This window comes from Vicugna pacos, chromosome 12 (assembly GCF_048564905.1).
Source record: "Vicugna pacos chromosome 12, VicPac4, whole genome shotgun sequence".
NCBI classification, from domain to species: domain Eukaryota; kingdom Metazoa; phylum Chordata; class Mammalia; order Artiodactyla; family Camelidae; genus Vicugna; species Vicugna pacos.
In genome coordinates, this window is record NC_132998.1 from 55217329 (window position 1) to 55289417 (window position 72089).

Consider the following 72089-nt stretch of genomic DNA (forward strand, 5'->3'; position numbering starts at 1 on the left):
TCCTGTGGAAACTACATGTGGGAGTGATTGGCACCGTGCACCTTGTACTGCAGGGGCTGATGGGAGTCTCAGAGCTAGAGGTCAGGGAGCGGATGTTCTAGGAGCAAAGGAGCGAGGAAACGGGAAGACTAAAAACTGTAGTCAGAGATGGGTCCCTTGAGGATACAGGCTGTGTCTCTCTTTATGTCTTCTGTCTACCCAAAGCACAGTATAGGGTCTGGCATAGAGCTGACACCCAGGGAAGGGAAGGCATGGGGGATGGGGGTGGGGGAGGGAGACGAGGAGAGGAAAGTCACATACATGAGTGGGTAACAGGAGTGGGTAGTGGAGGTTGATGGAGGTGAAGATCCCTGAATCTTAGAAAGCCAAGGATATATGAGGGGAAGGTACAGGAAGTTCACCTCATAGGCATCCAGGTCCTTCCAGATAAGGACAGGACAGGTTGTGGCTAGGAAGCCCCCTCCACTGGGGTCAGGGTCTTCAAGAAGGTTCAAGAGGGACCAGGACGCTGAGAAATGTCAGCAACAAGGAGAGATGGTGGGGGTAGAACTGGAGGGCGGCATGAGTCTCAGAAGAAGGGCTTCCACACCAAAACGGGGGAGTAATGACGGAACGTCTGAGGTCAGGAGAATGTTCTCTGGCACGTGGTAGTGAGGTGTGCAGCTCCTCATGGGGGTGGCAGGTGAGGAGGCATCTTGAGGGAAAAGGCAGCCCCTACAGCAAAAGATGGAAAGCAGAGAGGCAGTCAGGGAAGCAGGGGCGTGTGTCTGCTGGCAGCATCACCGTTAGAGCGGGATGGTCCCCAGTTCTCTGTGGGAGCACAGAAACTCACTTCCGTTTTATGCTGCCCATACTTTATTTTAACAAGCCTCTATTCGTACTTGACAGTGAGAAAATTAAATTTAGTCCAATTCAGCCCACATAACCCTGTCTAGTCATTTCTCCAGGCACTTCTGTTTCTGTTTTAAGACTTAGCCTCATCTCAGGTAAATATTCAACCTGATGTAGGTATCACTATTATTATTATTACCAGTAACTAGAATGTGAGCTGTAAGAGGGCAGGGGCGTGGACCGATCGGTTTACCACTGTGCGCACAGCACCTAAAATACTCCCTGGCTCAACTGAGCAGGTGCTCAGTTACTATTTGTTGAATGGATAACTGTCCAGCTCAAAGCCTCTTGCCTGGTACACACTCTGTTCCAAACTGTAAGGGGTCTCCATGCTGCCCTCTCCTCCACAGCAAGGGATGAGGTGCTAAACCTGGGCACATCCAGCTGCTGGATGCATGATTTTGGAGCATGATTCATGATCTCTGGGCCCCCAGCGTGGTCTCCTGTGCAGCCTCCTGCCATGGGTAACCCTATCAAGAGAGCATTCTTCTTGGCCCAAATACTGGTTTCTCACTTTACCAAGAAGGGTCCTGGAAATGCTGGAGAGGCTGTGGAGAAAGGGGAACCCTCCTACACTGCTGGTGGGAATGCAGTTTGGTGCAGCCACTATGGAAAACAGTGTGGAGATTCCTCAAAAGACTAGGAATAGACTTACCATATGACCCAGGAATCCCACTCCTGGGCTTGTATCCAGAAAGAACCCTACTTCAGGATGACACCTGCACCCTAATGTTCATAGCAGCACTATTTACAATAGCCAAAACATGGAAACAGCCTAAATGTCCATCAACAGGTGACTGGATAAAGAAGATGTGGTATATTTATATAATGGAATACTACTCAGCCATAAAAACCGACAACATAATGCCATTTGCAGCAACATGGATGCTCCTAGAGAATGTCATTCTAAGTGAAGTAAGCCAGAAAGAGAAAGAAAAATACCACATGAGATCGCTCATATGTCTAAAAAAACAAACACAAACAAACAAACAAAAACAAAGCATAAATACAGGACAGAAACAGACTCATGGACAGAGAATACAGACTTGTGGTTACCAGGGGGGTGGAGGGTGGGAAGGGATAGACTGGGATTTCAAAATTGTAGAATAGATAAACAAGATTACACTGTATAGCACAGGGAAATATACACAAAATGTTATGATAAATAACAGAGAAAAAAAGTGACAATGAATGTGTATATGTCCATGAATGACTGAAAAATTGTGCTGAACACTGGAATTTGACACAACATTGTAAAATGATTATAAATCAATAAAAAATGTTAAAAAAATTTTAAAAATTATAAAAAAAGAAGGGTCCTGGGATGGTGAGCCAGTCCTAGCCCTGCCTATACCCATGCTTTGTACTTCAGGCCCTGAGCAACTGTATCAGTTAGCTCTTGTCACTACAGCGCTGTGGAACAAACTCCCCCAACCTCAGTGGCTGGCTGTGATAAGCAGCTGATATCACACTTACAGGTCTGTGGGCCAGCTGGAAAGCTCTGTTTCAGGCTTCAGGTCTGTGGGGTGGCTGGGGGAGGGATGCAGTTTACTCCCCGTGTCTCTTGTTTTTCTGAAACAGCAGGCTACCCAAGGCACATTTTGCTCATGGTGATGGCAGAAGTGAAGAAAGAGTGGGCAGAAACACTTGGTGCCTCTCAAGCTCCAGGCTCAGAGCTGGGTCACTGTTATTCCCACCCACAGCCCACTTGCTAGCACCAGCTGCAGAGGTGACTGGATGGAGTAGAGGGTGATACTCCACTTCTCATGGGGGACAGTGGTGTCACTGGATAAAGAGTGTGGAGACAGGAAACTGACACATGGGAATCATACTGCATCATGCCATCAACGTGCTGGGAACTTGGGCCACCTCCCGGTGCTGACCTCTCTTTCAGCTGTCCCCCTCCACTGTCGCTTTGTGCCCAGCTCATGCAGGGTCTCTGTGTGAGCAACTGCCTTTCATTCTGTTTCCAAGACAGGAAGCAGGTGGCAGAACAGGCTTTGGAATCTCCACTCTTCATGGGGAAACACATCGCCCCCCCAACCCTTCCTCTCTTAAAGTGGGAGGAAGGGATAGAAGGACTTCTGTCAAAAGTGCCCCCTCTCACCTTCAAGATTGCTTGACCCCATCCTCTGAGGTGGGGTAGGAACTGAATCAGCTATTCTTGCACTCCAGAGGGTCTCCTTTGAGGTTCCTCTTGGGTAAGTAGGCACCTTTATTGTCAGTGATCCGGGTAGAAATAGAAGGAGGAAAATCACAACTCAGAGTTCAAATTATGACCACGAGGAAATACTGGCTATTCCACTACTTTGAACTGGGAACGGGGGCTTCAGAGGATGCCCAGAGAAAGCACAGAAGGAACAGTGGAGACAAAAACATAAGGGGGAAATATAATGCCCCCTCACGGGGCTTAAAAGGGACTTAACTAAGGAAATGTGGGTGTTTGATAAATATTTGTTTGATTGTGTTAAACTTTTAATTTGCTCCACCTCCACTAAAAAGAGCTCTGGCCAGAAACACCACTGGGTAACTTTATTAAAAAATAGCAGTAGCAGGGCATGTGGTCTCAGAATAATAATATGCCAGCGTATGGGAGTAATTTAGCCAAAAAAATGCATTATCTATCTTAAACTTCTATAAGTGCCAACCTGGCCCAGGCACAATTTTTTAAGTGGCACACACACACACACACACACACACAAACACACACACACACACGTGCACAAACCCTATTATTATACAAAGCAAATAAATGTACTAAGCAGGCTTCTCACTGAAAGGAAATGGCATGAAACAAAGTGAAAGTAATAATGCCCAGAAATTGTGGTTAATAAAAGCACAAAGCTGGCCCATTTTTGCTCCTTAATTTGTATATTAAAATTACTACAAGTCATAGGCATTAGGTGGGTCATAGGCGTAAACAACATTTCATCCACCACATAAAAGATAAAAGCTTAGCTTAACCCAGAGGCAGTGGCTTCCTACCACTAGAACCAAGTTCATTCCATCAGGCACAGGATCTAAGGAAGAGATGACTTGAAGAAATTGGAGTGTTGCCTGCCTCCTGCTTGAAGTAAGTGGGGGCATCAAAGAGGTCTGGTACATTTTAGGAAGTGGAAAGAGCCTGTGCTCTGAGTCTCTTTTTTGATATTATCTGACAGCTGAAGGATTAAGGTCTACACCAAAGCTAACCAGCTGTCCACCAAATCCATTTACCTTTCACCCTGGGATAGCTAGACTATGTTTCCCAGTCTCCTCTGCTGTTCACTGGGGACATACGGCTGAGAACTGCCAGTGTGATGTGGACAGACATGATGAATGCTACATCCAGGGCTTGACCCATAAACACCTCCCAGGTGAACCTTCATTCTCTCTATTCCTGTCTGCCAGCTGGATCTTGATGCCTAGAGCAGCCAGAGAGCCACTATCAGCCTGGATTCATGCATGACTGTGTGGAACAGAGCCCAGCCCCATCCTCATTTCTCCTTTGAATGGACTTCATGTGAGGGTGAAATATACTGCTGTATAAATCACTGAGTTTTGGAGTATATGCATTAATAGAAACTCCCACTACCTTAATTAATACGGCACCCAATCTGGCATCTGACTTGTAGCCACAAAGACGGTTTGGGTTAACTTTCACATCATTTACATTTGCAGAAAGCATGAGTCATGATCTTGGAAATTCTCCCTCAGAGAGAAGGAGATGCAATAAATTTGTTGAAACAGGATGTAGTCACAGCAAGGGCACACTCAAGCGAGCTGGGATCATGGCAACCCAGCTGTCCATTCTGGAACCCCCAATTACATTTTTATCACCCATTGCTGCAGTCATTCCCCACCTCCTAGGCCTACTAAGGGAACAGAGCAGAGATATAATCTCTGTTGCTCCGGGAACACTCAGACCCCAGACTCCAACAACCTGATGACTTCTTCATATAGGCTTTCTTCAAGGTCCATTAACAGAGGCTGCAGAACTGGAAGCTGTCACTCAATAATCATAAATCTTCTGGGCCAGTCCCATAAATGCCCTTCCAACCACTGACCTACAGGGACAGAAGGCGCTTCTCAGGTGGGCATTAGGCCATCTTAGAAGTCAGCCGAGGCTTAGGATCGGTTGTTTCCTTAGTCAGTTTCCATTTGGAAGCATCCAGTCACTAGGGAGGAACCTAGGGAGGATAAAAGCTGATGTTTAGGAGATCGGTGCCTCTGTCAGACATGGGCCACTGCTCTCTAGCTTTGGTTCCAGGTGTTGGATCTTTCTCCTTGTCATAGGAGTCCTCTGGTTGGAAAAAAGGCTGGATATAACTTCTAAGATGGGTGGTTGAAGGGCAGAATTGTAGCCGTGTCTGTGTGTAGGCAAGTGCATGTGTGTGTGAGATGAGCGTATGTGTGTGTGCACACTGAAACAACCTTCTGTGACAAGGACAAGCTACTATTCGGATTTGACAAAGCAAAGCCTTCAGTGTTCAGTAAAACCTTCCATGTTATTGTCACCCAGAAGAGAGGAGGGCAGTGACCAAGTGGGTTGTTGAATGGCCTACATAAAAATGGAATGAGTCACTGAAAATCCTATGAAAGGAAGCCTGAACGATGCAAAAAGCACATGTGAACTTCAGGGTCAGAGAGTCCTGAGTTCAAATCTAGGCTGCACCATGGGGCCTGGATAAGCTATCCAGCCTCTCCAAAGTGTGATTGTCTTTCTATTCAATGGGGATCATAGCAGCTATCACAGGCCTGTTGGAAGGGTCATTTGGGAGCATGTACCTAATCCTCTGGCACAGAGTAGATACTCGATAAATGGCCTCCAATACGGCCTTGTAATCAATGGATCCTACCTGATTGCCTGATCAGTGATTTCCTACCTCTGTACCTGACTCCCCAGAGCACACCTCTAGAGAGACACTGACCAGCATGGTAGCCACTAGCCTCATGTGGCTATTTAATTTTAAACTTAAATTAATCAAAGGTAAATAAAATTAGACATTTGGTTTGTCGGTTACACTAGCCTCATTTCAAGCACTCCATAGCCTTGTGTGGCTGGTGGCTACTAGGCTGGACGGTGCAGAGATAAGGCATTTCCACCATCATAGAAAGTTCTTAGACAGCTCTGGGCTAGAAAGACTTATGAGCTGTTTTCCAGTCATTCCAAAGGCCAAATGAAAACTGCACCATTTCCCCACAATGAGCCTGCCCAGGCTAGCTAAGACACCCAGGAGACCTGGGCTGGGACTACAACAGTCCAGTCTATCTGAGAAGGCTGTTAATTTCCTCCACTGCCAAAGATCAAATAGGTGGACTGGGGAGTCAATCAGGGCTCTGCGCCCTCAGTTCACATGTGGATGGAAAGCTGGCTATGCTGTGGGTACCATGACTAGTGGGCAGTGGGCTGAGTCATCAGATCGGATCCAGGTCCCTAGAATCCTTGCAGTGGGGAGTGTGCAGAAGTCAGGAGCTGTAAAGCCCTGGTGTGGGTGGCAAAGTCTAACAGGCAGGAAGGAGATGGCACCAATAGTCAGGTATCAGGGGTCCAGGAGGGAAGGCAGCATTGGCCCCAAGTAGAAGGTGAAGTATCTGATCATGAAGATCACAGGGTGAGATCAGTTTGGCATCATCTGGAACACAGGCTCTTGAAGGCAAGGGAAACGGATTTATATGTTACTCATCAACATTAAAAATGTTCTTTGAAGTTGTGCACTTGACTTGTAAAAGGGGATAAACAGGTTAAACATCACTCCATATACACAGTTTACTTGGTGGTTGTGACTCACATTGCTAAGAGCCCATGGGGTCTATTTTCCCCTTTTTCTTACTAGGAGGATCCCAGTTTAGTCCAGTGTGATGAGCGCCTGGTTACAAACACTCATCTCTCAAATTCCCCTGCAGCTAGATGTGGCCATGGGGCCAGATTTTAGCCAATGAGATTTAAGGGTGAAGCTTCTGAGAAAGCTATGGTTTTCCTGATAAAAAGAGATCAACTTTACTGACTTACTCCCTTCATCTTTTGCCTTTCCATGGTGCCTCCGATCTGAAATTCAGGTTTGAAGGCTGGAGGTGCAGCAGCCACCTTGTGACCCTGAGGCTAGGCATTACAGACTAACACAGGCAGAGCAGGGAACTGGAGGAACACTGGGTCCTGTATGGCTTTGTACCTGCCCTAAACTACCTAACTCTGAACTTTTTATTACACGGAAAAAGCAGACCCCTATTTGATCAGGCCACTTAAATCACATTTCATTATATGCTTTCTTACAGTGGGCAAAATATATCAAAATGTAGACTTTGTGGAGGGAACACTAGGAGAAGGGATCTTAGGCAGGAAAAAGACATTGACTGACTTTGTATGCTCAGAGAGCAGGCTCTGAAATCAGACTGAATGTTGCTTCTGGAAGTGCTGCTCTTCCATACGAAGCTTCAGTGGGACAGCCAGTCAATGATGCCACCATGTTTCCCCCATGAAATCTCCAGTCAGGTCTCCATTGCCCAGTGATGCTCGGTGTAAGCGGACTCACCAGGGGGGCACAAAGAGAAGATTAGATCTAAGGCTCAGGCCCCACTGTGATGAACAGAGAAGCACAGGAAAGCACAGAAAACTCGAGCAGCCTGGGGACAGTGAGGCTGTGGGACCCCACAGAAAACCAAGGGACAGGCTCTGGACTCGAGGGCTGGCAAGGGTTTCAGTCATTTACACCTTCGAGGGGCCAGAAGGCCCAGTGGAGCCCTGGGTTAAGCTTCCAAGACAAGATGGATAGGAGATGGCAAATTTCATCTTCTCCATCGCTTCTTGGAGAGCTTCCAGAACTGAGACTCGGAAGATATCCGTGTAAATGCCATTTCTGCACTCATAGGCTGCTTGACCTTGAGCGAGTTCTCTGACCTCTTGGAGCGTCATTTTCATTGACACGGTGGCTGGTTCCTAATCGCCCTCAACCACTCTTCAATGACTGTGCAAATGAGTCTGATCCTAAAGGCGGCCCTTATGTAGAGACAGGCACACAGACTCAGCCAGCAGGAAAGCCATGACAAGCAAGATGGGCACACTGTGTCTCTGGAGAGGAAGGAGACACAGGGGCCCTACGTGCCATAGGTCCCGGGCTTTCTGGGTAGGTGTGCATTGCCCCCCAAATATACATCTACGTGCCATGCCATGTAAAGACGTGGTATATATGCTGGGGTCATATTGAAAATAGTTCACAACTGGTGCAGTCAGAATGGACACCACCTGTAAGCTGGCGTGTGCCAGCCACGTATATAGGTATTGCCTACATACTATAAATAGTACCCCTGTAGGGGTGGCAGCACACTGTGGTCATCAGAGTATCAATGCATAGCCTTTGGAGGAAGACATATTGTCTTCACTGTAGACCCTCACTTAATATCAATTGATGTTAGAAACATCTCTCCCCTCCATGAGCTTCAAGGTCCTCATCTATGAAATGGATAGAGGAACAACGCGTGCAGGGGTGAAGTCAGAATTGGACATCATTAATAAAGAGCGCCTGTTTGGGTCAGGGCCCCCAAAACAGGCTCTGGGGCAGGGACTGGAGGTCATGCATTTTATTAAAGAGAAACCAGATGCAGGTGGAGGCAAGGAGGGCAGAGAGGGAAAGGAGTTATGAAGAGGAGATTTCAGAGGTCCCAGACTCAGCCTGATCTCTGCGGAGCTTTGGGGTGTCAACAGCAACCTCAGAGCTGGAGGATGTCTGTCTGAGGGCAGAAAAGATGGGTGTTTTATACCCACATTAGGCAACCCCTGGTCCCCGGCTGCTGAGAGTTGAGGTGACACAGACTCCCAGACATGTCCACTTTCCTCATGGTTCAGAAGTCTCCAGCATCCAAGGGCAGTCCTCTGAAGGTGGCAGGGGCAGGTGCGAGCTACAGCAGCAAAGCACACAGTGACTGAGGGGTGGGCACACAGAGCCATGAAAGGGATCCGAAGGGATGGGGCCAGACGCCAGCACTGCCCACTACGCTCCCTTACACTGGTTTGTGGGAATCAAATTAAAAAGACACCTGCACCCCAATGTTCATAGCAGCACTATTTACAATAGCCAAAACATGGAAACAACCTAAATGTCCATCAACAGGTGACTGGATAAAGAAGATGTGGTATATTTATACAATGGAATACTACTCAGCCATAAAAACCGACAACATAACACCATTTGCAGCAACATGGATGCTCCTAGAGAATGTCATCCTAAGTGAAGTAAGCCAGAAAGAGAAAGAAAAATACCATATGAGATCGCTCATATGTGGAATCTAAAAAACAAAAACAAACAAAAACAAAGCATAAATACAGGACAGAAATAGACTCATGGACAGAGACAGACTTGTGGTTACCGGGGTGGGGGGCGGTGGGGGTAGAGGGTGGGAAGGGATAGACTGGGATTTCAAAATTGTAGAATAGATAAACAAGATTACACTGTATAGCACAGGGAAATATACACAAAATGTTATGATAAATCACAGAGAAAAAAATGTGACAATGAGTGTGTATATGTCCATGAATGACTGAAAAATTGTGCTGAACACTGGAATTTGACACAACACTGTAAAATGATTATGAATCAATAAAAAATGTAAAAAAAAATAAAAAATAAAAAGCACCAATATACATCAGAGTTTTTTTTTTTCTTCTTCTCACCTAGGGATGTAATAATACTGATAGCCACTTACATGGCTCTTACTATGTATCAAGCACTGTTCTAAGTGTATGAACTTAGTTCTCACCGTGAACTCATTATTATCCCCATTTTAAAGATGTGGCAGAAAGGGATAAATTTAGGAGTTTGAGATTTGGAAATATTAACTACTATATATAAAAATGGACAAAAACAAATTTCTTCTGTATAGCACATGGAACTACAGTCAATATCTTGTAATAACTTTTAATGAAGAGAATATGAAAATGAACATAGGTATCTGTATGACTGGAACATTATGCTGTACACCAGAAATTGACACATTATAATTGACTATACTTCAATAAAAAAATAAAATAAAATAAAATAAAAATAAAGATGTGAAGACTGGGGCATAAAGAGGGTAAGTAACTTGCCCAAGGTCATGCCACCAATAAGTGGCAGAATGGGTACTTATGCCCAGAAAATGGGTCCAGAGTTCATCTCTTTAACACTATGCTGTACTGCATTTGGCCAAGTCCCCGCCTTCCCATGCTGTTTAACACGGGAGTAGCCAGCCACATGTGACTCTAAAAAGCTAGTTAAAACATTAAAATTAAACAAAATTTAAAATGCCATCCCTCAGTTACACTAGCCACCTTTCAAGTGCTCAACAGTCCCATGCAACCAATGGCTACAGTGTCAGTCAGTGCACACATGGAACATTTCCAGTAGAAAGTTCCACTGCCCAGCACTAGAGAGAACAGAATCCTGCAGGGAGGGAATACAGAGGTTAAGGTCCCAGAATCTGAAAAAAAAGACAGATGTGGTTCCTACCCCAGCTTTGACACTATTCGCTATGTGATGTTGGGCAGGTCTCCGTTCATTACATTTTGAAATGGGCATGGTAATAGCATCTCCATCCCCTGTGCTTGTAAGAATGAAACGTGATGGTGACCATAACACACTCACACAATGCCTAGCACAAAATAATCACTGAATAGACATTAGCTCTTGTTAATCCCGTTACTTCTACTTATTGTTGTTATTGCTACCGTTACCATAGAGCTGGAAGGGGCCACCTGGGAGCTCATACCACATCACTGATGGAGAAACTGAGGCATAGAGAAGGAATTCAGCATGAAGGCAGCAAAGCCAGGACCAGACTCTAACCCTTTCAGTTCCCTATGTGGTCTGTGCTATAAAACAATTCCACAGCCATTTTAGCTCTTCAACTTCAGGCTTTGTCTATTGGGTTTAAATATTCCATCTCTGACCAACCGTGAAACCATGGAAACTGAATGGCAAATTGAAAAGGCAGCAAACAAATTAGCCTGCAAAGCCCCACAAATGATATAATCACTCCAGTAGTTAAGCTGCAGATAGTCTCTGTGTTTCAGCCAAGGCCTTTCTCAATTGCTTTTGTAAACCTGCACTTGTGTGTCCCATGATCAGCATCAGCCCACGCAATATTGTGGCCAGAATCTACATCCGTTGTCAGCTCCACAGATTCAGAGCCAAACTCCAAGGGGTGAAACTTCCACTGACCTGGTGGGGTACCTCTTCCCTGCCATCCTCTGCATGAAGGCCAAACTGCCTGAACAGATCTCCAGTTCTGATGTCTCCTTCCTCCTTGGAAGCTCCAAGAATACGCAGATAGGAGTGGTGTCCTGTGGGTAGAAGGAGAGGAAAATGATTTGGAATGGACCAAGGGGAAAATTATAATGAAAACTAGCCAGAAGCATGAGAAGCATCTGTATTAGATTGCAATAATGGCCCAATTCCTCACCCCTCATGGTATCTGCACCTTTTGCCATCTAACTGGGCGGCAGTACTTTCCCGCATGCTAACGCACAATTCCATGGTGCGGTAGGACCTTCTCTGGCCAAGGGAATATTCGCAAATGTGATGCAGAGACTTGGAATGTTCTTGTGTTATTAAGCTTGCTACCTTTTGTGCCTCTGCCATCTCCATGAGAAGAATGTGCCTGCTCACCCAAGAGGAAACAGAACAGTGTCAGTTGGATTACGGCTATCTCATCTTAGCTAATCCAGAGGAGGCTCAATTCAAGCATTACTCCTACTGCTACTGATCCACAAAAGCATGAACAAGTCCAGCTGAAATCAATAAGGAACCCATCTTGGGCTAACCAATCCATAACCAGCCCACAGAAGCATGAGCTATAATAATAAATGACTGTTGTCTTAAGCCATGAATATGGGGATGATCTGTTACATAGCAATAGCTAGCTGATACAGCATCCTAGAGTCTACTCTCCTTCACCTCCCATATCCAATCCATCAGGAAGCTCCAAATAAGTCTACCCACTTCTCTGTTCTAATTCTGTAGCCACGAACTTGGTCCATTCCAACAGTATTTCTCACATAGACCTCTGCACCCTTGCCTGCCTCCAATCCATTTTCTACACACTTTTCCCAAAGCAAAATTGAACTATGTCTCCCTAGATGTAGAGTAGAAATAAATAACCTTAGAATAAAATCTCAGCTCCTAGTGATGCCTCTCAGCCCCTACAGAATCCAGCTCCTGCTGACCTTTCTCAGTTCTGCTCACGTCACTCTCCCTGAAATCAGACCAACCTTCTTTTAGTTCCTGGAACATGCCAAAAACTCTCTCACCTTGAGCTTCACACAAGCTGTTCCCTCTGCCTGAAATGCTTTTCTTCTTGCACTCAGTATGGCTGACTCTTTCTCTTCCTGGAATCTCATCTTAAACTTGACTTCCATGCCCATATCCCTTAAGGAAGACTTCTTCCGTTTTCTCTGTCTCAAAGCAGTTATTTCTTTCTGTTTGAGAATTACTGGAACTCGCTGTTGTTTTATTTATTTGTTTGTTTACTGTATTCAGTTAGTCTAAAGTTATTTCTTGAATGCCTATTACATGCCAGGCTTTGTTCTAGGTGCTGGAGAGACAGCAGTGAAGTTCCTCACCCTCTTGAAGGTTTCCTTCTAGTGAGGGAGGCAGACAATGAACAGGTAATAACCTATGGTTCACATGCCTTGTCCTCCCTGGGCATCTGGTCAACAGGCAAAACTGGAGAGATTACACAGACTTTAGTCACTTGACTTGTGATTGGCTACAAGTGAAATAGAGGGGTCATATATGCAGACCCCAGAAGATCTCGGTCCATCTCTCCTATATATCATTCAGTGTCATCCTTTTGTGATCTCATGCTCATTCTGCTGAACAGAATCCCTCTCCAAACCTTGAATTATTCATCTCCATGGCTGTTTACTTCAATGGCATAGGGTTGCTCTCATTACTATGTGAATGGGCCTCAAGACCTAAGCAACTGAGTTGTGGGAGATGAGCCTCTAGTTACCACTGTACCGTCTGCCCCATCTTAAAAACCCCATGTGTGTTCTGGGCTCACCCTTGTGTTCATCAGAAAGCAGCAACTTCCCTCTTATATTTTGTCTACTTCTCTACAGTCATAATGATTTATACCAGTTCCTGTGGATTCACTAACTTCTCACATTATATTTCTTCTTGCAAAACTTGATAACTTTCCCTTCTCCAATGCCATAAATTTACCTTCTGGTAAATCCTACTGTAGTCAAGATAGATAATATAATTTTAGATAGTGATAAGTGAGATGGGGGAAATAGAGCAGGGGAGAAAATAGAGCTGACTGAGTTGGGTGGATGCTCCAGCACATACTCAATAAGTATTTGTGAATTAATAAGTTAACAAAACTACTAATTTGTTATGAATAAATGAAGGCCCCTTCAGCTTTTCTCTTCCACTCCAGATCAAGTTTCCCCTACCCCTCCATATTCCTTCTTCTCCTGGGAGTTGGACTGAATTAACTGGGTCACTCTTCCTCCAGATATGGTCCAGGTTGAGATCCAGTGTATTAAGGTACAGACTAGGTTGTTGTAATAAAGAAGCCCCAAATTTTAGCTGATTAAATAAAATAACAGTTTACTTTTTTGTTACCTAACAATCAAAGATGGGTGGTCCAAGTTGACAGGACAGCTCTGCTGCACAAAGTCATGCAGGGGCCCAGGTTCCTTCCATATTCTTGCCTCAGCAGCCCCTAGCATGTTGCCTTCACCTTGTTGATCAAAGCTGGATTGTTCCCTAGCCCATGCTTGGGTCCACAGGAAGTGGGAAGTAAGCTCTTTCTTTCTAAAGAAGTAACCGGTAAGTTACACATTCCATTGATGAGAATTTAATTTTAATTAAATTAAGAATTTAATTACCCAAATGCAATGGGTAGCAAGGGAGTCTGGGAAATGTAACCAGGCGGCCAAGTGCCCAGATAAAAGTTAGCAATGTGCTTCTTCCTCTTCCTCTTCTTCTTCACTTTATTTATTTACTTTTTTACATTTTTACTTCTGACATTACCATTTGCAGTTCTCCTTAGTCTAAGTTTTATTGTTGTTATTGCTTGGTTGGCTGGTTTTTCTTTTGGGGGGTAGGTAATTAGGTTTATTTATTTATTTGTTTGTTTAATGGAGGAACTGGGGATTGAACCCAGGACCTCATGCATGCTATGCACGTGCTCTATCATTGAGCTATATCTTCCTCCAAATGTCCTGTTTCTTCTTTTTCACCTATCAAGCTCCTACTCTTCCCATAAAACCCAGCTCAAATATCCCATCACCATTCAGCCATTCACAGCCATTTGTGCTGAGGGATGTGGAGAGAGTGCTGAGCTTCTGCCCTATTGAAGAGCTCACCTTGAGATTCAACAGGTAAAACCCTAGCACGGTGTCTGGCTACTCAGTAAATGACTAAATGAATGAATAATATTTCCTCAATAAATGCCGACTACTGTCATCACTGCTACTCTTCTTATTTTTATTCTTTCCCCAAGGATTTTCTTGGGAACAGGTACATGGTATAGTGGAAAAAATCACAGGCCTGGAAGCCAGTAAATCTGTGTTTGAATCTGAGACCCATCACTTTCTTACTGTGTGACCATGGGCATGTGGCTTAATCTCTCTTAGACTCAGTTTCTTTGTCTGTTGAATGGGGACAACAGTAGTGCTACCTTAAAGGGTTAATATATGTATTAAATTATATGATCCATGTAAAGCATTTGGTACAATGCCTGCAAAGAGTATTTCAAGAAATAGTAGTAGTTTTTGTTGCATTGTTATCATCATCCTCATCATCAGGGAAAGATAGTCATGTGTGTCAATGAGGCATGAATTTAGCCACAGAATAACAGAACCTGACAAAAATGGCATCCAAAGATAGGCATGTATTTGGTTTCTAAATCAAGGAGCCCAGTGGTGGGCAGTGGAATGGGGACTCGGGAATGCCTTGAGGACCCAGGCTCCTTCTCTATCTTCTTCACCATCACTAGGGAGTTGGCTTTCCTTTTAACACATGTCCCTCCTGGCCGCCAAATAAAAGCTGTGCCTCTAACGACATGTATGTATTCCAAACAGAAAGTGAGAAGGAGAGGCTTGCAGTCAAGCATATTTTCATTAAGGAAAACTGAAGCTTTCGTGGATCCTCATCCCACAGACTTCCCTGGGGTTTTACTGGCCAGAACTGTGCCATATGACTGCCTGTAAGTGTCAGGTAGCTGGGAGAAAGGGGCTGCAGATGGGAGTTGGTCCAGCCACCAACAGTGACTGTCATAATGGGTTGAATGGTGTTCCCAAAAAAGATATATTCAAGTCCTAACTTTTTGGTACCTGTGACTGTGACCTTATTTGTAAAGAGGGGCTTTGCAGATGCAATTAGTTAAGATGAAGTCATCCTGGTATACTGTGACATGTTACATTAATAGATGAGATGGATTCAGATGAGGGACCTGAGTCCAATATGATCATGTCCACACAAGAAGAGAGATATACAGGGAAAAATGGCCATGTGACCATGGAGGCAGAGATAGGAGTTATGCTGCCACAAGGTGAGGAATGTTAAGAGTCAGTAGTAACTGGAAGAAGCAAGGAAGGATGCTCCGCTAAAGACTTTGAAGGGAGCCTGGCCCTACTGACACCTTGATTTCCAACTTTCAGCCTCCAGAACTGTGAGAGAATAAATGACTGTTGTTTTAAGCCACCCAGTTTGTGGTGTTTGTTTCGGCAGCCCTAGGAAAGCAATATGGCGATGCTGCCATGCCATGTAAATGAATGAGTGCATCACAATATACCAAGTGCTAATATTGAGAGTTGGGTTAAGCCGACTCAACTCAGTCGTTCACTCATTCCAGCCTGACCTGGGTGATTCACCCAAGCTAAAGTTGCAGCCCTCTGAGTACCAAGGGTGGGTCAGGGAGACTACAGCAGACTCAGTGAACCCCTCATCTTCTTGATGAGTCTGATTCTCAGGGTCTCCATGGCCCCTTACTCAAGAGCAGGTTGACTTGGCCACATGTCAAGTGGTTGCCTGTCCATTGCTTAAGCCAACATTGAGAGAGGACTCGGCCCCAAATGGCCTCTGTGACTACACCCGGCTGTACCACTGGGTAAGTGGCTGGTGATAGGTAAATGTGACTGGCAGCCAAGAGGACCCAGGACCCTGCAGCTGCAGGAACCACCTATGAGAAACTGGAAAACACACGCTAAGAATGGATGCATGGAGAGTCAACTCCGGGGATGAGTCGGGACAAAAGGTATTTTTATGCAAGTAGGTGAATCCAAACCCTGGGTTATTATGGTCTATCAGAACATCTCCCTTGCTCTGCAAAAACTCTTTAATGTTAAGCAATGCTTCTCCCACAAGATGGATCCCTTCTCTAATGTTTTTTTAAAGTTAATTGAGTAAGTATTATGTATCATGCCTCATGCATGATTATACTTCTGCCTTACTACAAAAAAAGGATAAAATGGGAAGGATTTCATAGATTGTGTGCCCAAGGCCACACAATCAGACCCAGATGAACCTGGTTCTGATTCATGTCCTTGACCACTAAAACAACTCTGTCAACCCAGAAATTATACTTAAAGAGCTCAAGAGTCCAGTTTCTTTATTCAAACTTGCAGAATTCAAATGAGGTAGCTCTATCATATTTATATATATATTGATCTCCTCACACTTAAGCTTGTTTCCCATAATCTTTCTTCAAAATATCATACATCTCTGGTCTGTGTGGGGAAAAGACAAAAAAGTGAACAAATAGAAATGTGTTTTTCTAGAAACTGAAAAAAAACTGACTCTGATGTCTTTAAGACTCTTTACATGTTATTTTTTAGGTTTAAAGACCAACATACACATAACATAGTCAGACTTTAATCTGACTGTATTGTCAGCAATATTATTTCTAGTTTGATTTATAGAAGAAAACACGTGTGTGTCACAACACTCTCTACAGAAGTAAATGTTTCCATAAATACATTAGAGAGTTCAGAGAATTCTAGGTTCAAATCCCAGCTCCTCTGTGTCAAGTGAAAAACCAAACTGGACTTAGGATGGGAGAGACTTTATTTAAAAAAACTATTGCAGCGGGGAAGGCATTGCTCAGTGGTAGATTACGTGCCTAGCTTGCACGAGGTCCTGGGTTCAATCCCCAGTACCTCTGTTAAAAAATAAATAAATAAAAATAGATAAACCTAATTACCTTCCCCCCAAAAAACAAAACAAAACAAAAAGACAATTGCGGTAGGAAGAATGCTTTGACTTGAGGGCCTTCAAGTATCTCAAAATCCAACAGAAAAAGTCTGGCAAGCATAACAGGATTTCCCTTTGTGGTCAGCCTCTTGGGACAGTCATTCTGCACCTTGGGTTTTGCATAAACTCAGGGACCAGCCAAAGTTTAGGAGATTGTAGGAAGGAAGTAGGCTTGACCAAAGTGTAGTCAAGCCAAACCCATGGGTCACTGTAAGCACTTGGTCACAAGCACTTTTCAGCTATGTGATCTTAGGTAAGTCACTTCTCTGCTCTTAGATTTGGTTTCCTTTTTTTTTTTTTTTCAAAATGTGGGCAATCTCTGATCCCTATCTCACAGCATAGTGAGGATTAGATGAAGCACTTTGCAGGGTGCCCAGTCATGTGGCAAAGTCCCTGTCTGCGTTAGCTGCTGCTAACACCTCCACCAAGAGGGCTGAAAGAGGCAGTGTGCACTGATGCTGGTAAAGTGCTTCTGAAGCCGCAACCTGGAAGAGAGGTTGTTCGTTCCTACTCCTTCTGTCCTGGGGAACCCTTCACTTCTCCACAATGACAACATCTCCAGTGCAGGCTTGGTAAATGTGCTCTCAGCCGCAAAGAAAACGGATTAGACCATTCAAGAAAAAGGGAAATTCTCCTTTCTGTTATTTTTGTGTGTGTCTGGCTAGGGAAAATAAATACTTTTTATCAGCCAGGACATTCTTCTGATTTTAGACTGCAATGCCAGAATGGAGCAAAATGCTCAAAATTTGAAAATCTCCCAGACAGCTTTTGGTTCTTAGGAATAAGATCTGGAAGATAAGAATGGAGGAAGGGAAAGGAACCAAGTGGTCTGAAAAATGAGGAGTATGGCTAACTCACCTCTGTCCCCTTGCCCAGCAGAGGTCCAGCAGGTGGGAGGTGGTGATGAACTGCCTGTCCAGCTGGTCTGTGAGCACCTCTTACGTCAGGCACTTCACGTGAACCATCTGGTAGGATCTCATTCCAGGACCCCACTCAGTTCAGGAACCCTCTATGACCCAGCCCTGCCCAGTCTGACCTCTACTCCTTCCGTTCTTCCTTCTGTCCCCTCAAGCCATGTCGGCCACCTGGCCTTGCTGTTCCTGCATTGGGGCAGGGAGGCTCTGAAAACCAGCTCCCTTCCTGACTTGACTCATGTCTGTTCAAATATCACTTCCCCAGAAGGGCTTCTTGGCACCCCTATGTAAAACAGCACCCCTGCTGGCCCTGTAATCTCTTGCCACAATTCCTTTTTGCACATAGGACTTACTGCCACTTGAAATAATTTTTTAGATTTGATTACAAGATTCTTGTCAAGGCCTGCTGAAAGTCAGCTCCGCATGGCAATGGCTTGGTCTTCACCACTGGCTTCCCATTGCCTAGAAAAGCCCCTGGCATAGAATAGGTGCTTTGTAAATTATTACTTTATTATCTCACTTAATCCAGCCTGGGAAGTCAGTACTGTGGTCCCCATTTGGCCGATTAGACAATGGAGGGTTAGAGAAATGAAGTCGCTGGCCCAGAGCTGCACAGCTAGAAGATGCAGCCTTGGCTTTGAATCCACATCCATCGTCTTCCTCTGCCACCCACTCCCTCCTTAGAAGTAATGCTGTTAAAGGTGACTCTGAGTTACCCACAGCCCCTAGAGGATAAGCCTCAGGCTAAACCCTGCAGTGTTGATGGGGCCATGGACTCCAGCCCATCAGGGCACTGGCCACTTACATAACCCCAGCCACACCTCCAGGATCTGATATCAGAAGACATCTTTGCCAAGTTCAAGCACACTGAGATCATCTGTCATTCTTTCTAAATTATTTATATTAAGAAGTTGATAATGAGAACGCTGAAGGCACCCACCTTAGAAGCATCTGAAAGTGATCGTGAGTGGGACAGTGATCCACCTGTTACTGAGTCTTTGCCAACCATCAACTCAAATAGCCAAAATACTCTTCAGTGGACAGTCTCCACCAGAAGCCCAGGTGTAGGTCAGAGGAGGAAGAGTCTTTGGCTCTGCCAGGTCACGGCTAGACCCCTCAAGCCCCAGGGAGGCAGTATGGAACCCGGCAAAGAACTCAGCTTTTTGAGCTAAATGAACATTATAGCCTCCCCCACCACTTACCACCTGCAAACTTAAGAAGAGGGGTAGGATTAACCTCTCTGAGACTCATTTTCAACATCTACAAAATAGCGGACATAACGATGGAGCTGATATCCAAGGGTTACTATGGAGAATGAACAATATTACACGTACAAAGGGCTTGTCACATTTCCTGGAACATAGCAAGTGTTTAATAAATAGTAGTTGACACATTTCTCTTCAGCACAACTGTTTCCATGAAACAAGCTGCCCCAGAAGTGGGACTTTTATTAACTTTTTAACAAAGAAGATAACAATTACCTCAAGACCAAAGTATACTTGGTCATTGAAAAACCATTCACTGATCACCTGCCTTGTGCTCAGCTCTAAGAGACAGAGATGAATAAGACATGAACCTCCAAGAATAAAACCCAGGAGAAAATGTCTATGCAGGTAATATTGCGTTTTGCCTCCTGAATTAAGTTTGTTTCCACATGTTTATTTAGCATCATTTCTTCTATGTGCTTAGTAATTGGTTCATGGATTGTTAAGACTGTGGATAATTATGAGGATTAAAGTACTTTTGGGTTTTGAACTTTAGCACATTCTTAACTGTTTTATTCACTCAATACATACTGCCTGGGCATTCCCCATGTTCCAGGCACCATTTGAGGTGCCAGGGATACCACAGTGAACAGAGTAAATTTCCTGCCTATGGAGCTCATACCTAGAGGTTTTAAGACATGTCTACAAATTCTTTGGTCCTTTCCCATCAAGAGGTGGGGTCTATAGCCCTTACCTTGAACCTGGTCCAAATTTAATTATCGGTTGGTTAACAAAGAATAGAGGAAATGATACAATGTGACTTCCAGGCTAGGTCATAAGTCAATGTAGCTTCTCCCTGGTTCACTGCAACACTGTGCTAGAGCCACCATGCAAGAAGCCTGACCACTCTAAGGTCACTATGCTATAACGAAGCTCAAATTAGCCCACATGGAGAAGCTCTGAGTCTGCAAAGAAAGACAGAGATGCCAAACCAGGTCCCAGGTGCTCCAGTCCCCTGCGTCTCCAGCCACCCTCTCACTGCAACCACATGAGAAGCTCCAAGCCAGAACCACCCAGCTGAGTCTTTCCTAAATTCCTGACCCACAGAAACCATGAGAAATAATAAGATGAATGATATTGTTTTAAGACACTAAGTTTTGGAGTGTTTTGTGACATATCAATAGAGAAAACAATAAATACATTTATCAGGTAGTGATAAATACTATTGAAGAAAGGAAAGCAGGACAAGAGAATAGGTTGACGGGGTGTCATCAGGGGAGGCCTCCTTAGCTGGTGACAATTGCACAAAGACCTGAGGGAAGAATCCTTCTGACTATTTACAGGAAAAGCATTCCAAGAGAAGGGAGCATCAAGTACAATGGCCCTGTGACAGAAGTGCGCTTAACATGTTCAAGGTCAAACAAGAAGGAAAGTGTAGGGAGAGGGTATAGCTCAGTAATAGACTTCACGTTTAGCATCCATGAGGTCCTGGGTTCAATCCCCAGTACCTCCATTTAAAAATAAATAAACCTATTTACCTATCCCCACCCAAAAGAGAAGGAAAGTGTGGTTGGGACACATGAGAGAAGGAAGGAGGTTGTAAGATGGGGCCCTGATCCAACAGGATTAGTGTCCTTATAAGAAGAGATACCAGAGAGCTCTCTCTCCATCTATCAATCTCTACCTCCTTCTCCCTCCCCTTCTCTGCCTGGGTACTCAGAGGAAAATCCATGTGAACCCAAAGTGGCTGTCTCCAAGCTAGGAAGAGACATCTCTCCAGGGACAGAATCAGCTAGCTCCTTGATCTTAGACTTTCAACCTCCAAGAACTGTGACAAAATAAACTTCTGTTGCTTAAGTTCCCCCATCTATGGCATTTTGTTATGGCAGCCCCAAGCCAACTAAGACACAATTCCATGCTATGCTTCCTCTCCCACTTCCCAGATTTTCCCAGCAGAGCTTCCTGACTTCCACTCTCCCAGGGCTCTTCTCTGGACACGCACATGTTCACTCCAGTCCCAGCAAATGCAAAGTAGACAGCTTTGGAATTCAAAACAGCCTGCAGGCTGCAGCCTCTTACTTTAATGATCCTAATTTATCTCCAGCATTATCAATAATAAATCAAACTAAGTGGAACTAAAACAACTTTCCCTGCGGCTGTGTCATGTTCTGCTTGAAAAGACAACCCCCTTCAAAGGGCTGTGCTGCTCACCAGCCACCTCAGTCTGCCATCGGGGTGTGGGTTTCTCGGGAAGGTGCTTGGAGGGTCTCCTCCATGGAGATGTTTTCCACTTGTGCCTAGAGTACACTGCAGACCTGGTGTGCGCCAGCCACAGCCCCAGGGGTGTCACATATGTTACCTCATTCAATGTAAGCTCCATTTTGCTGATAAGGAAACTGAGGCACGGGGGGGGGTTCAGTGACCTGCTCACAGTCACAGAGCTGGGACACAAACCCAGACCTCCCCAGTCCCAGTCCCACATCCTCTCCATGAAGAAGTTGCGCTGGTCTGCAGATGGCAGCCTGGTGTTCTGGCGAAGGCTTGGGTTTTGGAGTTAGAAGTCTCAGCCCCTCCTCTACATTTAATGATGAGCAGGTACTCAGGGAAGTTACTGAATCATACAGAACTGTCTTTCCCATCCACAGAAAGCGCAGCTTAAAACACATATGGGGTTACCAGCTATCCAAGAGGTCCTCTTGGTAGATGTACTCCAGAGAGGTACCCCAGAGAGGACCATGCACAAAGGACACATGAACACCACCCCCTGGAGGCAAATAATGGGATGAATACATCCCTCACCAGGTAGTAGGGAAATTTTGAAATAATGTGCAAAGCACATAGCAAAGTGTCTATCACATAGTCAATAATCACAAGGATTATTATTTACTGATTAGGATAGACACATTTGCCATCACCAACACCTGAGTGGATTCTACATGGGCCCCTGTTACCCCATTTCATGACCTTGAAAATCCAGGTTTTGCACAGACACTTCTGGGCACCACTATCAAGGTTCCATGCCAGGGCCATGACTGCCAGGAAGTCTAGGATGATAAGACTCCGGGTCCAACTTTAGGAAGGCATGGACTCCCATGATGGGAAATTCAAGTGTAAGAAAAGTGTGCAAAGACACCGGCCACTAAAACTGCCCTTAAAATCCACTGCCGGAGTTTTGAAACCCAAGCAGACCTGGGTTACAATACCAGCAATTGTAAGCCAAATAACTACTGCAAATAACTTTCTCTGATTCTCAGTTCCTTCATCTCAGACAGAGGAGTATTAACATGTCCTTTTGGAGATTTTTAAAAAATATTTAGTATAATGAATCTTAGATCCCAAAATATAAAGGGTCCTTCTTCCATATACGCAACAAATCTAATCAAGCAATTGGACGAGAAAACCTTCTGACACTGGACCACCACAAATGGCCAAAATATTGGCACTCTCCATCATGGGATACTGTCCCCTTACGAACACTCCAGATACCCTCCTCACAGAGAGAAGGGCAACCTTAAGGCCACCTGCAGATTTCCAGCTGAAGGATGCTGTGGCAGATCCTTGGCAAAGAGAACCCAACCACAGCAGGGATGGATGAGAACAGCCAAGTGGAAGGTGGGGGCTGAGCAGGTCGGAGGCTCTTCCATCAGCTGACATCTGTGCCCCTAGACCACCTGAAGCAGAGAGAATTCCAGATCATATCCCAGCAAAGAGACAAATTACTATCATAACCTTAATTAAGGGCCAGAGGTCACACAGTCCAGGCTCGGAGTGTCTTGTATTGACTCCTACAGTTAAAAGTATTTCCAATCTGTATCTGAATCTGCTAAAGAACATTATAGAGGATCTAATGCCTAACACACTGTCACACTCTTTAAAATCATTCTCCCTACTCCTCCTACTCTCCAATTCTCTTCTGTTCAGCAGTTGCCCCAAAGCCAGTCTCTCATCCTTCATTGTCAGCTCTGTCCTGGAATCACAAACGAGGCCTCTCCCTTTCCCACCACTTCTCCCACAGATGTTCGTTTCCTTCTCCCAGAAGTCACTCTCAAACCTCTTCAAACTAAGTCTCCCCATCCCAGCTCCCCCGCTGTCTCCAGGTCACTGACTAGATCAGCCTGAACGACGTGTGTGTGTGTGTGTGTGTGTGTGTGCGCGCGGCTGACGCAGGGTTGAGAAATAACCCATCAGGCAATCCTAGATGTTTCCTTAGTGTACAAGGAAGGAGGGCATAACAATGCATCCACTACCAATTGTTTCCCAGTATCACATTTTCATGATGATATTGAAACCTGTGAGAGAAGTTTGTCAGTGACAAGCGTCTTGCTACCACCTTGAGTTGAAGTCTGTATCTCAGAAGTCTTCATGGTAGATTGAGAAAATGGTCACAATGCTTTACAGGCTTCTCCCATGGAAAAGAGGAGTCTGTTTCCCATCTCTTGATCTGGAATGGCCCCGTGGCTTGGTTCAGCTGACAGAAGATGGCAGAGGTGACATTGTGTTGAGTCCCAAGCCTGGGTCTATGTCGACCTCGCAGCTTCTGCTTTTGTGGCTTTGGCGACCTGGAGATGCATGTGAGCAAGTCCAGGTGAGCCTGCCGGGGAAGGAGAGGATGGCCCAGTCACCCCCACTGCCCAGCTGACAACCAACCAACCCCCGGAAATGGAGTCACTCAGTCAACTGACAGCTGGCCACAGGCACACGAGTGAGACCAGCCAGGACCCACAGAAATTAAACATCCCCTGGAGTCCGGCTCAGAATGTCGACCTGCAGAATTGTAAGCTCATAAATAACTGTTGTTTTAAGTCACTAAGTTTTGGGGATAACCTGATACACAGCAAAAACTAAATGGTAAGACATGAAACCCCAAGTCATCAGGGTTCTAGGTTGTAAAGGAGGTAACTGAACCAGGGCCTGCTTCTCTTGGAAAAGGCTCCGTACCGTCTGTGGGCGTGGGGTGTTCACCGACCTCTCAGGGGACCTTTTGTCTATCTGGCCTGTCTGAACCTTCAGAAGGGGCAGGAACGTCCTGTGTTTGTTGCTTCTACAATTCTGTGCAACCCAGTACAACCCTGGGTCTGTTTTGTTTCCATCCCTCCCTCTTGCTGTTTCCCATCACCACCCATACATCTCAAAAAGGAAAAATGGTTCATTTCTGCAAGTCAGCTAAGTGCTAGGGTTGCCAATTGGTACAGTGGTTTTGCAGCAAAGGCAGCGCTGAGACTGCTGACTGCCGGGGGTACGGTACAGCGGGATGCGTTTCAGACAAGGAAGTAGCCTGGTACCCACTGTGGGGAGCAGCCCTGTCCTCACAAAGATTAGGGTTTGGGAGTCAAGGAGGTTTTATAGTGGCGTGGTGGGGGCTGCAGTGAAGGTCCCAGCCTCAGGCACTGCATCCTCCTCCCCTCAAAACCCGCCAAGCTGATGTCTGAAATCTACCGCTCAGTCCCTTCATTCTGCGTAATAGAAAATGCTCTGACGTTAAAATGTATGCAGTCTGTATAACAAAGCCAGTATAAACAAAGTTAAAAGGCGACAGAGTGGGAGATGTTTGCAAAGCACATGACTGACACAGGGTTAGTGTCCAGAATATATAAAGAATTTCTACCAGTCAATAACAAAAAGACAAACAACCCAGAACAATGGATGAAGGCCCTCGAAAGACAATTCACAGATGAGTTCACCAGAATGGCCAGTAAATGTAGGATGAGGAGCTCAGCCTCGCTATGAGCCAGGGAGAGGTACACAACAAGTAATTGCAAGGTGTCAACTCATCTCCTACCAGGCAGACAAAAATCACTGCAGGGGGGAGCATAAATTGGTACAGCCGCTTTGGTGAGAAACGTGGTAACACCAAGTCAAGAGGCACATGCCCTCAGACCAGTCATTCCGTGTCCCAAATCTAAAACACCAGATCTCTCACACATGTGCACAGAAGACACACCCAAGGGGGTTCACTGTGGTGTTGTCTGTAATAGCAAAAAATTGGAAACCACCTAGATATCCATTGAAAGGGGGAAAAAAATAAATTATGGTATAATCATACAATGGAATGCTACACCAATCTTAAAAGGAGTGAATTAAATTTGCATGCATCCACATAACCATAAACAGTATCTAGAACATTTTATTTCTTTGGAAAAGAAAGAACTGAGGGAAATAAGAAAAATGCCAACACTCATTAAACTGGGTGATGGACACACAGCCGTTTGTCATTTTGCTCTCAATACTTTGCATTCATGTATTCATTCATTCACTCCACAAGTATTTACTGAGCATCTGCTGTATCCCAGGCACTGCTCTAGGCACTGGGTACACAGTTGTGAATGAGACCAAAGGCTTGGTCTTCTGGGACTGACGCTAGTGAAATGGACAGACCACAAATACGAGTAAGATCTATTTAGTTGTTTGATGACAATAAGATTGCAGAAAAAAATAGTAAAGCAAGGAAGGGCAATACAAAGTAGAGGTATCAGGAAAAGGGGGCGGAGGTTGTAAAGCAGGAAGTTTGGAAAGACTTGGATGAAAAGAAGACCTAAAAATCAAAACTGGCAGGGAGAAAAGAGTGAGTGATGGACGAGGGGGAGAGGGGAGCAGGTGCAAAGGCTCAAGGTGGGAGAGTGCCTGGTGGGGGTCCCAGAATGGAGGGAGCTGGCAGGAGACTAAGTCCCAAAGGGGATGGGACCAGGTGGGGGCATCATGTATCTTAAATATTTTGTAACTTTTTTTACAGAGAAGGAACAAAGGGATGGAAAGAGGGGATTTCCAAACGATGTCTGATTGAGTTCCAACAAAACCATGATTGGGAAATACAAACTTAAAAGCTTGGGAACTCTTCAAAGCTTTGACTGTGCCACTGAGTACACTGAAGATTCAAGAAGGGGACAGAGCAGAAGTTCCCACTTTGCTACACACTGGAATCACCTGGGAGCTTTAAAACATCTGTATGTCCAGGTGCACCCAGACCACCTAAATCACAACATCTGGAGCTGGGGTCAAGCACAAATGTACATGAACGATCCCTTGGTGATCCCAGTGTACCACGAAGTTGGAGAACCACAGGGATAGAGTATGCAAGGTGTCCTTAACCTAGTTGATGATGGAGCCGTCTTGATTTTGTTTTATAGGTTAAATCATGGGACTAGGTTTCCCACAGAATATCGGTTTGTGAAATGTGACTCAGTTGTCTTGTTTAAAAAAAAAACAAACCCTGTTTTTTCAAAAAAAAAAAGCAGTATATTCCCACTCGTTAAATAAAATATGGATGAAGTGCTTAAAACAGTGCCTGGCACATCGTAGGAGCTCAATAGATAAAGATGACTATTATTGTTGCTCCTGTTATTTATACCTTAGCATGAAGTTTATCAGCTCTGTTCCTGAGAATAGGTCTTAATTAGGACATCAAAATATTTATTAAGAACGTTTAGTATGGTCTTAGAATATGCCAGGAACTTTATATGTTTGTAGGTCAAAATGCCCTGATTTTAAAAGATGAGGAAACAAAGGCTCAGAAAGGTAAAGCAACCAGCCCAAGGTCACACAGCTAGTCGTGGCAGAACCAAGGAATGTGCATGGCTTTCAGCCACCACTAAAATCCATCCTGACTTTATAAGATCTTTGTTTTTCTCTGATATGTAAAGGTCATTTTGAATGTTATCCTTATGTAAAGGAACACAAAAATGAGAGAACTAGATTCTTCTCTGGGCTCTTTTGGCAGAACCAATCTCTCTCCTCTCTGAGCTTTCACAAGCCTTTGTACATCCCTCCATCAGAGCTCTTATCACATCCCCTTCCAGCTGAGCTAAGATTCAGGTGAAAGTCAGGGAATGAGCCTCCTCTGGGCATCTCCAAGGCTATAGCACTAACTGTGCTATATACACGGACTACGATGCATAGGCTATGAATTTGCTGGGAATGCTACCACCCTAGTAAAAGGAATGAGGTGACATAAAGGCAGTGTACCTCAGTGACTAAGAGAGGATGTCTGGAGACAGACTGCCAGGGTTCCAACCCAGAGTCTGGCCCTTGGTTGCTGTGCAACCTTGGATAACTTTCTGGACCTCTCTGTGCCTCCATTTTCTTACCTGTAGATCAGAGGTAATAATGGCATCTTCTGCACAGGGTAGAGAGGGTGAAATGAATTAGCACATGCAAAGTGCCTAGAATGATGCCCAGCATACAGTAGGCACTAAATAAATCCCACCTATTAGTGTCATGTTATAATTAAAAACTAACTAGCCTAAATCCACAGAAACAGAATACAGATTCGTGGTTGCCAGGAGATGGTGGGAGTGGTTGATGAAAATGTTTTGGAACTAGACAGAGATGGTAATCACACAACATTGTGAATGCATTAAATGTCACTGAAATGTTCACTATAAAATGGCTAAGTTTATGTTATGTGAATTTCTTCTCAGTAAGAATAAAAAAAAAAAAAAAAAACCTGGTCAACCTGTATTCCCATCCCACTTCACCATGTGTTAGCCAAATCTCTATTTCCTCACCTGTCAAAAGTAATGATAGTAATACTTTGACCACAGGTCACATGTGAGAGTTAAATTAGGTGATGGTATAAATTATACCATGCATATAAGGCACTTGGCACATAATAAATGCTGAAGAGATAACACCAATCATTCAGTAGTGAGCACTTTAGAAGTGACCATCTCTGCCTTTGCATGGGGTAGGTTGATGCATTCCAGTCCTTATTATAGGACTGTCAAGCACATGTAGATCCTGTAAAAATTAAGAATGGAACACTCTCCAAGATTAACCTCCTGAGATTCATCTGGGAAATCCATGCTCTGTAAGCCAAAAATTCTCACCCTTAGCTCTTTGAGAATGAATAGTAAGTTACTTAACAAATATTTGAATTAAACCTGTTAATTACAATCAAACATATTCGTAAATAAAGGATTTTTGTCCACTTTTATTCAATATCAGGAAACAGTTCCTACTAAAAGTCGCGAATCCAACAGTGCCTTTGATGGGAGTGATTGGCAGAAAGGAATTTCTCACACACCATCTCGGTGCAGCACTCAATTCTGTTTGAAAAGGAGTCACCCAGGAATTTTTATAACACCTATTTTGGCCTAGGGGAGGAGAACGGCTTTAATTAAAGGGACAAGTATCTACACTGACCTTCTATAATCTAGTCAAATTGCAACAGAAGGAGGGGAAGAAAAAAATGCAGAGAGATTTGTAAGACATAAATCAAATCAACCAAAAAAACACAGAAATATAAATGGAAGACCAGGTGTGCTGTTTCCAAATTATTCTGAGTTGAGCCGAAATCCCTAATGTCTCATCTGGTGCCAACTATCCAAACAGATGTCTTGGCCTTCAGGAAAATTACTAAAAATGGAAGTGCAAATCCCTCACTGGGCTGCTGCCTTGCCCAAACCTGTCACTGTGTTGATGCTGGTGGCATTCAAATTCCCAGCAACCAAAGCACCATGGTAAAGGAGGACACCAGGACATGTCACGAAACTTTTCTTGTTCACCTACTACATGGCAGGAAGCATGCTAGAAAGGCTGGCATTTGCTTAATCCTTACAATAACTCTGTGAGGAGGACTTATTAACGTGCTGTTTTTAAAATTTTTTAATTTATTTCTATTGCAGTAACATTAGTTTATAACACTGTGTAAGTTTCACGTGTACAGTATCGTCTTTTGATTTCTGTATACCCTCTACCGCGCTCACCACCAAATATTTAGTTTCCATCAGTGACAACACAGCTGACCCCCTTTTACCGATTGCATCCTCCACATCTCCCCATCCCCCTGGTAAGCACTACCCCGTTCTCTGTATCTATGTGTTTGTTTTTGTTTGGTTGGGTTTGTTCATTTATTTTCATTTTTCGTCTGTTTGCTTGCTTGTTTTTTATATCCCACGTATGAGTAGAATCACACGGTATTTGTGGTTCTCCATCTGACTTATTTCACTCAGCACTATGCTCTCAAGGTCCATCCATGTTGTCGTCGCAAATGGCAAGATTTCATCTTTATTTACACTGAGTATCATCCTATATGTATAACATCTTTATCCATTCATCCATTGACGGGCACCTAGGTTGCTTCCGGATCTTGGCTATTGTAAATAGTGCTACAATAAACAAATTTATGTATCTTTTCAAATTAGTGTTTTCATATTCTTTGGATAAATACTCAGAAGTGGGATTGCTGGATTATATGGTGGTTCCATTCTCAATTTTTGAGGAACCTCCATTCTGTCTTCCATAGTGACTGCACCAGTTTACATTCCCACCAACAAGCATGAGGTTTCTCTTTTCTCCACATCCTCACCAAGACTTGTTGTTTCTTGCCTTTTTGATAATAACCATTCTGACAGGCATGGGGTGATATCTCAAGTTTTTTTTTGTTTTTTGTTTTTAGCATACAAGAAAGCAAGCTGAAAGCTCACAGCCAGGGCTGGCCAGGCTGGTTTGTGACCTGTGCAGTCACGAAGAACCTGTGCTTTGTTTCCTGAACTACCATTGCTGTTTTAAACTTCTTAATTTTTGAAGAAAAACTCGGCATTTTTTAGATTTTTGCAGCAACATGGGTGGACTTGGAGAGCATCATTTCTGAGTGAAGCAAGCCAGAAAGAGAAAAATACCATATGATATCACTTATATGTGGAATCTAAAAAAAAAAAGACACAAATGGACTTATTTACCAAAGAGAAACAGACTCACAGACATAGAAAACAAACTTAAGGTTACCAGAGGGGAAAGAGAGTGGGAAGGAATAAATTGGGAGTTCGAGATTTGCAGATACTAACTACTGTATATAAACTAGGTAAACAACAAGTTCATACTGTATAGCACAGGGAACTATATTCAATATCTTGTAGTAACCTGCAATGAAAAAGAATATGAAAGCAATTATATATATGTACATGTACAACTGAAACATTATGCTTTACACCAGAAACAACACTGTAAACTGACTATATTTCAGTTAAAAAAAAAATTCTGCATTTTTATTTTGCACTGGGTTCTGCATATTATGAATCAGGTCCGCCAATAGCCATGGAGGCATTTCCCCAGGTTTACCACCTCCTTATGCATCTCCAGGGGCAGTAGAACCCGTCCTAGTGGATACTACTCTTTCTCCTGTATCAGAGAGAATGGTTTGGGGTGAGAATAAAGGGGATGATACACAGGAAGAAGGACCTTTAAAAGACGTCCGATGTTCTACACTGTGGCAAGCACTCGGGAGAGACTCCAGAGCAAGGTTATGGCCCACAAGCCAAATTTGGCTCACCATCTGAGTTCTACAACCTACAAGCTAAGAATGGTTTTCACCACCTTAAATAATTGAAGAAAAAAAATTTAATAAATTTCATGGCCTTTGAACAATACATGACATTCAAATCTCAGTGTCCATAAAGAAAGTTTTACTGGAATACAGCCTCACCTACCCATTTCCGTATCACCCAGGGCTGCTTTCAACCACTGTTGAGTAGTTGCAGCAGAGACCATATGGCTGAAAAGCCAACCATGCCAACCCACACTCCAGATGTTTGATGACTGAATGAATGTATGATTGAATGAGTGAATGAACAAATGTTTTTAAAATGTCATTGTTAGTATTACACAATGTCAACACAACGCTACAAAAAGTCCAAAACTCAGTGATAGTACCCCATGCCTCAGAAGTACCCAAATGTTTTAGAAAGAATAACATTTCAATTCCAGATCTCTCTAGTTTTCCATCCGTGGTGGATTGATGGCAAAAATAGCCCCAATTCTTCTCCTCTCATATCTGTGTCCCTGGCAAAGTGACTTTTCAGCTCTTCCCACTGAGAGGTGGAGTTTTTCCCTACCCTCTGAATCTGGGCTGGACTTACAACTTCCCTTAGCTCATAGAAATGGCAGAAGTGATGGGGTACCAGCTTTGAGCAGAGGTTTCAAGGAGCCTCTTGGCCTCATGGACTTTTACTTGCTGTCCTGGAACCCTTTTTGGAAAGGGATCCCTGAGGACAAGGCCAGATGAAGAATGAGAGGCCATAGGAGCAGAAACGAATCAGCTGAGTTGTCCCTGGCGGGCCCCAGACAGTGAGAGGAACCACCAACATCAGCAGGGCCACCTCACTGGCCTACAGTTGACCATAGACTTGGAAGTGAGCCCCAGCAAGCCCAGTCCAGATCTGCAGAGCCTGCAAGTCAGTCTATGGATTGGCTCATGAGCAAAAATAAGTGTCTATTGTAGAATACCACTATGGTCTGGGGATTGTGTGTTATGCAGCATTATTGCGGCAATAGGTAACTATTGATTCACCATCATTTTCTGTCCATTCATATGCATTTCCTTCTCCATTATCATCTGTAGACGAACAGAGCAAGGAACAGCTATCAAACCACAAGAAAAATAATACCAATAAGGACTGCCTTGAACATTTACTATGTGCCAGGCAAAGTGCTAACAGTTTTTCCTGAATCTTTGCATTGAATCCTCAAAGTCTTGGCAGGTTCTACATGGTAAGTGGCTTCCAGAATGGCTTCCAATGGTGTCTGCTTTCTGGTATTTATGCCCTTATGTAATTCCATCCCCCAGAGTGTGGGCTGGTCCTGGTGATTCACTTCTAATGCAGAGAGTACCATAAAGATGATGGGATGTCACTTGCGAGATTGGGTTAACTGTGACTTCAATCTTACTGGCCCTTACTTGCTCTCATTTGCTCACTCTGATGGAAGCAGCTGCCAGGTTGTGAGCTGCCCTATGGAGAAGCCCACATAGGAAGGAGCTGAGGCCTCCATCCAACAGCCAGTGGAAAACTGAGGCTGTGGATCCAACAACCTGTGAGAAACTAAATCCCACCAACAAACCACTTGAGTGAGCCAGTGGGCAAATCCTCAGGGCAGTCTTGACCTGGCTGCAACCTCAGCTGATACCTCAATGACAGCCTCATGAGAAACCCTGAGTCCAAGGACCCAGATCCCCAAACCACAGAGACCGTGAGGTTGTAAATGTTTGCTGTGTCAAGCTGCAAATTTTGAGGATGATTTGTTACGCGGCCATCGGTAACTGATACGTTGTATGATGTCATTTTTGCAGATGAGAAAGATAAATTTAGAGAGGTAAAGCAAACCTGCTTGCATTACACAGCTGACTCCAGAGGCCACGTTCATACCCACGCTGGCTGCCCACTGCTTATTGACATGAGTTTTATTTCCCCTTCCTTTCAGCAGACCCTGTGCCACTCCCCCTCACTTCCTGTCCTTCAGGCTCTTGGTCTCATTGCTCTTTCTGGTCTCATTCTTTCTCTGCCCCTTGTCCTCTCTTTGCTTGTTTACTTTTTGTCTTCAATGGGGTTCTCACCTCGATCTCTTCCTTCTCTCATCCTTTATTCATTCCCCTTCCTTCCTTTTTCCAGGCTCCTACCACCTGAAGCACAGTGTTTACAGGTAAGATGACCATCATTAAGGGTTTCAGTTGCTGATGTTCAAAAACATCGACCTCGAACAACAACTAAATGGCATCTTAGAAATAAGCTAGTCAAATATCCTCATCTCTGCAGTTCATATGGGGGAAAATTCTTGTTACCTGACATTATATTGTGATCTTTTTATTTATTAACTTTTGTCCCCAATATCTGTACATTTCAAGAAGGCAAAGACCTGGACTTTTTCACCATTCTTTTCTCCAGGTCTAAAGTAGGTCTTACCCCACAGTAGGCAGGCAAAAATTATTTTCTGAATGAATGAATGAATATTAAACGAGGAAGAGGAGGAAAGATAAAGACAGAAGACAAGGATTGCAACTTAATGAACATCTTCTGTGTGCCAGGCATTTACCAAGATGATCTCACATAATGATCACAATCACTTTATAAAGGTTCCCATCTTGTAGGTGAGAGAGACTGAGGCTCAGAGAAGTAAATTAATTTGCCCAAAGTAGCACAGCTAGTAAGTGACAGAACAAGGATTTGAACCCAGGTCTCCCTAAGCTCTGAGTCTGTTCTCTTTGTTCTGCATCCCACTGCTGCTGCCCTATGGGTTTCTAGACTGGTATCACACCCTCAGATAGCATCCACACCTCCTATGACTAGCTTCTCAGAAACTAGCTTGGGTGGCCAGAAATCTCACTTTGGCCCTTGCACAACACTTTACAGACATGGGTCAGAGATCGATCTGCAACCCTTAGCAGTGCCCCTCGCCAGTAATAAACAAGAAAACCCTATGGGGATAGAAGGGAGGGGTTCAGGAGATAGAGGAGCTGGGTTGGAATCCAGTTCTCCCAATTACTGACAGCATGACCTTGAGCAAGTCACCTAACATGTCTGGGCCTCAATTTCCTCACAAGGAAAATGGGGATAATATATATATATATATATTTAAACTCATCGGGTTGCTCTGAGAATTAAATGAGTTCATACCTAGGAGATGCCCAAAAGTCTGACACATGGCTAGCGCTCGATAAAACTAAGCCACCTGAATTATTGTAGTTGATCTTGGAACACCATACTCACAAACCAGTTAAGCCAGGATGAAATGTAAGTGATTTTCCCAGATTACACAAAAAGCCAGGAGAAATGAAACCCCACCCCCCACCTCATTCTGTTCTCCTCACCCCAGACCCCAAATTGCTTCTCCAACAGCTCTTGCTCACCCCCTCCTGCACCCCCTCCCAAATTTTCAGCCTAATAATTTAGCCTCACATTTCCAAGCTCGACTGAGTCATCCTTAAGGTCACAGCCACTAGTTTTTCTGGGTTGTTCAGTGTTTGCTTCTGAAATGAGCCTTTTCCTAAGACAGGAGAGTAGAAGCCAGAGGATGGAGCCCCACGTGAAGGGGGAAAATGAGCAGGAGGCAAAGATTAAACAAAAAAAAAAGAACAGTAAGAGAATTTCCAGCAGGGCTGTCTGTCTCCATGAAGATCAGGATACTCATTTCCACAGCAAAAGACTTATTAGTTGCGGAATAGAGTGGGGAGCCCACAGTAACGAGTCTTTAATTACAAAACTCTTTTACCTTATTGCTTTTGTGTGGTCCCAATGAAAATGAGCAGTGGCAGCTTCTATTAGAAATGTTAATTACCTTCCCGGGTAATTAGACTCACTGGGTACCATGAGCACCTGACCTCACTTCATCACAGTGGAGATGGGAGGGAGAGAAAAAATTGGTTGGGGAGTGAGGAGGGGAGGTGGGGGAGAAAAGGAGCATGTTTATAAATGCTGAGAAAAGCAAAATCATCCGAATTGGTTGAATGGAAAATGAAGTTACAGAGACCCCCAGGGAAGGCTGGGAGGATAGGAGATCTATTCGGAGGGGCTTTTGAACATGGTAGGGTGGGGGGAGAGGAGGGACCTGTCATGAAGATGGAAACAGTGGCAAACTCCTCTCTAAATGATGGACTCTTGGAGAGATTTCATTCTTCAAATGAAGCCACTGAGGTGCCAAGCCGCTCAGAGACTTCCCAGGGCCACGCAGTGGGTGCAGGCAGGACTGCGACCAGGGCCTGGTGAAAATTTCCTCCCTTCTTCCTTCAAGAAGCATTCCCTGGCTGCCTGCAAAGAGCTGTTTTGGGCACCTAAAGAACAGAATAGACGTAGTTCCAGTTCTCAAGGAGTTTCAGGTCTGGGGATGCAGACAGGTAACGGTGATGTTATGAAGGAAACACATAGGAAGCTGTGATAAAGAATAACTGGGTGAGAGACCCTCAGTGTAGGTGGAGTAGTCAAGGAGGGCTTCTCTGGGGAGGTGGCTTTTTCCCTGAAACCTGAAGATTGGGATGAGTCCTGCTATCTGGAGAGCTGGGGTGAAAGAGTGTATTCCCTGGTGTTGTGGGTTGAATAGTGTCTCCTGCCAAATTCATGTCTACAGAATCTCAGAATGTGACTTTATTAGAAATAAAAGCCTTTGCAGGTAGGAGTAGCTAAGATGAGGTCTTACTGGGTTAGAGTGGGCCCTAAACCCAGTGACTGGTGTTCTTACAAGACAAGGGAAACTGGGGACAGACACCCAGGAAAAAGCCCGCATAACAACAGAGGCAGAGATTGGATAGAGACGGTTGCAAGCCAAAGACGGCCAAGGACTTCCAGCCACCACAGAACCTGGAAGAGGCAGGAAGGCTCCCTCCTTACCCTCCAAGGACTTCAGCAGGAACAGGGCCCAGCTGACATCTTGATTTCAGACTGCTCATCTTCAGAACTCCAAAATAAACTTCTGCTGTTTGAAGCCACCCAGTGGTACTTCATTACAGCGGTCCTAGAAAATTCATAGTCCTGGATCTCTGACATCACAGACTAAGTTCCCAAAATAAGACAGGAGGAGGTCATGGTGAGAGCACTGGGCAAGAAGTCCTGCTCTCCTGCTAATCCGCTCTGTTACTGGGGGCAAGTCGCTCCCCACTTCGAGCCTTTATCTAAGTCAGGAAGAGACTGGGGTTCCGAGCCACATGGTTAGGGACAAGCTGAATCAGAATCACCTTGGGGAGGTTTGTTTAGGATACGGATTCCTGGGCTCAAACCCCCACCTCCACCCCCAAACCAGCATCTCTGGGTGGGGCTCTGGAATCTGTATTTCTAACAAACTCTCCAGGAGAGGGATCCTGACGTGTCACCAAGTCCTTAGAATCTCTGGATTCCAACACACACGCCAAGGGCCCTTCTAGAGCAGCGTGTGCGTTACCCTAAGGACTGTCCACACAGGCTGTGAGACGCACCTGCTCATCCACACTGACCTAACACACTGCTGGTGTCTATGAGCAAACCCAGGCATCCGAGATGCCTGGAGATGCTGGTGCCAAAGGGGAGAGACAGGCTCGGTCCTTAGAGTCATTAAAGAATCTGTTTACAGAGCCCTGCTCCTCTTTTAATTTGTTTGTCTTTTCGATTGTGTAATTGAATCTCAGCCACAGGGCTCAGCCGAGCCTTGCCAAGGAAGGCAGAAAGCCATCAATACCCAGGAGTGACTGACAGTCATTTCTGAGGTGAGAGGCTCTGCAGGCAGCAGGCGGGCACCAAAAAGACTTGAATCTTGTCAGGCTTCAAAAGCGAGTCTGTATGGTGCAGGGGGAGGGCACCTGGACGCTGCCAATCAGACAAGCCAGCGTTCAAATCCTAGCTCTTCCATGAGCCAGCTGTGTGACCTGGGGCAAATTTCTAAACTTCTCTGTTCCTCTAATTCTTAAGATGTCTGTCAAAGGGTAACACATGCCCTCTGACCAGGTTTCTGGGAGAACTATAAGAAACATGTAGGAACCGATACATTGTGAATGTCTAGGAAACTATAATTTTTTATTATTATTATTATTATTATTATTATTATTATTATTATTATTATTATTATTATTATTATTATTATTATTATTATACTATTGAACAGTAGAAGGCTTGCCCTGGAGAAGGCCAGTCCATTTGGCAAGGGATGAGACACAACTGTTAGAGCTGGAAGAGGTTTTGGAGAAGGCTGCCTGATTCATGAAAAGAGCCCAGGATTTGGAATCAGAACTTCTAATTTTGAATCTCACTTCTGCTATCTGCTTTCTTCTGTGGCCTTGGGCAAGTCACTTAAACTCTCTGAGCACCGAGATCCTCTACTCCCAAGTGGTACCCTGAATCCCTCTCCCCCCCAACGCTCCCTGGGACAATCAACTGAGACAACATTTGTGAAACTGGGTAAGCTCTCAATCTTTTGACAAATCCCCAGAAAAGAGATTACTATTATCCAGCCCACTGGCTTATAAGCCTGGCAGCTCATTGGAACCTCTGAGGAGCTTCCAAAAAATAAAAAAAATCAGTGCCCAGACCTCTGCCCAGACCAAATAAGCGGCAGTCTCCTGGGCTGGGGTCTCGGCAAGGTGGGCAGCCACGAGAGAGCCGTGGATCTGGCCCAAAGCCCCCTTTCTGCAGAGAAGGAAGGCAGGGCCCAGCGAGGGGAGGTCGCACAGCAGGTTATTAACCTCCGGATGTCCTTCACTCCCCTCGGCCCTCTGCCAGTATAAACCCCCCCGGAGGCACGTCCTCAAGGAGCAATCAGAGAGGATTCGTTGCGCTGTTTAACGTCTGCCCGGGAAACCAGGAAGCACGGAGTTGGCGACCACCAGGAGGGCTCTGCCCAGAAGAGTCTTGATGGCGAGCACTGACCCAGCAGCCGTGCCCCTGTTCCTGAACCATCCAGAGAGGCCAGGATCTTCCCGCAGCTGTCGCGGCTGGGGACAGGGTGCGCGGAGGTGGTGATTGCCGGCCACGTTGAGAGAAGTCTGTGGCAGGAAGCAATCAGAAGGGAGGATGAGCCCGGCTCAGCGTCCAGCCCCACTCCCCCGCAGACTAGCTGTGCGGGCAGAATAAGTGGGGATTCTGCTGTGAAAACCCAGAGTTTCCCTGCCAGGGGGGCTCTGGCTCCTGCTTCTCTTCCTTCAGCCCCAGGCTCAGCCCACCCCTTTGGATGAATCAGCCCTCTGTGGGCAGGAACCGCGTCGGCGGGCTCTTATATCCACAACCATGCAGCTGGGAGTTGACAGAACAAGGCTGGGGCGCCAAGCCCAGGGAGGAGAGGCAGTGAGGCCTCAGCCCCTGGGCGGCTGTGTAGGGAGGAGGCCCCAGCAGCAGAGTCAGGACCCTAGGAGGGAGGCCCAGTGAGAGAGATTCGGCCCAATGGAAAGAAGAACTTTGTCAAAGGAGCCAGCTGCCTGGTGAGGTAGTGAGCTCCCCGTCACACTGGAATTAGGTCGGTGGAAGTTGCCTGCCAAGCGGTAAGGACAGTGTTCGTGGGATCCTGTGGCCAGTGGACACGTGGACCAAATGAACTCCAAGGGCCCGTCCATGCTTGGATTTCGTGTGTTGACGACTCTGAGGTTCCAACGAGCAGATTTGCAAGAAAGGAGTCAGGTAGACGTTCAAGTCCTAACTTCATCGCTTGTTAGCTGTGTGACCTTGAGCAAGTGATTTGGTCTCTCTGAGGCTTTTCCCTCATCGGCAAGCAAGACAGCAACCATCACATCTGTCTCGAATGACGGGGGTGGAAATTGAACAGTGTGCTGCACACAGAGTGCCTGAGTGGGCCTTGTACAGGGTTGAGTCTGAAAGAGCAAAGCAACCCCAACTGCCCTCCTGCTCATCATCAGCAGCCTCCCAGCAGTCCCCAGGTTTTCTAGGAGACGCGCTCATTAAGCAGATTAGTGCACAAAACCAATCGTCACTCACATCCTCGGATGCCCGAGATTAGACACTGGTCACAGTCTCTTCCCAGTAAGCTCATGCCTCGCAGAGCCCAGGCTCTGTCACAGGGAGGGAGGTTTAATAGCCGTGCCTAAAGGTGAGCTGCTGTTGAGAAGAGGGGGGGAAAAAAAGCACTAGACAGAAAGGACGCTGAAGAATGCAGGCTTGGTGCTGGGGCTGAGAACCCGCATCTCTGAGTCAGTGTCAGGGTGCGCCGCTGGGCAGGAAGGCAAGTTCCCTCCTCAGTCAGGTGCACAGAGCAAGATGCTCTAATCCCCGCTGGGCACCGGCTGGCTGTCTCCTACACCGCTTCCCCTGGGCCCCCTCTAAAGATGGGAGGCGAGCATCTGTCTGCCGGGCAAAGGCCAGTCGGGGCCAGAGGGACACCACACGCCCCACCTTCTGTGTAGGTGGTGTAAGCAGGAGGATGTGAGGGGCCCAGAGCGTCCCCCTACCTTGGTCCCCCAGACATCTCCCGGAGTATTTACCATCCCTGCTTGGAACTTCCAACTTTTCAGCTTTTGAAGTACCTCTACTGTTTCCTAAAAACTGTGCATCCCCAGCCCTCCAGAAATCAAAGAGAAAATGGTCAGAAACCATTTCCTGCAACTAAACATACCTAAGCAGCTTGGATCACCTCTGGTTTAAGCCAGCTAATCCTGAGGGGAAAGTTGGGATGGTGAAAATTTCACGTCTGAAAATGGAGAAGAAAATTTATAGAGTGTCCGGAAGCCCTCGTCTCCTTCCCCTCCCCAACACACACACAGAGATACACACACAAATATATAAATCACCAGACTCTACCTTGAAGCCAACATGGTCCATTCGAGATGATGACAGCCAACACGCTTATTTCACACAGAAGGGAGGGGCAGTGGCCAAGTGGCCAGGTCCTGTACTCCCTAAAACTATAAATATTGGAAATGGGTTCATATGTGAAGAAAGTTAGTGACAAACCTTCTAGCCAAAACACAAGAACAGCTGTTTTCTTGGATGGATCAAATAAGGGAGAGTGAAGGTGAGATCCTCTAGGTGCCTCCACGCCCATTGTACAGACGAGGAAGTTGGGGTAGCAGGAAGTACCTCACTCATGCCCACAGCCGACAGGCAGCAGAGCTAGTCTGTCCCGCAGTGAAAGGTGTATCCTTTCCATTATGTCACAAGTGTTCTTATCTGAAAGCCTCGGCTTCCTCCAGTGTTAAGAGAATTGGTCTGGGCACTTTGGGGAGCTAGGCTGCTCCCGGGAGTCTGTGGCTGTCAAAATTTAATGAGCAGAAGCATCACCTCGGAGGTCACTAACCGTGCCAAACGTAAGCTCCAGCGTGGTCCAGACCAGCTCGTCTCAAACGTTCACGTGCACACAGTCACCTGGGGAGCTTGTTAAAACACAGGTGCTGATGCAGTGTCTCAGGGTACACTCCCACGTGACGTTGATGATGCTAGTTCGTGGACCACGCGTCTGAGTTGCAAGGGTCCAGAGTGAGTCTGCCGGTGCCTGAATCCCAGCATCATCACCTACTGTCTGCACGAGACCCAGCAAGTTGCTCAACCACCCCAGGCCTCAGTTTCTTTATATTAGAACTGTGCTACCTCATGGGGTTACTTTCAGGATTCGAGGAGACAATCCATGTAAGTCACTTAGCACACTTAGCATAGACAAATTACTATTACTGGAGTTATTATTATTATGAATAATGAGTTTTGGTGGCACATTGTAAGCTTTCAAAAAACGAATGAAAGTTGTCAATGTCATTTTTTTCCCAGAAGCTTACATTGATTCAGCTTTCCCGAGCCCGTAGCTTCCTCTAGAAATGAATTTCAGAGCTAGCAATGGCACAGCAGTTTACATTTGTATGATGCATTATTATGTACGTCTGTGTCTGGGTTCTCAGTGCTAACTTAATGCTTGAAACCACCAGGGTTTATTACTTCTGCAGTTCTGTGGTTGGCTGATTTCGACTGGGAGGTTCTTCTGCTCCACATGGAGGAGCTGAGATCTCTCTGCATTTGTTAGGAGCGTAGCTGGGAGTGATGCTGAACCTGGAGCGTCCAGGATAACCTCTTATCTCCCAGGGCTCTGTCCAGTTGGCCTCTCATCATCACAAGTCTAACCAAGCTTCTTTCACAGCACAATGGTTGCCTTCTGGGAGGGAGGGTCTGAGAGGAGAAGCCCCAGCGTGCAAGTGTGTGTCAATCCATTATGTCTGCTGGTGACCCATTGGCCCAAGCAAGTCACAAGGACACAGACTACATGGGGCATGAACGCTAGGAAGTGTGGTCACGTGGGGCACCACCAGTGTGACATCTACCCCAATTAACATCTTTGATGATCAGCCCCTTGAAGACGGCTCATCTGCCCAGTCCCAGGAGACTGGTGAACACATCTGATCCTGCAACCCCCCTGAGGTACAGTTAAAGCAAAAGGAGTGTCTCCACTTGCAGACAGCTGTGAGACCATGGTGTCATTCAGCCAGTCAGGGGCTGGTGCCCAGGACATCAAGCCGGGGTCTGTCATTCTTTTCTGCCCACTGTCCCTGCTAACCTTGTCTTGTAAACGTTTTCTGAAAGTGGAAGTTTTCTGCCAGCCCCTCCTTACTCTGTATGTCTTCTTTCTCCAAGCGTCCGGGTGGAGTCGTTAATTATGTATAAACGAACATTTCAATGCACCAGCATGCGTGCTATTTAAAGGAAGCCTGTGGTGACTCATTGAGTAATTAAAATAATCATTTCTTCCATAAGCATTTCTCGGGTCTCAGTTTGCACCAGGCCCTCTGGGGGTAGAGGCGGAGGGACAGTGGAGGGATATGGAGTTAGACCATGTGGCTCCCACCTTCTGGGAGCTAAATCACTTCCACTTTCAGCAACAAATATTTTTCAGGCACCTACTGTGTGTCTGACTAAGTGCTGGGCAACAGAGGTGAACCCAGCAGCATTTCTGCCTTCAAGATGCTCACAGACGGGCTGGGTGACCAACAAGCCAACATACCGCATCATCATTGTGGGCAAGATGGGCTAGGTCCTCTGAGGATGGAGAAGGGCCAGACTCTGCCTGGTGGAGAGACAGGGGTCAAAGAGAGCTTCCCAGAAGCAGTGATCCATGAATTGTCCCTGGACACGGGAGGTGCTGACACAGTAGACAAGATCACAGAAGAGCCTCGTGGGTTGTGACAGAAGGCAATGAAGATAACCCAAGTCCCTGCATGAGGGACAGAGGGTCTCCTGCATCCTATGTGCAAAGCTGGTTTCCTAAAACACACAGCCCAGGGCTGCTCCACCTGAAGGTACCAGCAGCATCACTTGGTCAGAAGATGCTTCCCTGCCCCATCCTTCAGACTCCGGTCAAGGTCATGTGCTTGCACGGGCCTTCCCTGATGAACCTAGGAAATGTGGTCACATAGGGAGCCACCAGTGTGAAGTCTCCTCCTTTGCTGTCACTCCATGTTTCTCTCCCTCACGGTGCTTAGCACTGACATGGCTGACCTGCTCGTTATCTGTCACCTCGGCTCGAAATAATTCCACGAGGGAAGGGAGTTTGCTGCTCTCTGCCATCCCTGTTAGAATGCGAACTGCATGAGAACAAAGACTTGTTTGGCTCATGAGGCACCTGTAGGAGTCTCTGGCCCCTAGCAGGTGCTTAAAGAATGAATGGAGGTGAGGGTCCCTGGCAGGAGGAATGAGGGGCTGTGAAGTAGGAGGACCAGAAGTAAGGACTAGGAGTCCTGTGCCTTTAGAACAAGCCCCATGTGAGTTCTCATCTCACCTCTGTCCCTTACTCAGTCCAGGACTAGGGGAAAGCCGTTCCCCCCTCCTCAGATGCCTGGATTCCTCGGCCCCATTGTCAGGGATCCTTTTCCAGATCAAATTTCATAACAGGTATAAGGATTCTATTTATGACAGGCCTTGGGATGGTGGAGGCAGCCCTATAAATCCACCAGGGAGGTCAGGCCTGGCAGGAGCCCAGCCAACAGCATACGATCAACATCATGACAAGGTATGAAGTTGAAAGCTCGGCTCGGCTGGGTTCCAATTCAGGGTCATAGCATCCCGGTTCCGTGGGGAGCTAAGGGAGTCCCTTCTGGGCTGATGGAGCATTGAGAATTGGTACCTGGCACGTAACACACAAGAGTTACTGAGTTAACTTCTTGGCCAGTCTGCTGGGGCCTCAGGGCAAGAGAGATTTCTCGTGGGCCTCTGTGTTTTCAAACATGCTAATTCCTTTCCAGGAAAAGACTTTCCTGCCCTTTACATGGTGAATTCCTATCTACCCTTCAAAACCCCATTGAAATGCTCCCTTTCTCTGAAAACTACTCTGACCACCCCCCAGCAAAGATAGTCACCCCCTCTTCTGTACTTTCATCATAGCGGGAACATGTTTCTACAAATACTTTATCATCTTCCTCATTCAATGAAAATTTTCTTAGAGCAGAGCTGGCCTTGTCTCTCTGTAGCCCCAAAGCCCCGCACAGCACTTTGTCTGCACAACACCTAATAAAAACCACCGTTTATTAGGACGCACTCCGTTTTCAGGCTCTGTGCTAAGAGCTTTATGTACAATCATTTAATTGAATCCTTACAACAGCCCAATGAGTTAGGTTCTAATAGGATCCCCGTATTGCAGCTGAGAAAACTGAATGATGAAAGTAGAATCCACTACATGTCTAATGAGTATGTGTTCAATAAATGGGCAAATGAGGAAGAGCCTGAGTGAAATAATTAAGAAGGAGAGGCATTTTTCTATTTTCGCTGTCTTTGTCTTCTAAAAACAGATGATCCCTGGGACATCCTATTAGACTGAAGTGCTCAACATCCGGTCCTTAGCATCCCTGGCTGCCCATAACGGGTAGAACGTTAAATAGAAAGTATAGAATAAAAAAATCCCTGGTTACAAGATATCATTCCCAGGCCCCCTAGAAAGAAAGACAGATCCTTGAAATCTCAGCCTGCAGGCAGATCATTACCTCTTGGAGGGCCACTCGTTCTGGAATTTCTTTCTTTCCATCATGCACCCCCACACACACCGGGCCACCTGTCTAATTCTCCATCCTGCTTGTGGATAGATTTGTCTACGATTTGCATTTCTCCTGGCTTGAGTGAGCTGTCCATCTGTGGGTGTTAATGCACACAAATTTCCTCTCTGACCTTGGTTGGCAAGAGCCTTCAGCAGGAACGCTGTGGCCGCTGTCCTCACAGATTGAAATGGATTTCCTCTTTTGCTGCTTCTCTCTGAAGCCTTGGGGGGCTGGGAAACAGAAAACTCTTGTGATCACAGCAGATTCGTGGCTGGGGTGTGAGTATAAGAGATTCCGGGCTCAGTCTCAGAACCACCAGAAGGTGCTGTTGTGATAGCTAATGAACCAGAGATACGAGGTGGGTGAGCTTTGGAGCCCTGACCCCAAACAGGCAGCCCCTTCTTAGGGACTCCATCCAAACAGACTAAGGTTTCCCCAACCTGCACCTTCCCCGAAGCTGTGTCTTAATTACCCAAGGAGGGCAGAAGAGGTGCTTTCTCAGGTGCTGACTGGAGCCATGGGAATCATTTCAACATGAAAAAGACAAGAAGATGAATGCCTAATATGTTAAGTCCTGCAACAGATTTCTTCATTTGTTTCAGATCAAGATGGTGTAACTTGGATAACAATAAGATTTTGGCATCTTGGAGAGTCTTACCAGTTAAATCTCCTCTACTTACAGCTAATATTTATCAGACACTCACTCAGGTTAGCCCTGTGCTAAACTCAGTGGGCATGATCTGATAGAAAGCTTTCAACAACCCAAAGAGAAAACAACTGTGAGTACCACTCTCATTTTATAAGTGAGGAAACCAAAGTTCAAATGGCTGGCACTTGGTGTCACATCCATGGGTGGTGGACCATGGATGTGACCCCAGGTCTGTGTGACACTCACGTCTTCATGTTTTCCTGTCAGAGTAAGTCAAGCCCAGCTTTGGTGGCCAGCCGTCTGACCTGGGGGGCTTAAAAGCCGGGACTCTCAGAGTCACAGAACTATACCAGGGCTTCTCAGCAAGCTCCATGGATGCAGATGGCAGCCCCCCTTGTGAGGGGCGCCATCCTCAACCGGCAGTCTCAGCAAACAGCCTACCTCCCCCTTCTCATCACCCAGGAAGTGTCTACCTCTCCCAGCCTCTTCTACATTCTGACTCTCTATGGATTCAGCAGGAGGGAAATCCCTTCCCTTCCAGAAACAACCTGAGCTGCTAGACCCTTCACTCAGAGTGTCCGTGGATTATTTAAGACCCTTAAAGCCACGACTTGAGCACTTTTACCACACTGGATCCCAGGACAATTGTACTTCTCTGGGCCTCGCTTCCTTCCTCAGTGAAACTGGCAACCAGGCTAGATGGATTCTGATAATTTGGTCAGCTTGGGCATTGCCAGCTCTTCAAAAACACCACTGCTCGATAGAACTTTCTGCAATGGTAGAAATGTTCTAAATCTGTGCTGTCCAATATGGTGGTCACCAGCCGCATCTGGCTGTGGACCCTTGAAATGTAGCCTAATGTGATAAGGAATTGAATTGTTAATTTTATATAAGTTTGCTAGATTTCCATTTAAACAGCCACCTGTGGCTAGTGGCTATGATATTGACACTGCTCTACAATTAATGTTAAGGTAAACTCTGGGTCCTACAAGATACGTCCTCTCGTTGTGTATTACGAGAAATATCACTGTAATGACCAACAGGGCACTAAAGGGGGCTTGAGGGGCTATTAACTCCCCCACAACCTCCATCAGCCATGCAACAAAGACAAGACACCAGGAAAAAAAAAGATGTAAATTTTCTGGAAAAAATAAAGTTTCCTTTGCAAATAAGTTTCAAAACTATTTGCTTGGCTGCCATGCATAATTACACTGTGTCCCTAACTCTTCCTCTACACACATTTTGCTGTCACCAGAGCCTCTCCCATTGGCTCAACATTTTTTAAAGTTTTCAGTCTTAACAAAGCCCTTATCTCTTTGATCCTCACAACAGCTCTCTGAAGCAAGCACCATTGTTCCCATTTCATAGATCAAGAAACTGACATTCACAAGATTTAAATGACTTCTGAACCAAAGGAAAATTCCATTCCAGACAATGGGGCTCAAGGCCAGTTGGCTTATCCTCCCACGCTTGGAATTGATGGAAAACTGGATGAGTGGTCATTTTAAAAAGGTAAGCTCTCTGTACAATTATGGCCTTACTGAATAACAAAGTGGAGAGAAGCACTCCTGGCTAGACAAGGGGAGGGAAGGAACACATCATACTTGGTATCGTAAGGACCATTTGTGGGGATCTGTTCAATTTCAGTGTTCTGTGTGACCTCCAGCATGTCTCTTCATCCCTCTGGTCTTAGTCACCTTCTCTGGACAATACAGGTGGGGTACACCAGGTGATCTCTAAGGACCCAGACCCTAGGGCTTGAGGAATTTATGCTGTGCTTGCTGCTTGCCACATGCCCAGTACTGTCACCAGAGATACAGGGAAGAAGATGGTGGGGCTGCAAGAAGCTTTGCTGATTGGTCCTCAGCATCCTCAGAGTCACCTGACTTGCAGAGGTGTGTGTGGAGGGGACAGAACAAGGACCTGGGTTTACCATCCTGGCCCTGCCACTTTGAGCAGTGTAACCTTGAGCAGGTCACATAACCTCTGAACCTAAGTAAAGTCAACCATAAAGTAGCACCACCATCCATCTCAGAGGCTGTGTGAGGACCACAGGAGACAACCAAGAAGTGGCTATCAGTGATGCTTGTGCCATGAATGTGCTTCCTTCCTCTTCCTTTTCTCAGCCAACTGAGAGAGAGAGCAACTCTGGTCTGCCAAGAAGCTCCATCATTGGTTGGATTCACCGCAGGTTCCCACCCACCCTGCTCTCCATTCCTACTCTGTGCTTCCAAGCCCTGGTGGATGCCAAAACTGTATCAGATCCACCAGGTGAGGAAAGAGACAGAGACAAGAAGAGAAACTCAGGCCACCATGATGGGGAGCAAGGGGTCCCTCCCAGGATGGGATCCTTGGCCAAATCTTCCCATGTCTTGGCCCAGGCAGGCTGGAAAGTTGCTCTCCTGAAGGTTCCACCCAAAGATCCCACTCATACATTATCCTCCAAGCAGGAACAGCTCCCACAGCTACGAGGAAGAGACATCTGTCCCTCTCCTTCCCACCAACACCCAGAATGAGCCTAATTAGACTGTAACTTTTCTCAGCTGCCACGATGATCAGTGCCACGGAAGTACAGCAACAGGGTGGCTCCAAGCACAGATGTGGGCACTTGGCTGGTGTTGAGAGTCTGGAGTCTAACTACAGAGACCCACAGAGGGTACAGTGAGCTGAGGCCAGGATGGGAACTGGGTTTCTGGAAGGAAGAGAACATTTTTTCAAAATGGGCTGGAAGCCAAGCTAGCTTTGGAAATCTTATTCCCGAATTTTAGATCTCTCATGAGAAATTATATCAGCCAGGGTCTTGGCAGGAAACAGAAGCTCACTCAGCTGGTATTTTGAAGAGATTTTTAATAAAGGGACTAGGGTGGGCAGGATTCAGAGAACCCACAGGGACCAGCAACAGCAGGAAGCCAGGACCACTCTTAGGCCCCATAGGGCTAGGGGAAAGAAAGTTACTATCAGAGTCCATTTAAGAGCTGGAGTCTGGAAAGGGGACCACCTACATCCACTGTAAGACGACAGCGAAGCAGGGAGGAGCCAGACGCATTCAGACCCCAACATCTACTCCTCCCAACCCCTGTCTGACTCCTGCACTGGCTGAACCTAATCAGAAGTCAAAGGTCAAGAGCCCAGCAGGTGCAGTCCAGAGAAGCAGGCTCCTGGAGCATGGAGCAGGGTGGGGACAAGGTGAGCATGGAGGATATGGGCAGATGAAGAGTATCCTGGTCAGAGGAAAAAAACTCATGGTTTTGGTAATACTGACTTGGTATCAGATCTCAGTTCTTGCACATATAACAAATTCCTTACCTTTTCTGAATCTCAGTATCTTTGTCTATAATGGTATGTTATCCAGTTTAGAAAATGAGAAATAATGTTTGCAAAGGGCGTTTGTAGCGGCTGGCACAGAAGAGTTAGACAATCAATGACAAGGAGGTTGCTGGAAAATCACAGGCTTTGGGATTGAATGCCTAAGAATTTAACCTATCCGGGGGGGAGGACAGAGTGCGGTGGTAGAGTGCGTGCTTAGCATGCATGAGGTCCTGGGTTCAGTCCCCAGTATCTCTTTTAAAAATAAATAAACCTAATTACCCTACCCTACCAAAATTTTTCTTAATATAATAATTAAATAATAATTAAATAAAATATTTTAAAAAAAAGAATTTTACCTGTCTGAATCCCAGCATGTCACCTGTTAAATAGGTATTATAAGAGCACCTGCTTCAGATGGTGGGGTTAACTAACCAAGATCTGTACAGTGTCCAGCACAGGCCTATGCAGAGAGAGCCAATAAACTGCTGTTGTTCGTTTTGTTGATAAAGGTTGAGTAGAAAGTTGTCTCTCTGGTATGCCTGAAGGTGTGTGCTTTCCTCATCTTGACTTTGTTTCCCCTAACAGGGGCTCTTGAACTTGGATTTCAGTGGTCCCTACTCAGCAGGAACTCTACCGCACTTGTGATTCTCTCCAAGTTCAGACTCACAAGCTCTGAGGAGGACCTTCAATCTTCCCATAGACTTGGCTCCCGCCGTCCACAATCCAGCTCTTCCTCCACTCGGGGAGAAGAGTGGTACTTAGCTGGTGGATCACAGAAAGAGCCCCAGCTGGATGAAAGGAACTTTAGCAGTTCCATGTCCAGTGACAAAGGTGATGACTTCCCTAAATCATAATGAAGCTGAGTACACAGCTTGGAAAACCTGGAGTTTGATGATCCTTTTCTGGTTGAACAAATGACTGTGCTCTGACCCAGGCTCACACTCAACCACGAGCACCTGGAGGGATAGGATGCTCTTGCCCAAATTACTGCCCTAGCATTTATCACAGGATGTGCCAGGCACTGAGTATAGTCACTGAACAAAGCAGATATAGTTCATGCCCTCATGATGCTCACAGACTGGCAGAGAAGCAAGGAATTTTGTAAGTAATCATAAATGTTATAGCTGTTATGAAAGGTAACATAGGAGATCCATCGCCAGCTAGGATTCACAAGGTTGCAAAGGATCCTTGTTTCCATCATTAGTAGAAGAGACGATTAGATAAACTAAAGTCACCAAAGAGGGTGGATGCCAAGAAGTTTAAACGAACCAAATTTCAGGGAGGAACAAGCCCTTCATTGGTGAGGGAAGAGCACCTTCTGTTCTCATACCTGGGGCGGATGACCTGATCTGGGTTTGTGTAGGCAGAAAAATAGACCTATCACAGGCAGAAGAACTTTGCTGAAACAAGGATAAACCAGCAAACTTTTAGTGACAGTGTGGGCTGGTGTGACAGATTGGAATCTAGCAGAGTCCAAATGCAATGATAAATCTCTTGGCCAAACAGTTCTCCCCGACAGGAATTGTGCTGAGTAAGTAGTTGTGGAGGCGGAGCTGGAAAGCAAAGGCGGAAATTGCAATTTTGTGTAGTACTTAGGTTGAATCTAGAGATGAATTAAAACTAACAGAGGCTGAAAATCAAATCCCTCCTAGCTCATAATCTGATAATATCAAAGGACCAGTCCCTCCACAGTGGCAGCATAGGATCTGGGGATGAAGGACAAAGAGGGATCTCTGTTATCTCATTTGAAACCAGAGGTAAACTAAAACTAGTTAAAGTTTCACTTTAGCCTAGCTCAGCTTGAACATAATGGAATCTCAATGGTCAGCCTCTCACCCTAACTTCCTAACAGAGAAATAGATGTGCCCTCTCTTGGGGGTGAGGGGGCAAGGGAGATGATAGATAGATAGACAGATAGACAGACAGACAGATAGACAGACAGACAGACAGACAAGAGATTCTAGTTCAGTCTCTACTGTTCTTTTAATCAAAATATGCAACACACAATTAAAAATTGTAAGACAAAGAAGCAGGAAAATATGACCTGTAATCAAGAGAAAAGACAGTCAATGTAGATCGACCTACAGATGACCTAGACGTGAGAATGAGCAAACAAGGACTTTCAGATAATTATTACAAATGTGTGAAAGAATTTTGGAAGAAAGTATATGCAGAACAAGTAGACAGATAGGGAATTTTAGAAAATAAAGGAAAGATTGATAAGAAGAACCAATGGCAATAAAAAACTTAAAAAGAACTAATGGGAAATTCTAGAACTTGAAAATACAGTATTTGAAATGCGTAATTCAGTGAATGGAATTAAAGCAAACTGGATTCAGCGGAAGAATCAATCAGAGAGCCATCAATATAAAATACCCAAAGCACTAAGAAAATAAGCTATGGGGGGGGGGGGGAGAGAGAGAATTGCAATATAAGATCCAATGATCTAACATACTTACAATTGAAAAAGTAAAGTATAATTACTATGAGAGTATGTAATCCACGAAGGTGTTCTCATCTCAGGTCTTTAAAAATGCTGTTCTCTGTACCTGGAACCCAGAGAGTCACATGGACCATTCCCTCACATCCTTCAGGGTTTGGCTCAAAGGTCTCCATCTCAGTGAGGTCATCCTTGACCACCCTGTACAAAATTTACGTTTGCCTCCTCTCCCATTCATAGCTGGACTTTCTCCTCCCCCATGTGTTTTTTCCTTAGCCCTTATTATTTATAAACTATATATTCTATGTATTTTTATTGTTGGCTACTTCTCTCCTCTCCTAGAACATATGTTCCTTGAGGGCAGGAATTCTTACCGATTTTGTTCGCTGTTGAATCTCCAGCACCTAGAACACAGCAGGCTCTCAATAAATATCACTGATCAAGCAACAATGAGATTTAAATCTGCTCAAAAGTAAAATAAAGAAAAAAAAGCATGACCAGTGATCCTCATTGGTTTATCATCAGAATTTCCACTACCAAGATATCTCCATGAAATGCACGTGAAGAACAGAGAGGCTCCTGAAGTAAACGAGGAGAGTGATGGGCATCAGGGAAGATGGAAGGTCAGGCCAGAGAGGGAGGAAGCCTCCAGGTACAAAGGGAAAAGGACCAAAGGCTAATGATCGAGATCTATTTCTGATTCCATCACTCACTGGTCATGTGAACTTGGTGCTGGTCACTTTGAAGAAGCAGACTTGCGGAATTTGTCTGTAAGTAAAAGAGAATTTCTTAAAAAGTAAAAGGAGGCATGAATAAGGAGCATTTGACTGTACTGGAAAGAGGAGTATATTAAGCAAGTCACTTCTGAATGCAAGTGAATCCAAAATGGCCCTAGAAAAATAGATAACGTATTGGTTCATGTAACTGAAAAGTGCAGGGTTTTATGCTTCAGGCATGACTGGATCTAGTTGCTGAAAAGATAGTGCAAGAAATGTTCTCTCTTTGTCTCTGGGTTCAATTTTCTCTATGAGTTTCATTCTCCAGCAAGCTTTCTCCAGGGGGTAGCAAAGAAGGACCCAGGATCTTCAGTTTTGTGTGCCTTCAGCTTAGCCACTCCAGGAGGAGAACTCCCAGTGCTAGGCTCACTGGCCAGGCTCCTAGTTAATTCCTGAATGGATTCACTGTGACCAGGGAGATATAGAGGACTGATTGGTCGGGGCTGGGACATGTGACCACCCTTGGAATTGGACTATAGGTTCACTCCTACCAAACCACATGGCCTGAGAGTGGGGGTTCTTCAAAGGGAAACCAAGGTATAATTTCTAGAAGAGGAAATTCTGGGCAGATAAAGACACATTTATTTATGTGTGCATCATCTGGAATGTAGGAACAGGGCAAGCAAGAGTGTACCGAGTGAATGCTTGCGGCCAGGGAGAACATGAAGCAGCTTAGTTTAAAAAACAAAAAAGAGTTCTATGCAGTTGGAAAGAGAGAGAAAGGAATGACAAGAAATGGGAAGGTAAACAGGTCAAACCCTGTGAGCCATAGACACCATGTCTAGAAGTTTGGATGTAATACCAAAAGCAAAGGGAAGCCCTTGAAACATTCCTAGCAGGAGATTTAAAGGGTTAACCAGTTTTAAAGAGACCCCACTAACTACCCTATTTTGAATGCATCAGACAGGAATAGGACTGGAGCTGGCCACCCATGAGGTATTACCATTGTTCACAGGAGAGAGATGATGGAAATCTGTGAAGGTGACAGTGGGGGTGGAGAAAGTAAAAAGATTTGACAGACAATCGAGATACAATTTGAGCATTCTCTAAACAGATCAGAATTTACTGGTAGCTTTCAAAGCGTTTACCTGCCAAATCTCCAAGCTGTCTGCCACTTCTCTGCTCTTCCTCCTTGGATTGTTAAGACATCCTGGTAGGAAGGCAATGTGGTACCCACCTCCTTCCCTTCCCCCTTTCCTCCCCCAACCTCACTCCAAGGCAGATCCAGCCATGCTTCTTCCAGCAGTGGGTCCCTGCTGTGAAATCTATATGTAGATGAGCTCTATAAATTTGCGTAAGGGACGTGAGCTCATACGGGTACCACCTAGGGCAAGCGCAGTGCCCTAGAGTCAAATGGAGCCAGGTTTTGTTCCTGCCTTGTTACTTATTAGCTGTGGGCCCTTGAGCAAGTTACTTAACCTCTCTGAACCTCTGTTTCCTCATTTGAAAAATGAATAGATTACATAAGCTCACAGAGTACTTATGAGATTTAAATGACTGTGCTTGTGAAGACCGGGACAGCAGCTGGCACACAGAATGAGCCCAACTGAGATGGGTCCCATTCCCCCAAGTCCTTCTTCCATAGGTGCCCAAAGACCCATTTGCACCCATTTTCCTTTCTGACAGCAATCCTTCATCATGCCGCAGTTTTATAATAGAATTTTGATAAATTATATGCAAATAATCAAGTCATCTAATTCATTACATTTGGCTTCAGTGACAAGTACTAACTGTTCCAAGCCCCCTGGCAGGACACTGCATCTGTTAGGGAGCCTCAGGCTACTGGTTAGGCCCTACTGGGCCATGCGTTCCTTTGTCTGGGCTAATAAGGAGGAGATGGCACTTAGAAAGCAGAAGTCAGACATACCTCTTTGACCATCGGGGCACTGGTTAGACCCCTAAACATTAGGAAATTACTACCGTTCCCCAGAAACACGTAGCTCTTCACTGCCTATTTATTCTCACACACAGTACTTGCTCAGTGCTAGACATCCCACTACAACTAGGGATTACAAAGTACGGGGGAAATAAGAAAAAATAACTCGAGTGGGGCTAACCTATGACTTGTTTCTAACCAATAGAATACAGCAAAAGTGATGAGACAGACAGGTTACATATAAGCGATTATGTGATGGTGTTACATTCGATTATATCGCCCCTCTTGGTGGAATCTCTTAATCTCTTGCTAATTTTGAGCAAGCAAACAGCCCCATTAGGGCATGCCATCTGGCCGGGAACTACAGGCAGTATTTACGACTCACAGTGCAATATGAAATACTCTTAAAAGAGACGGAGAGACGGAGAGACAGAGACAGATAGAAGCAACTTGATGTTATGGAAACTTGGAGCTAAGCCTCAGCTCTGCCCTTTATTAGGATCCAGATTTATTTACTTAACCTTCTCTGAGCATCAGTTTTCTCACATTTAAATTTGAGAAAATAACTTAATCGCTCAGTGCCTCAGTTTCCTCACCTATTAAATGGAAATAATATCGCCACCCTCAAAATTTCCTGTGAAGGTGAGATAATTCAGGAAAATAAGATGCTTATCATAATATTTGGTACATACCAGATTCTATAATATCAGTTATTGCTGTTACTTATTATCACTACTATCGTAAGTTGTTGGGGCTCAAAAGGAGTTGGAAGTACTTTATAAAGTATAATGAGTTTTTCAATATGTAGCAAATAGTTGTTATACAACCCAAGAGTTTTGGAAGCTGAGAATAAGAATGGATTGATTCTATCAAAAAATGGGCAGAAGACCTAAACAGACATTTCTCCAGTGAAGACATAAAAATGGCCAATAGGCACATGAAAAAATGCTCAGTATCGCTAATTCAGAGAAATGCAAATCAAAACTACAATGAGGTATCACCTCACACCAGTCAGAATGGCCATCATTCAAAAGTCCACAAACGATAAATGCTGGAGAGGGTGTGCAGAAAAGGGAACCCTCCTACACTACTGGTGGGAATACAGTTTGGTGAAGCCACTGTGGAACACAATATGGAGATTCCTCAAAAAACTAAAAATAGACCTGCCATATGATCCAGCAATCCCACTTCTGGGTATATATCCAGAGGAAATTCTAATTCGAAAAGACACCTGCACCCCAATGTACTTAGCAGCACCATTTACAATAGCCAAGCCATGGAAGTAACCTAAATGTCCAACAACAGATGACTGGATGAAGAAGATGTGGTATATATACACAATGGAATACTACTCAGCCATAAAAACCGACAACATAACGCCATTTGCAGCAACATGGATGCTCCTGGAGAATGTCATTCTAAGCGAAGTAAGCCAGAAAGAGAAAGAAAAATACCATATGATATCACTTACATGTGGAATCTAGAAAAATGATGCAAATGAACTTACTTACAAAACAGAAAAAGACACACAGATATAGAAAACAAACTTGCAGTTACCAGGGGAAGGGTGGGCAATGGAGGGATGAAGTGGGAGTTCAGGATTTGCAGATACTATTATACATAAAATAGGTAAACAGTAGGGTCTTACTGTATAGCACAGGGAACTATATTCAGTACCCCATAATGGCCTATAATGAAAAAGAATATGAAAAGGAATATATATATATAACTGAATAAATGCTGCACATCAGAAATTAACACACTGTAAACCAACTATACTTCAATTAATTAATTAATTAATTTTAAAAAAACAGAGACTAAATTCCCTGTGCCTGGCCTTGTGCTTGGCTTATGTTATAGCACCCAATAAATGTCTGTTGAATGAAAAAAAAAAAAGAAGGGATTGAGTATGACCCTTGGAGATTAAAATAAGCTTTGTGGAAGAGGTGACATTGCATCCTAGCTTTGAAGGATCAGAGCTATTTCACTCTATGGGCTGTTGTCTGACAACCAGAAAAACCATCCTCTTCATCCCGGAGAGGTACAGACCAAGAGGAGAGGGATGAAAGCCGCAGAATTCAGGACAAGCTAAGAGATGACAGTGGGCGCATTCATCGGTTCCTGATGGGAGGCAGGGACCCTCCTCCTTCCATCTTTTCTGTAGCCTGCATGATTTAAACCAAAACTTAAAAAGAAGCACCCGGTGGTGCAGCAGGTAATAAACTTACGGAATTCATTTTCCCAGGAGGCTGCTGAGGTGGAAATTTTAAATCATTTCCCAAAAGTCTTAGTTAAATTCATGAGTGATTGATTCCTAGTGGATTATCAAAGCCTGTTAGGAAGAAATCCTTAAATTTTAAGATTGAAATCTTGGAAAACAGGTGTCCTCTGCTGTGATACTTCTCCCTACCCCTCTGTCATAGGCAAAATATTAGGCTGGTATATATTTCCAAGTTGACTCAGTGTGACAATGCAATTAGGGAATCACTGCCAGGAGACATCTGAAATAGCACTCTGGACCAGGAAGGGCCAGTCCAGGGCATGTGTGTCATCACTCCTCCTGACCGGTGCATAGCAGACATCACTAGTCTATTACAGTACCATTTGCTGCGCAGTCCCATTATAGCTCCAGACTCTTCCCTCGCATAGTCACGACTTGACCACCCCCAGTGGACCCCACCTCTTCATGGAAGGTAAAAATAAGACTCAGGGAATAGAAGAGATTAGTTCAAGATGTTTGCTCCAGGGTTATCTCTTCAAAATCTCTAGGCTGGCCATATAGTATGGGAAGCCAATAAAACCCCAGTGTGCAGTCAAGGATCCATGCCTCTGTGCCAGGTGACTGAGAGATAGGTGATCCTGCAGTCCCTTTCCTCCTTTCCTATTCATAAATCTGCTATTTGCTTTATGTAATGAAAATCTGGACTTAGGAGATAATACATGAGAGTCAGGAAGAGGAGGAGGTGGCGGGAAGAGGATAAGATGGAGGAAGGATGAGCAGGAAGAGGAGGAGGACGTGGAGGAGGAGGGAAAGGAAAGAATCTTTCATGTATACATTACATTTGACATTTTACAAACACATTTATATCTACTATTATTCTATTTAACTCTCACTATATCACCAGCTTCATAAAGAATGAAAAAAAAGTGAGGCTCAAGGAGGTGGAAGTTCTGCCTAAGATCACACAGCTCCTAAGTAGTAGAGCTAAGACTAAATCCTGGACCAGTTGAGCTCATTTTCCTACAAACAAATTCATTTGGAAGCAAATCTCTCTCCTTGTGTCAGACACCCCAGTCTTCCATGGATGGAAGTGGCAAATCAGCTCCACCAGACCCTGTCTCCTGATAGCATGACTCATTCCCTTGGCTCAGACTGTTTCATCCCGGGCTCTCCTGCTGCCCAGAGAATGAAGACGTGTCTGTTGATGCACCAGCAGAGAACGTCATTCTGTGGCAGTGGAGAAGAGCACTCAGGTACCAGATGTCCGCCATCTCCAAAGTCAGATATCCATCCTTCTCTAATGATGATATTGGCGCCACTAAAAATAACCTAATTTGCCAGCTGCCTGATATTGATTCACCCAACAAATATTTATTGAGTGTTTACTATGTTCTGGGCAGTGGGCCAGGGCCAGGGGGACAGAGCAGTGACAAGACAGTTCATGGAGGATAAATAATGAATATGTTTATAAATAAATGAAAATCATTCCAGAAGAGACAAATGTGATCATGAGGGTCATCTGACAGATAGTTACTGGGAGATTAAGTAGGGTTAGCCTCCTTTAAGACAGATTTCTTTGAGAAGGTGACTTTTCAGCCAAGACCTTAAGGATGGAATGGAGCCATCCACGTAATCAGAAGAAGGACATCACAAGCTTACACATGTCAACTCAAAGGCTCCAAGGCAGGAAGGCGTGTGTTCAAGGAGGAGAAGGTCAACAGGAAGCTAGGGCCAGAGTTGTTATTCCATTTGAAAGATGGGCAAACTGAGGCCTGGGATTTAGAGCAACTTGGCTAAGATCTCACAAAAATTTTTTAGTCATATAAGTTAAACAGACATCCCCAAGTGGATGGTGACGTAGCAAACAGTACCCCAAGGTCTTTGTCAAAAAGCAGCCTTCTCCACGGTTCAGGATTCACCCCTCCTTCCATTCAGTCCCTGCTCAGGGTCCTAATATTCACAGAGTAACATCACAGTCAGCTCCCAGGCAACTGACTACGGTAGCACCAGATGGAGATGATAACCTGGGCGGTGACATGGCTACAAGCAAGGAGAAGAGATGCCCTCTGAACAGCAGAGCGACATTCTGTCTGCAAACGTCCTCCGCCAGCCAGAGAACAGAGAAGGAAACAGTCCATCAGCTGACATGGTCAACGAGGCACGTGGCTGGTTTATTTTTCCAAAGGCATCAGCTAATCTCAGGAGCTGGGCTAGGATTCCAGTTTGTGATGTCTATTGGGGGAAAAGTCCTTTGTGTTCTTTTCATCTTGGTTCGGCGAACAATTTCCTAGAAGATGCAAAAACTTGCCAGCCATCTTATCTAGGTGGCCCTGCTCCAGACCAATCTTTGCTGACTTCCCGGCCTCCTCTTCTTCTCCTTTGACCAATCATCTAGATGTTTCCAACTGGAGTCACCAAGATGCTCACCTGTCTGCCCCCACAATAGTTGGACTTTTCTTCCAAATCATGATCCCGGCCTGGTGACCAAGATATTTCCTTTTGCCTTCTGACTAGGGCACAAGGAATAACTTCCTCATAAGGGTGAGATCCAAGGCAGAAATGACTTCTACATTGATGTGACCCAGATTTTGCAGTTTCGTCTAATGCTATTTCAAGTCCCTGGCTTCCTGACTGCTCTGTCTGCCATATTGAAAACTGCAGGAAGATCAAACGTCAATGGGGCCTTTCCAGTAATCATGCTGCAGCAAGAACAAATCTTGTGCAGCCACTGTGGAAAACAGTATTGAGATTCCTCAAAAGACTAGTAATAAACTTACCATATGACCCAGGAATTCCACTCCTGGGCATATATCCAGAAGGAACCCTACTTCAAAAAGACACCTGCACCCCAATGTTCATAGCAGCACTATTTACAATAGTCAAGACATGGAAACAGCCTAAATGTCCATCAACAGATGACTGGATAAAGAAGATGTGGTATATTTATACAATGGAGTACTATTCAGCCATAAAAACCGACAACATAACACCATTTGCAGCAACATGGATGTTCCTGGAGAATGTCATTCTAAGTGAAGTAAGCCAGAAAGAGAAAGAAAAATACCATATGAGATTGCTCATATGTGGAATCTAAAAAAAAACTGAAAAATGAACATAAATACAAAACAGAAACAGATTCATAAACATAGAATTCAAACTTGTGGTTGCCAAGGGGGCAGGGGGCGGGAAGGGACAGACTGGGATTTCAAAATTTGTAGGTACTGACAGGCATATGTAGAATAGATAAACAAGATTATACTGTATAGCACAGGGAAATATATACAAGATCTTGTGGTAGCTCACAGCGAAAAAAAATGTGACAATGAATATATGTATGTTCATGTATAACTGAAAAATTGTGCTCTACACTGGAATTTGACACATTGTAAAATGACTATAACTCAATAAAAAAAAGGTTAAAAAAAAGAACAAATCTCAATACGTTGATCCTCATACTGATTCTCTCCTGCATTACCTGGAGAATAATTAGAATTATGATGATCTTTTTACTGTAATCTCTTTACATCCTCAGTAAGCTCTTTAGACCCAAAGAGACAGACCCAAGAGAAGCTGGAAAGGCTGCTTCTGCCATAACCGCAAACCAGAAAAAGAACAGACAGCCAGGAAGCCTGGTCGCCTGGGACACCAGAGGAGGGCTCCCTTGTGTCAGGGCAAATTCTTGCAAAGACTTGGAAATGAGCAAAGTCAAGTACCTCGTGTCCTTTCAGTGGGGTTCCAGGTGTTATCTAGTAGTAGGTCTCAAGAGGTTATCTGCTCCTCTTAGGACGAACACCTTTGAGAGACTTCAGTCAACGAGGCTATGCTGCAGCTCTGTAGAAGCAGAAGTTGTAGGAAGCTCATAGTAATGCAAATGGTCCCCGTGCGTGACAAGGGAAATGAATTTTATCTGGCAGAGCTATCATTGATTTCCACCCGGTAAGGCAAAAGCAACCCCAGCCCTTACACTGTATCACCCAACAGCCATGCAGACCACATGTCATTTGGGTCCTTCGTCCAAGATACTTTCAGGGAGACTGTTGGATCAAAACGATCTTCATAATAATATTATTTGCCTATGTTTCTCTCATTTTCTGGCAGGTGTGTAGCGGCGTTTTTCAGGGGCCACATGACTTGTGACGTTGCTAACATGGCCCTGATGGCTAATGGAGGGAGTGCTTGTTGGCGTGCCCCTGCGTTTTTACATTTCCTCTGTTTTAAATTCTGATGTGGCAAATATTGCTATCTCTAACCCACGTAAACAGAAGCTCTTTGAGGTCCTCCATAATTTTTAAGAGTATAAAGGGGTCCTGAGACCCAAAGTTTTGAGAACTGTTATCCTGTGGAATATTAACTATTTTGTATCTATTAGCAATTTCATCTCAGCATCCCTATTTGGGTGTGTGTGTGTGTGTGAATTGGTTTTAATATCCTCCTGTCCCTATATTAATTAATGAGTTAAATAAAATTTGGGTTCACTTTACATCTGTATGAGTGTCACATTTTAACTCTTAGAAATGACACTTGAACACTGGGCTTGGAGTAGAAGAGGGGGAGGTGAAGGGTAGCCGGGGAGAAGGTCAAGGGGCTGGACCACGTTGAGGACACCCAGGCTGCGCTGAGATGGCTGCCATCCTCTCCCTGTGCCCAGCGGCGCAGAGCCGTGTGGGGATCAAGCCAACAATCCAGACCATCCCTCATCGTTCAAACAAGGCCACGCACAGATCCCGCACAGCAGAGGCAGGTCACCGTGGACTGTCCGGCAGCAAGACTCCAGTGCACGCCCAGAGGCTTGGCCAAGCCCGTCCAGAGTTTCCCACATGACAATCCCTCTATTCAATGGCCCTGGGCTTTTGCAAGCCCCTCCAAAACAAAAGTAAAGGTTCCTGACACCCAGAAGGGTGGTGGTGCTGTAAAGGAGAATGTCCCATTCCCGGCACTAAAGTGGGCGATGTCACACCATCCCGTTTCCTGGCTTACCCTCCAGAGAAGCCACGAGACCTGCCCAAGGTGACCTCAACTCTTAGAAGAGGCGACAGGAATAGAAAGTGGGGGCCCCGCCTCCCAGCCCAAGGCTCTTTCTACTGCCTCATTATGTTGACAAACCCTGCTAATCCCTGTGCTCAGCTCTCCAGGGAATAAACACATTTGTAGCAGCTTTCAGAGCTCCCAGGAGGTGTGGACTCTGTAGCCCTTGTCACTGGCTCTGCTCTCGCGGGCTGCTTCCTCCCTGAGCCTGGGTTTCCTCACCTGATACTGGAGGTGAGAAGAGAAATCAAATAAACCAGCCAGGAGTTGGGCCCATGGAGGGTGCTGAGCAGAGCCCTGTTCTCTTTAAATCAATCCCAACCTATTGCTCTGAATGGAATCCCAGGGCTGGCCAGGGGGGAGCAGGTGGGAGTGAGGGGTAGAAGGAGGAGAAGGAAGGGGGTAGTGATCCTCCCAGTCAAGTGGAGATGGTTGCACAGCAGACTATTTAAGGTAAACTCTTCAAGTGTGTGTGTGATATTGTGTGTGTGAGCACACGACATCCCTTTAATGTGGCAGACATGGCACCATCAGTGTGTGAGAATTCCCATGAGCACGCACCACCCTGGGTGCTCACAGGGAACTTCGTCCCTGCAAGCTCAGCCCACTATGACCCTCCTTCATGGGGAGGGTCTAGGATGATGGGTGATGCGGAGGGAATATGACACCTGAGAAACGAAACTCATCCACATGGTGGGGGGTGAGTCTCCAAACTACGACCTGGGGGCCAAATACAACCTTCTGCCAGCTTTTTGTACAGCCCCTGAGTGACGAATGGGTTTTAACTTTTTAAATGGTTGAAACAAAATCGAAAAAGGGTAATACTTCATGACCCATAAAAATTACATGAAATTCAAATTTCAGTGTCCATAAATAAAGCTGCACTGAAACACAGGCACGTTACCCAGTTACTTATTGTCCAGAGCTACTTCGGGGCTACAGGGGCAGAGCTGAGTGAGCATAATCAAAAAAAAGTAAGGTACCCAAAGCCTAAAATATTTCAACTCTAGCCCTTTACAGAAGTTTGCCAGCCCTGATCGATGTCATAAGCTAAAAGAGAGGTAATACAGAATTCAGGCAGGATGAGTGCTAGGAAGAATACGGGGGGAGGGGGGAGTTAAGGAGGGGGCAAAGATATTTGGGGGTGGGGGGAAGCAGCTGGCCTCACTGTAATGATATTGAGAGTATCTGAGCAGATCTTTAGAATGTTTTTGTGTCTTAGGACTATTCCTCATCAAAAGTCATTTAACATGTTTTGTTTATGGATACAAACGTATATAGTAAAAATACGAAAACACATATGAGAGCAATACCACCAAACTTAAGACAATGATCCAAGACAGGGGTAGGGGGAATATGAGAGAAGGGGGAGAAGAAGCTGTAACAGTAATATACGATTTGTTAATTTTTTTAATTTATCTATCTGAGGGAAATAAGCTGATAAGCAATAAAAGATGAAAAGATTCTTTAATGATATAGATAAAACCAAAGGATTGATTTTTTTAAAGTTGCCTCTGGCGTGCAGGACTGGGGACATAAAAGGTCAAGCAAGAGAGTCTTGGTCATAAGCTCTTCGTGTGTGTTTTTTCTGGTTACTCTAATATGTAAAACCATTTTGCCCTGAATCTAAGATGTGCAATTTTGTTTCACGCTTTAGCCACTCTGAACTAAGGATGCATTTTACAATGATTGTAGAACACAGTTAAATTGTCAGAGTTCTTTTCTTTCTTGGTGCTACAAAAAATATATATTGACTCATAACTCATAATCCATGGTATCTTAGATCCTCTTTTAACGGGACAAACAAATAAAATGGAGTCTCTTCTTTGGCATCCCATCGAGAGACCAAGAGAAAAAGCAGTACTGTTTATTTCCTTCGGGTTGTGTTAAAAGATAAACTGAGGTATATTAAACATCTTAAGCGTTTATTTGAGGAAAAGTCTATTTAAGTGGGAAGCCCCAGACAGGAAGTGGTTAGTTAGGTGCGCTCCACCAACAGGAGCCTGGAGAGAGACTTAAAGAGAAGACGCAGAAACAAAGGAAGGAAATTATTGATTGTCTACACTTTAAAGCCCAGTTGGCTGTTTGTGGTTGGTTTTAATTCTGTAACTTTGACATGCTTACAGGGTTAGATTTTTGGTTTGCTTACATAGGCGGTCGTGGAATTGGAGATACCTAATTAACTTAACAATTCATTCATTGCTCAATTAATTTCACAGTCGACTGAAGGTGTCTCTTGAGTGAGACATTGCATTGAGCCTGGGCCACATGGAGCCCCAAGACTTATCCGTGTTTAATTATCTGATGGGAGGAGAAGCACAGGAGAGCTTGGATCATGCACATTGTTTATGATCATCTCTCCTCAGAAAAAAAAGAAGAGAGCAAAAACCATATTGAGTCATTTTGATTCAGAAGATGTGATGAATCAGAGGAATCTTTGTGCTGGTCAGCGGAACCTGACCTGGAAGAAAAAATTGTCCTAGTTCCTAAGTGTTATTAAACTTGGTCTCACAAAGTAAAATAAAGTACAGAGCCAGAAGTAATTAAGCTCTCTTTCCTCTGAGTGGGTCTTAGAAGTAAAAAATTCTCTAAGAAGCAAGCCCCCTGCTTCCTGATACAACCATCACGTGGGAGACAGAGCAGACAGCAAATCGTGCTCCGGGGAGTAGAGCTGGGGGCAGGAGAGATGGTTATGAAAGATCTGAGCCTCAGGTCAGAGACCGGGACTGCAGAGGTTAGCACAAAAAATCCATCCTGTTCAGATGAAACCCTGAGACTCAACCCAGCTCTTCCATTGTCCTTTCCACCATGTGACAAAACAGAAAACTGAGGAGGCAGACAGCCCCTGGAGCTAGGTAAGGATATGCCATTCCCTTGATTTAAGTGTTTAGTTTAAGAACGTTGAGTTCAGCAGATCCACGTGAGTAATTTGTGGATTCTTTCATTCAACAGACATTTTTTGAGCAAGCACTGGGCAGTCGTCTAGGTACCTAAGATGGAGCCCTCTCCCCTGGTTCTTACATCCCCTCAACTTAAACACTACATACATTATCTCCCTTAATTCTCTCAAAAATCCTGTGAGGTAGGTACAGCTATCATCATCCCTGTTACAGATGTTGAAACTGAAGCTCAGAGAGGTTAAGTCACTTGCCCAAGGTGACCCAGTCAGTAAATAACAGAGCTAAGAGTGGAACCCACAGCATCAGTGCTCAGAGTCTCTTCTCTTAACCATTCCATGTCACTCCTCTAGATGGTAGTGAAAATGAACCCCTGAAAGTTGCTCTGCTCTCTTGGAAGTCATTCTGAAACAGGGGATAAACGCCTGGGTTTTGGAAATCAGACAGGAGTTAGAATTCCTTCCCACTGCTGGGTTCTGTCTCCGTGAAGGCAGGGACCATGCCTATGCCTGGCTGGGCACCTTTGGGTCCCCTAGCATCAAGCCGAGGACATAGCAGGTGGTCACTAAATATTTACTGATTGAATGAGTGAGTTCATTTACCAATGGGAAGATCTTGGAAGAATCCCCTAATCTGTCTATCCTCTGGTTCCTCACATGTATTAACTCCTCCTTACAGAGATACTGTGAGGACGCAGTGAGGTTAGGTATTTCAGACAGGTAACACGATGCCGAACCCCTAGTAAGAGCTCAGTAAATACGTCTACTGCCCCTGCTGGAGTGCAGGCAGGTGCTCTTAAGGAACATGGACTCTGGCTTTGAAAGACAAATCAGCACATATCAGAGACATTTGTTATTTGGGGGCAGGAGCAGAGGAGTGATGAGAGTGGTCCAGAATGCACTTCTGACGCTCAGAGAGGATGTGCACTGCCCCCAAGATCACACAGCCAGCTCGTAGCAGGGCTAAGCACAGGAGATTGGCATCCATTTTTGATGCAGGGAATTAAAGAACCACTGAAAAACATGTATGACCTCCATAAACCAGGGAAGTGATGTGAAAAGAGGAGGAAATGGAATTTCCTGCTGCCTGGAGCAGCCATGGGACATCACTCCTTGAAGGAAACTAAATAAACAATGGAGAGACTTGAAAGCTGGGTTGTCGGCCTCCAACTGGAGTCTCCCCCTCCCCTCCCCATAGACTGCCCAGCCCGGGGCTGCCAGCCCCACAAGGTGCTCTCTGGAGCTGGCGTACCCTCCCTTGCCTTTCCAGGTGAATGCCTTCCATGATCTTTCCTCCCTCTCACCATGGTTGGGCATCTGTGATTTCCTAAAAGGGACACTGAACAAAGCAGAGGGAGCTGGGTCCAAAGAGACATCTAAACTCTTCAATAAAGGGCACAGGACTGCCCCCGGCCATCAGCCTGCCCACCGGCCAGAGTACAGGAGCAGGGCTTGGCCTCTCTAGTTGATCTTGAAGGGGTCTGGGGCATTTGCGGGGAGGGTCCAGGGTATCCAGGCTGTGAGGGAGAGGAATTTGGGTGCCTGCAATATCAGTGACTGTTTATGTACCACCAACAAGGAAATATTTCCATCTTCGAATACTCAGTGTCCGCTGAAATTCAGCACTGACTAAACCCAGAGACCTGGCCACCTACCACCTCCTGGATGGACATCTCCAGGGCTCCAGCTGCCGTTCAAGGCCCTCCAAGATCTGACCTCTGCGTCATCGCTTTCTAGGTCCACTCCCCACGGCCTCTCTCTGCATGAGGCTGTGTGATGTTATGGAAAAGCCAATGGCTGTGGAGGCGGGAAGATCTGGATTAAAATTCTTGCCCTGCCACTTACAAGCTGACAAACCAAGGTGAACTTGGACTACATTCTCTGAGACCGACTTGTCACAAAGGGTAAGTAACCATTCAAACACCCAGCCCTGTGCCAAGCATCTTACTTGCTCATCGAGTCCTCACAACCACCCTAGGAAGTAGATCCCCACCCACAGCCCTGTTTTACACACTGGGAAACTGAGGCACCAGGACCAGTCCAGTAGCTCCCCCAAGGTCGTCAGCGTCCAAGTTGCCGGATGAGAACTCTGCCCAAGGTCAAGCCTGTGCACTAAGCACATCATTACACGGCCCGCATTAAGCGGGGGCACCTAAAGTAAACTGAAAACAGGCACCAATGGTGCTAAACCCTCCATGCAGGCAAATTCCCTCCAGTACACATGCCCCCAAGCACATCAGGTGGGACCCCACCTGCGTCCCTCCTTTACATAGTCTCACCTGCCTGTGACGCCACTTCCTTGCTCTCCTTCAACCCATGCCCTTGTATCCACAAAGCAGCAAGAAACTGGTAGAAAAAGTCAGATGGGCGGTACCGATCCCAAGCCCATGGGATGGGGGGTGGGGGGGTGCGTCCTTCCTCCTCCACTGACCAGCTGCCCGGCCTCGGCTACGCCCTGCCCCTCTCTGGGTCTCAGTTTCCATATCCAGGTCAGAAGCAACAGCACCTAACACACAGGGTTGTAGTAAAGAGTTAACAACGAAAGTCCGTATGCACCGTGAGGAGCTCACTGCAGGCTCGGGAAACTCTGCTGCCAGGAGGGAGGCTCTCCCACTGCCCAGAAACTGCCTAGTGCAGCCTCCTGTCGGTCAGCATCGATGTGGATCATTCAGGAAACGTTTCACGACAGGATCCAGCGAAGCGGGAGGTACTGGCCTACTGGTGAGTCCCCGGCTGCACCTTGGATGTTCTGTCTCCAGCTGGGAATCAGGCAGCCTTTCTCGAGGAAAGTCAAGGCCCCTTAAAGGTAGTTCTACAAGATCCCCCAGCCTCCCCCTCAGGGCTCCTCAGAATTCCCACCCACGTTTCTCCATCACATAGCGTGGCCTTCCCCAGATCCCGCACAAGAGGCCGCCCTGGACAATGGAGCTGATCACAAGAGACTGACGGCCAGCCTCCTCAGCCACCCCAAGACACCTGCGCTGTCACTGACCCAGTTTGTAATTACCGCCCTAACAAAAGTGACTACATCCAACCTGGCGGCCTTGGAGCCTCGTGGAGATGGCAGTGCCCAGAGAGTCTGAGTCCAGGTCTCAGATTCATGGCTGCACCCCAATGGCCACATCAGCCACCTTGTTAACGGGAAGAGGGATCCTTAATTCTAGATGCAAAACAGATGTTGCCCCACCCATGTCTTCCCTGCATCCTTCCCTCCCCCAGCCAGGCTCCCACCGATAGCATCCTCCTGGCTCCTTCTACAACCACCCAGGCAAGGTCCAGTTTGAGCAGAGAGGGAGGGGTGGGCAGGGTGAGCGGAAGGGAGACTGGGGCGGAGGGGTGGTGGACCACAGAACCTCAAAATCATTTCATGGGCTTCAACACTTGGGTCAGATCAGGGCAACGGTGGCAACACAAACCTTGCTTGGTTAAGACCACAGGTACCGGAGCCAGGCTGCCACTTACTCTGTAAACTTGGACAAGTTATTTAACTGCCTGATGACTCAGTTTCCTCCTCTGGGGATTTAAAAAAAAACATTTTCAGAGGTCTTGGTGGGGGCGGTGTGTTTCTGTGTGTACGAATTAAATTAGTAAACAGAGTAATGCATTTGACTCCGGCTGAACCTAAAATCCATGACCTTGGCCACTGGGGAAGGGATGCGGTGCCACCCTGCACACAGCCAGGCTGCTTATTATGGGATATGGCTGTTACAAGACATGAGGCAGGATGAACTGGGGAGGGCTAGGAATGGGGTGACAGCATAGGAAGGGTTGGAGGCTCAGTGACTTGGACGAAAAGCAGATTCCCTGCAGCAATGAAAAAATAATTGATTTATTATTTACAACCGCTGTGCCCCCTGAGGAGGCAAACTCTGGTGACCCCGAGGCTTTTCTGTTCCTGTGCAGGAAAGAGTGTGCCTCCTAGGAGCAGCCCAGGCTGAGCTTAACTGCTTTGCCAAGGGAAAGGAGAGGGGTGGCGAGCCCCAGGAGGAGATCTGGGAGCGTTCAGCTGGTTGGAAACGCAGGGCTGCAGCCAGACTCAGTGACCCCAAGGCGAGTCGCTTAACTTCTCCATGCCTCAGTTTCCTCCTCGGGAAATGGAGGAGCTATAGTCCCTTGTTCATTGGGTTTCTGTGGGAATAACATGGGTCCCTACGCACAGGGCGTCCAGAGCACTGCCTCGTCTGTGGCGAGGAGCCCCGAAGGTCTGTAATTCCCAAGGGGTACATCTCCATGGACTGCTTCCTTCCCCAAGAGAACCCAAAGCCTTTTCACCTTTGCAGAGGCTGCTCAGTTTAAGCAGCACTCTGGATCCCTGCTCCCTCCAGCTCAGCATCCTCCCTCTCCCCGTTACTATGGTGTCAGAGGTATGGAGACAGCATCCTCCAGAAATACGGGGCGCCAGATGAGGAGAGCAACGTCCTGGAGAGAAGCCCACCCTCCAAGTCCACCCGCATGGCAGAGCCTCCTTCCTCACCGGGGCCAAGTGGCCTGCACCAGAACCAAGAAAAGAAATTAAATGAAACCAAACGGTCCGTAATTAGAATGGCAATAAAAGCAGAGGGGAGGAGTAAGGCAGTGAACTCTATTAATAGTGCTAATAAATGTTCCAGGATAATATCGCTGTGTTCTGAACCTGCCCGCGGGAGGTGTTGCTTACACTCATTTGCATATTAATTTGGGAGGAAAATGTCGGGCTCTTTCTGCTGGGATAAATCAATTCCAGTGCAAGTTTTCAGATGGGAACCTGCTAATTCTTCTTCCCTTTTCCTCCCAGCGGGAAGACCCCTGCCTTTGCTGCCAGGAAAATATTTTTAAGAGCCACCATGGTGTGAAAAAAAGTAGGCCAGAAAACTGCAAAGTGCAGACCTTGCAGATGGCCAGAGCCACCACCGGCTTGGTGAGGCCCAAGCAGCTTAGCGGGGGGTTCAGGAGCCAGGGTGAGCCTGACAGGCCCTGGATTCTCTGAAACAGCACTGTTGGAGAAAGGATGGCAAGTAGCTTCACCTCGGATCTCAGGATTTATTGACTGGACTCGTACTGGCTGTTAATGGAACATGGAGTCGAGAATTTGAATTTTAGGTTTTGAAGGCTTAGACCAGACTTTGAAGAGAGTGCAGTGATCAATTAGTGATGTCTGCCATGGGAGAGGTTATGGGGTGAGTGATGTCTGCTATGCTGCCTTAAGGAGATTCATGCCTCATATTCTGGAGCAGAGTTTTATAAATGGGCCTTCTGAGGCAAAGTGAGGCAGGCAGGGTCAAGAATGGGAATAAAACTGCAGAGCAGCTAAGTAGGTAAGAGCTAGTCCAAAAAGTGTGGTGAGAGGACATGATTGAATACTAACCTTTTTTTGGAGCAGTTACTATGTATTAGATACTGTCAAATCTGGGGAATAGAGAGATGACTAGTATGTTTTCTTTCAAGAAATTAAATCTAATTAAGGAGACATGCATGTGAAGAGGACTTAGGTCATAATGAGGGATCACTCCTTTTCTTCTTCCAACAATTTGACTATCTCTTTATTGAAGTATAGTTTATTTCCAATATTGTGTTCATTTCTGGTGTACAGCATAGTGATTCAGTTATACATATATATTCCTTTTTATATTCTTTTTCATTATAGGTTATTACAAGATATTGAATATAGTTCCTTGTGCTGTACAGTAGGACCTTATTGTTGATCTGTTCTCTATATACTAGTTTGTATCTGCTAATTCGAAACTCCTTATTTATCCCTCCCCACTTTTCCCCTTTTGGTAACCATAATTTGTTTTCTATGTCTGTGAGTCTGTTTCTGTTTTGTAAATAAATTCATTTGTGCCAATTTTTAGATCCCAATTATGTGTGATATTATATGACACTTGTCTTTCTCAGTCTGATTTACTTCACTTAGTATGATAATCTCTAGGTCCATCCATGTTGCTGCAAATGGCATTATTTCATTCTTTTTATGGCTGAGTAGTATTCCATTGTGTGTGTGTGTGTGAGTGTGTATACACCACATCTTCTTTATGCATTCATCTTGGACCACATCTTTTCACATCCCTCCACAAGTCCTATTTATCAGCATCCCCAGTTTCCCTGCTTGGACCATCTAGCTCATCTCACTATACTCATAGTGGAATATCCTTTGCTCCCCAAGCTTAAGCTTCCTCCTCTGCACCCATGGCTCCCAAAAATCTGTCTCAAGGCATAATTTTTCTCCCCAACACCATTGCCAGGTGCACACTAGACATCTCCACTATCAAAATCCCATTTTGCAGGTGGGGAGACTGAGGCAAGGGAGGATTCAGTAACTTCCCCAAGGTCACACTGCTAGCAGGTGGTGGAACGAGGATTAGACCTGCTCTTCATCTCAGGGAGAGGGAGTGAGGTGTGAGGGCCAAGGGCATCCAGGCCCAGATGACTGTTCCAATCCCAGTTGTTTACTTGCCCCCAACACATCTGCCCCACAGGGTTGTCATAAGGGTCACATGAGTTCAAAGATCTAAAGACAGAATGTCTGGCACACAGCAAGAGCTAGTCCTCCTTAGATTCTTACATGCTCCTTCCGTCTTCCCCACCAGCACACAAACCCCGTAGGATAGGGATTTTGTTTTGTTCACCACCAGATCCTTAGCATCTAGAAGAGTTCCTGGCACTGATCCAAGATCAATTTGTAGAATATTTGTTCAGCACACATTCCTCCACAAAACATGGCAGAGGTAGGAAAGATTCAGGAGGCAGTAGAAGGAAAGGATCTCTTCTACTAGGAAGAAATATGAAGACATTGTCAAAAATGTGAAGTGTAGAGATCTGGGACCTGAAAAGTCCGGGTTTTGGGGTCAGACAAAACTGGGTCTGAGCACTTACAGGGCCATGGTCTGGAAGTGGCCCTCACCTATGGGAAACTGCTTCCTCATCTGAGATGCGAGGGTTCTCATCCCACATGAGGGGCATTGTGGGGCAGAAAGGCTCCCCTGGGTGTCTGCAGGTACTTAGTAAATGTCCGTCCCCTCCCCTCTCGGGGTCCCCACAGAGTCCTCTCCCTGAACCTTCTGACCAGGCAACGGCTGCCTGTACCAGCAAGGGTCCACATTCACCTGCCAGACCTCGCCTCCACTCCACAGGAGGAGAGATGCTCTCTTCCAGTACACTCTTAGCAGGAGGAGGGAGGGGGTTAAGCTCCTGTTTTTGTTTTTACAATGCAAAATTTGTCAACTTGGCACAGTTGACAGACTGCCTCTGTGTTCGCCTAATTGCCTTCCCTGCGTGCGAGCATCTGTATGTGTGTGTGTGTGTGTGCGTGTTCCCTGGGAGAGCCTCGCTCAGTGGCTCGGGCAGAAAAGGACTGATTCCAGAAGATGTGCTCATCCCCTGGGATGTCTGCCCATGACCCCAACCTACCATGAGAGACAGTGTGGGGCAGGATACGGAGACCCCTCTGGGAGTCAGGAGACTTGGGCTCTGGTCCCTACTCTGCCCCTTAAGTCATAGTCAATAGAACAAAATCAATAGTAACAGCGTGACAGCGGCTGCATGGGCTTTTTCTAGCTGTTTCAATTTCAGGCCCCAAGACATTCTGTATTTTAAGGGAAGTGTTTGACCCTCTCCCCAGGACGTGTGAAGCAGAAGGTAACGGAACACCTGTTTTGCAACCCTTGGCTGACCACCCATCTGACCTGTTAAATGCTGCAGCAGCCTTGGGAGGGTCTAGATATTGGGTGACTTTTATTTGGAGTGTTTGGGGGTGCTGGGAGACAACCTCTACTCAAGATAATGGAATGGGGGTGAGGGTACTTCCTTCTCATCTCAAGCCTACAGAGATGGGCTTCGAGGAGGCCAGTGGGAGACCGTCCACTGGATTTGGGAGGTTGGCACACTGCGGCTTCTGTGTGATGCTTACCTAAAGAGTCTAGAGGTGAGAGGCTGAGGCCACAGGCCTGGACAGGGAGGCAGGAAAGGGAGATGTGCTATGTCAGGATCTCGCTACACAGCTACAAGGTGAGGGCAAGGATGGGCCAGATCTGGGTCACCGGGAGAGAACCAGTGTGGAGTCTTCCCAAGGTGACCCCAAGAGCTGTCTATACCGCCAGATTCCTGGGTGTGAAGGAAGGAAACCTAAGTGGACAGTAGGTCATCTTGTGACCTTGAGGGGGGCTGAGACAAGCCAAAGATGGAAGTACTCGAGAGCGAAGAAACCTGAGTCTCTGATGAGTTTACTGACCCACTGAGTGAACCAGCCTTGGCCCCTCCAACCTCAGGACGTCGTATGAGGTGAGGCACGGCCTTTTCCTCATGGCTCCAGTCATCTGAGTTTCCTGCCTCCTGAGTCCAGGCTGATTTGTCCTAAAGGATGCAACGAGCGGGTAGAAGTTAAAACCTGGTGACAGATCTGCCAGCCCAGTGCTTGTCCCAAAAGCCACTATGTTGAGACATCATGGGAAAAGTGCTGTATGAACCCAAGTCACAGACGTGTCAGCCAAAGTCACACCTGAGACACAGGCAGCAGGGGAAACTGAAGACATGGACGTTAAGAGGCTTTAAGAGAGCGAAAGCAGAAGCTCCACGCACACATCAGGATGCGGGAAGTACTCAGCAGAAGTGTATTCTGAGAAACCGTCATACAACAAAGGGGAGACACAACAAGACAAATGCAGTCTGGTAGCCAGGACTGGATCCTGGAACAGAAAGAGGACAACGGTGGAAAATTGTTGAGCTCCAAATAAAGTCTGCAGTTCGGTGAAAAGTAACATACCAACCAACGTCAGTTTCATAGCTTCGACAAATGTACCATGGAGACAGAAGATGTTAACAATGGGAGAAACTGGGGGACGGGTACACGGGAACTCTCTGAATTATCTTTGCAACTTTTCTGTAAACCTAAAATCATTCTAAAATGAAAAGTTTGCTTTTAAAAAGTTTATTGAATGAATGAGGAATGTATAGAAGTCTAGGTCCGGGGATTAATGTAATAACCATCTTTCTTTAGAGTTACTCAAGTAACTCTAATGCCTTCAACTGGCCTTTCACACATCTTTTTTGGTCCCTTCAATAGCGCTGTGAGGACTGCATCACACAGTACTTGGCACATAGTAGGTTCTCGGTAAATAAGCCCTCTTTGCACAAAAGGACACTGAAGCTGTAAGAGGCCAAGTGTCCGCACCCAATTTCATTTGACTCCAAGGTTCACGCTCCCTGGACTCCGCCACCCACCCAGGCTTAGAGCGCAGGCCGTGTCCGAGCCTGCGAGGCCCTGGCTTCTCTCCGTCACCACTCTGGGCTCAACATCATGGTTTATGCTTGGAAAACCTGAAAGCAAGAAGCCACAGCCTCTCCATGCCCTGGAAATCAGCACATAAATCTTGATTCTAAAATGTAATAATATTTGCTTTCCCATTTATGGCATCATTATTACAGAGCAGTCGGCTCGGGCTCAAGGTGGCTGTAGGAAATTATTCCATTTGATGCAGTCAGCCCACCCACCACACTGTGATCTGGCCTCCCCTAACAGAAAGG

At 45.6% G+C, this 72089-nt stretch overlaps 1 long non-coding RNA gene across 1 annotated transcript; it reads right to left on the reverse strand.

The window, feature by feature from the left end:
• Positions 1-228: 228 nt before the first annotated feature.
• Positions 229-58501, reverse strand: LOC140700262 (uncharacterized). Its single transcript, XR_012078639.1, has 3 exons — positions 58384-58501; positions 11064-11185; positions 229-714 (listed from the first exon to the last, which is right to left on the reverse strand). It is a non-coding gene; the product is annotated as an uncharacterized lncRNA (long non-coding RNA).
• Positions 58502-72089: the final 13588 nt, after the last annotated feature.